This window comes from Nelumbo nucifera, chromosome 3 (assembly GCF_055504915.1).
Source record: "Nelumbo nucifera cultivar China Antique chromosome 3, China Antique-T2T, whole genome shotgun sequence".
Lineage (NCBI taxonomy): Eukaryota > Viridiplantae > Streptophyta > Magnoliopsida > Proteales > Nelumbonaceae > Nelumbo > Nelumbo nucifera.
The window spans coordinates 20,767,925-20,840,013 of record NC_142651.1 but is presented as its reverse complement, the minus strand read 5'-3'; the positions used below and the strand labels follow the sequence as shown (position 1 = coordinate 20,840,013).

The following is a 72,089-nucleotide window of genomic DNA, read 5'->3' as shown; positions in this document are numbered from 1 at the left end:
ATGTAAATCCAACAAAGCAAGTAGATCCCAATCACTACCCTTGAGAGCTTAGAGTTCCTTTATTGTTAACACTATCTATAGGATTTCAGGTGCCGAATAATACAAGCTTCATTGGAGGGGATCTAATAATCACAAGAAGTCACATATAAGAAAACTGTAGATCTCACTTGTTGCAGCTACAAAAGCAAGAAGAATCCTCTCATCCAATGCAAAGTGGTGAAGATCACTCCCCAACAACAAAGACGATAATTGACCTAACGGAACACCAAGTAATGCTACAATCAAGAATGTTTCATGTTTTCAAAGTTAATTCCAAGAAAAAATAGCAAAAGATTGTAAATACCAGGATAATTTCCTTTCCAATAAATGGCCCCAATAGCTGGAACCAGCATGGTAAAAACTGCATTTATTGGTTTCATGGCAGAGACATATGTATATTCACCAATTATTCGACTTATCTTTCCATCCATCTCCACCTGAGAGAAATAGACAGCATATCCAGAACAATCAAGAAGAGGACTAACTTGAATCACTGAATCTAGTGAAGTTTCTTTTGGGAACTTCTTGAGAACCCCAGTTGGTGAATAAGAGTACAGGAATCCATCCAATGAACCAATAGATATCCAACCTGTTACATCAGTAAAAGCATTTAAGCAACAGATATCCAGAGGGCCCAATTCACATATCTATCAACATAAAGCCATATGTAGAATAAACAACTTGACAGGTAAAATAGAAAATATATTTACCATTGGAATCAACAACTGGTGAGCATTCTGCAGTACTTAATGGACCAACACCATTTTGCCACAGGATATTTCCGGTAGAAGCATCTAGTGCAAACACAAGGGCCCTCACTGGGATAGTTACATATACACGGCCATTGTTACCAGGAGTGATTACGAGTTGCTTGTCAAATGCACTAAAATCTTGGATCCATTTGAAATGAGGATTGAAAAGAGATAAGGAATATATCTCTCCTTCAGAGTTTGAGATCTGAAAATGTCAAAAAATACAGTTCAATAAATCCAAAATAAAGAAATACTGAAATATAAAGTAGATGAAGTACCATACATAAAATTCCTTGTAATTAAGAGCACTAACAGCAACAAAATCTGAAGTTCTCAAAGAAGATCAGGGTTTAAGTTTACAACTACAACAGCAATTAAGTAAACTCATATCTCTCATTTGAAGTTTGAATATGAGAAAAGAATATTGCTTAGTTCGGATGTGATCCTCATTGCCTGACAGTTTAAAATAGTTAAGAGTCTAAAGAGGAATTATAGGGGCATAAGGGGACCTTACATAAATACTAGCTTCACACTGATCAATGACAGGACCTGATGTAAAATAACAATCTGTGACACTTCTCTTACAACCCTGACGGTAACCAAATCGATAGAGCACAGGTCCAGCACTCCAGAGAAGTTGTCCATGCAACAAGTAAGCAAAGAGGCCCCGATTTTTTATGTTGATGAATATAGATGAACTCAACATGCTTATGGAGAGACCAACAATTTCATCTGATCCTCCCATGGTTGATTCTGGACCAAAGAAAACTTCTGCAGCAGATTCAGAATTTCCAATGTTTTGGAGTTTGATTTTCAGTACTCTATTTTCCGCAATTAAATACATCTGGCAGTAGTAGGTATCACACGCATTATTAGCTAAAGAAAGTTCAAGGTAGTAAGAAAAGACTTTTGGAAGGCAATAACCAAGTAAATTTTCCTGGACCTGTAAATTTTATAAGGCAGAATAAACATAAACAATGAACAACCAAGAAACTATTTGAAGAATCACTAGAATGCTGTGCTCAAGGTTGTCAAGGATATGCGAGAAGTACATTTATGAGAGTTCACCAATTCATTCTCCAGCACTGGCAAGCCAAACTTTAACTAGTTATATGGCATGCTTGTTACAGATTAAGCCCATCAAGCATCAAAAATCAAAGATCGAGAAAATGGTGAAACAGGTGTCACATCTCATTTTGAGTGAGAGATTAAATTCGTTCTGTTGTATGTCATTTAGTCCTTGAGCAAGTGACTTCTTTTATAACAATAAGTTGGCACTGAAGTCTGAAGTATTTAAATCATGGATAATAGGTCCTCAAAAATTTGAGAATAATAAATAATTGGGATTTTCCTTATACTACAAGGAGCATGCCATTTCACAAGCTCATCATTAATTTGGTCTTCATGCATATACCTTCAAAGAAAATTTTATCCACCCAACAATCAAAAAGTTTAAGACCACTTGGACAATGCTATATTTTTTTCTTCTTTCTTTTTCCTGGAAAATTTGTATTTGCATAGCTTTATCATATCCTATAATACATTTTACATTTTTGTGGACATCAAACTTTACAAAAATCAACAGTGGTTAGTGGCTACAAATGATATGTCTATCAATATATTAACCAGTCAAGCTTCCCAAGGGCTCTGTGTTTTATACCTCATATACAATATACATACTGAAAATGGTTACCTATTTCTTTCAATCTTCAAGTATGTAAAACTTCAGGAGTAAAGTGTATAGTTATCTTTGGCTTTTACTCTCTACAGCAGATTAGTCACCTTAAAGAAGTCAGGTTATAGCAATTCAAGCAGGTTCAGAAGAACTCCAATCATCCACCAAGCTACCTAGGCATATTTTATTTAACCAAAACCTTTGTAGCCAATGAACTAAAGGATGTCATTACCTTGCCTTTATCATCACAAACTGGAGCTATCTCCATATTACATGTATAATTCAGAGGTATAACCCATGCAATAGAACCATTGCTTTCAAATGCAAAAAGATTCCTTTCAAAACACGTGTATATCCTCCCATCATCTCCAATAAGAGGTTTAGAAAGCCTGTAAGCAGTCTTTCTGACAAACTCTTGAGCTGAAACAGAAAAAAGGTTACAATATAAGATATGACAAGTTTTAGTCAAGTGAATCAAACAAGTGTATAAAGGCACCCATCACAAGAAGAGTAGGAATGAAGTGCACTTTTTTTTATCAGTAGGAATGAAGTGCACTTGCACAGGCAAAGACAAACAAAATCAATAAGAGTATTTCTTAGGGCTCTTGAGCTCAAACAAAATAAGAGTGTGCAGTTGAATGCATAGAACAAAGATGTAAAATAACTCAAATAACTCATGGCAAGAGAAATATTTACAAAACATGCACATGCACACAAATACAAGGGGGGGGGGGAGAAAGAGTACTCTTAATGGCTTATGGCTAATAGGAAACATATGCGCTAGAAAAGCCATTCAAAACACTTTAAATATTTACTTGATCTAAACAGTCCAAAGTTGCAGCTATATTAGGCGCTGTTTGGTATGACTTTTTTTAAAGTATTTTTGTACTTTTGAAAGTATGAACATACAATAAACACAAACGCACAAAACCAACTTTTGATAATTCGTGCTTTTTAGCCCTCTAGCATACTTTATACTTTCTTTTTCTTTGTTAAATAAATGGGCATACTTTATACTTTCTAAAACACATGCAACAACACATGTATGGTACTTATACACCCCACAAAATGATAACATATATAAATGCCACATGGCAGCATAGGTACATCAATACATTCAACGACATGCTTGTGCCACATGGCAGCATATATGTGTGCAACATGGCATTTGTGCATGTTCAATGACATATGTATGCCATGTGATGGCATTTTGGATGCCATGTGGCATCAATGGCATTTGAAGATAGTCAATGATGTGTATGTCACACAGCAACATATATGGATACCAAGTGTCATTTGAGCATAGTTAATGACAAGTGTATGCCATGTGGAAGTCTACATGGATGCCATGTGGAAGTCTACATGGATGTCATGTGGCATTTGAGCATAGTTAGTAACAAATGTATACCACATGACGGCATATATGGATGCCACATGGCATTGGAACGTAAGTCAATAATAATGTATGCTATGTGGCAATCTACATGGATGCCACATGACATTTGAGCATAGTTAGTGACAAATGTATACCACATGGCGGCATATATGGATGCCACATGGCATTGGATGGCACATAACAGCATATATGGATGCCATGTGGCATTTAAACATATTTGGTCACACATATAACACATGATGGCATATGTGACATGTGTGCATATGTGCATGCCACGTGACATGTGCATGTGTAAAATATCTTGCTGTATCCAAATGTCATTATTTACTTCTACTTTAAAAAGTACGTCCTTGAAAATTTTTCATCCAAACAATTTTCGAAGTAAAAGTATTACACGTGCTCTGTACTTTTGTATTGTCGAGAGTACAAAGCACTAAGTATTACCAAACAAGGCCTTAATTGCTTTTAACTACTTCATATTTGTGGACACCTTAAATAGGAGTGATCATTTCAGCCCGGCCAGGCCCAGCCTGGAAATTATGGGCTTGGGCCTGGGTTTTGTGTGTAGGACCGGCTTGGGCCTGGGCCTGATATTTCAAGCCCAGTCCAGCGGGCATATATTTAAATATAAATATTTTGTACATAATGTATACATGTGTATATATGTTACTTTATCTTATATTATATTATATTTTATATATATACACTATAATATGACAGTTATAATATATATTATATATAACATTTTATATTGTATAATGTATAAAATAAATTTACGTGCATATTGTATACCATGAATAGGTGCAAAGCCCGATCCGGCCCATGATCACCCCTACCTTCAATGTAATCGCTGATATTCTTTTTTACTACTTGGACCTTTTTCTCATATTTTCCCAGTTTCCATTACTTCTAATCATACCCTGTGTAATGCTAAGTAAATTTCCTCTTAAATGGACGAAGCTAGCCACTTTACCAGTTCAACGTTCGGCTTAATTTTTAAAGCATTCTTCTAGAGAGCACGGGAAAAAACAAATTACCATGTTCAAATGAATGATCTCTTGTCCAACTAAGCTGAACTGGATTTAGTCCCAACTCCCAAACCACGCAAGTATGCCTATAACTTATTTATAGAAGTTAATACCCCGTTAAATATAACCATAATGCAGGCAGCTTTATTCCTGAATCTGTTCCAACAGCATTTTGTGATTCAAGGTTGATTGGCCGGCACCCATTTTTAAGCATGTATCTGACAAAGAGCCTCCTTTCTTTAAACAAAAATGACTTTGCTTTCATTTTATTTATTAATTCCCCCGCTTCCAATTTTCTTTTGAGGGATCCTAAAAGGTAAAATGAGTCTAAATGCTTTCTTCTCCTTTCGTTCTTTTTTTTTTGTTTTTGTCTTTTCCTTTTCAATGTTATGATCAAGTATATGAACCCAAAAATTGGGTCCAAAATCCATTTCACACTAACTCAATCCTCTTTTGGAAAACAGAGATAAAAGTCTTTTAAGTACATAAAAAACTCCATGAATCTTTAAACAATAAGATTTCATGCATGCGTAAATTAAAAAAAAAAAAAAGTAAAAAATGCATTCAAATTAAATAAGAATGCGGTTACAAATTTAAATGATTGAGAAGGTTGGAGAGAAATACCGATGAATGGACGCATGTAGCCAGGAAATTTTTGGAAATCCGGCGACTGGGAGACAGCGGCGGATTCAAATTCGTGCAGGAGGAGAATAATAATGACGGAAAGGGATTGGATCGACATAGAGAAAAATCGACAGTAGAATTGTCAAGTTGAAAGCCATTATAAGATTGACAATCTAGAAACGGTTATTTAACCGCTCTGTTTCTGGCGGGAGAATTCGAATCCCAACTTATAGCTCAGACGGCTGAGAGAAGTTGGCCAGTAGCTTCGAACCTTCGGGCTGCAGCACTCCGGATAGGCGGACGGCCCTTCAAATGACCGACTAGAGCGCGTTTGGGATGGCTTCAGCAGTAGTCACGTTACAAATCAATTGAGGACCAATTTGGTTAGCGGGAACAAGGGTCTGGAATTGGAATAAGAATGTTCCGATCGTTTGATTGGGCCGAATCGGAATCCAATTCCCATTCCAAGTAGAATGCCATTTTTACGTTTAAAGGAATGGTCATTCCTCCCTCTCCATGGGAATTCATTCAAGCTAATTCCGATTCATGCTTGAACCAAATAGACCAAATAAGCAAGAGGAATGGACTATTTCGATTTTATTTCACAAAGATTTTGATTTCAACTGCAAAGCCAAACAGACCCTAAAATTACCAAAAAAGTTGATTTAATTGTTAAAATGCTAGTGGTTTTTAAATTTGGGGTTTTTACCGTTCAGTCCACCTCTAAGTGGAGCTACTAGTAGACTAGGGATGGATTAAATCTACCCGTGGATTGATGTCAAATTCATGAACAAGATGTGATTTATAGGGGGACTACTAATAGACTAAGAGAAAGCTGCAAATTAGATTTCTGACAAAGATTGCAGTCCAAAAATCCATTCAAATTTTAGTTGTTAGCGTGAGACCTACCTCGGAAAGCCATAAGCCACTGCATGGGAGCATTGGTCGATTTGGTTTTGTTTAGAAGGGAAAAACCTGGAACTTATCTTATAAGAGTTCTTTCTAGGTGTTTAGAACCAAAACTTACCCTGTCAATATTGATTCCAATGTCGATTTTGGCCTCGGCAATTTCTAGGCTCTATCCATGAAACTTATTATTTCCTTCTATTTAAAAACAACAAACGTGTGTGTATCTTTGAGTATGTTATGTTTTTTAACACTAAAAATTATAAATGTGACATAATTACATAATCGTTGACTGTATATATTGATAATGTTACTATTAATACGCACGCTTGATTGATTAAAAAACACAATAAACTTGATTCTTAAGTAAATTATCATAATATATTAACATATAGTTCAAATCATTATAATTTAAATTTTGCAAATATTACTTTTTGCATTATTTATTATATCTATATCTATCATATCATACTATTCAAAGTATGAATGGGGGTGATGAACTTTTCTTCGTAACTAAAATACCCCTACTTTGAGGGCTGAAGATGTAACTTGAACTACTACTTTCACCTCATTTAATTCATTCTCGTTAAGCATTATATATTTATGGTATTAACTCTCTTTCTCTCTTTGAATCATATATTTAAGGTGTTTTCTCATTAATAAATTATACTAATTAGATCTATATAAGACTTAATGAATCTTATATAGCTTTATAATCCACGTTTTTTTTAAACCAAACCCCCCAAAAAAAAACATTTCTTCAACGTAGGTGCTGGGTGAGAAATTCAACCATCTAAGTCAAATGAGTCAACCCATGATGTCATAGTTAAATAATATTTTTTAAATAAAAATAAATATAAAAAGTTGTAAAGAAATTGAACATATCTCTTACATTTTATGTTAATCATGTCACATGAAAATAACTATGCTAAACTAGAATTGTGTTTATTAATGATATAAATGAAATATGAAATTTAAAACTGAACAAAAAATTAAATTGTTTCCATGTGTTGGTGGTAGGTAAACAATCAAATTTTTGGGTCAAATTTGTCACCCTTTGATGTCATAAGTAATAATAAAAAACTTAAAAAGATAAACACACAAAAAAAAGAAAAGAAAGGTTACATGAATTTTGTAGAAAACATTTAGGTACATCTCTAATATTGTATATTCATTCTATTAAACAATTGTGTGATATGTAGGAATTATTTTTATACGTAAAAATATAAAAATAACTATGGAAAAAATGAACACACGTATATCTATACTATGCTACTATTAGAAGTACGAATTAGCTTATGGAACTTTTTTTCACTAAAGCACCCTACTTTTGAATTTAGTCTCTTTCTAATTGTAAAGGTAGAAAATGTAATTTGAAATACTACTATTTGGTTTATTCAACTCCCTCTCATAAATTATATTAAGGTATTGACTTGTATTATCTCTTGTTAATTTGAAATACCTAAATAAAGTTTGTAGAAAATTTTTTGGGCACATCTATGATATTATATAAGTGTGATAGATAATCATTACTTTTATCAATGAAATACAAAAAAAAATGTAGAGAAATTTGGACACATATTATTTTATCATCATCATTTAAAATTCCCACATGTAAAAACACATGCATATTTTCTAGTACATTTAAAGATTAAATTGAAGAAAAAGATTTAGTTAAGTGGCTTTGTGGTCAATGAGACCATGGTCTTTGTAACCATGAGTGATTGGGTTCAAACCTTTACATCTCCAAAGTATTTTGGGATTTATTTTAAAGTAGGGGCGCAAATGGATCGGATCATGATCCGATATCTGATCCTGTTTGGTCAAATTCAGATCACACATGTTCGAACATTCGGATCGGATAATATGATTCGACCAGAAATCATATTCGGATTTGGATCACTCCTATCCGGTACGAGAAGATCCGATCTGATCCGATATATTATATATTTATAAATATAAATATATATGTCATTTATTTATTTATAAATATATTTTTAATATTATATTTTTATAAACTTGTTATATTATTTATTTTTATAAAAATATGTATATATGATGAAAATAATTAAAAAATACTTGTATTTATTGTTTTTACTTTATTTAAATTAATATATTTTATTTTTATTTTATTAATTTTTAAAGAAAACAAGTCGGATCAGATAAGATATGAAGATCCGACTTACTGATAGGATTCGAATTCAAATCAAGTCCTACCAGATCCGATTGGGTCTTCGGATCGGATCCAACATGAACAGTGCTAGATCATATTCGAATATACCCTGGTTCAAATTTGATCCGATCTGTTTGCATCCTTATTTTAAAGCAAGTCCAATTCCATGAAAGCCAATTAAGGTTGCTTCTTCAAGTCAATTTAGGTAGGGTAAGTCCTCAAACCCTAAAACCTGCCTAAGTATAGTAAATTTAAGGCTATTTCAAGGTTGGTTCCTTTTGGTTCCATGTAGAATCTACATATTTGCTCACCCTAGTTAATGATCCTACTTAGCCAAAGGACATGTGTCTGATTAGATGCATTTTACTCTTAAATTTTAGGGGTTTAGGGTTTTATTAGGCTTTAAGGTTAAAATTTATAAGTTTAGGGTTTAGAGTTTATGATTTAAGGGTTTAAGTTTAGGAAATGGGAAAGAAGTTTAAGATGGGGCTTTAAGGGTTTAACGATTTAGAGTTTAAGTTTGTAGGTTTTAGGGTTTGGGTTTATAAGTTTAGGGTTTAGAGTTTATTATTTAAAGGCCTAAAGTTTAGCCCACATTTGGGAACACTTAAATAAGCACTTATTTTAAGTGATGGGACAAAGGCCATGTTTGATGATTAAGTACTTATTTCACAAGTACTTCTTAGAAGTACTTTCTTTAACAACCACTTAAGGGTGTTTGGCAACCCACTTTTAAAATCACTTATTATGTTTTTAAGCACTTATTGGGGTGAGAATGTTTGGTAAGCTACTTTTTCCATAAGTGCTTATATTGACACAAATGACAAATTTAGCCCTCACTTCACTCATTTTCAACATCATTATTTGCATACAAAATAATTCAAACAATGTAAAAAAAAAATATACAAGAATGAAGAAAAAATAGGGGAGTTTCAAGTTAAAAAAAAACCAAGAAGAATGATGCATTTCTTCATCAGAAACAACTCGTATTTGTCACTAATTTACCCACTTTTTTTCTGGGGTATCTTCTTTCCCTGTTTCTCGGTTCCAATTAAAGTTTTTCGAGCTTCAATTTCAGTTTCTCTTTCTGGGTACCAGTATTTCATCCCTTTTTTTTCATTTGCTTTCGACAGTAGAATAGTATTCCAATTGAACATTTTCTTCAGTCACCAAAAAAGAAAAGAAGGAAGGGAGTTGTTCTCTTCTCGATGCATAGAGTACAGAGATGGAACCCACCTCATGCTCACCGCATTCTCTTTTACGGAGTGTTGCTGCACACATGGAGTACAGAGACGTTCAAAGCTATAGGAAATGCAGTATGCAAATTCAGAAGTTTTGATGATAGGAACCGCCGCTGGGAGCAGTTACAGTTCCCTAGAATCCTGATTGAAACTGACAATGCGATGAAGATTCTGACGTTGCTAGACCTGTTCTACATAGAAGAAAAGTTCCAACTAAGAATTGCAGTAGCAGGGAGAGAAATAGGGGAGAGATCGGGAGAGGAACTTACAAAGAGGAGCCAAGATTTGGCGACTAGAAGAAAAGAAAGACGAAAGGTTTCCAATGGCAGAGTTGGTCGGCAGGGAGGTGAGGTAGATGAAAGGACAGAGCAAGGAAGGGAGGGGCTGAAGGAAGATGACGAAGCTGAAGCCATGAAGCGTCAGATTGGGGAGTGGGGACAAGTCAGGGAAGAAGATGATGAACAATGCTTTTTGGGCGGAGAGTATTTTAGGTATTATAAAAATTTATTAGGGACTGGTTCATCCTTTTTTTTTGAGAAGTACTTCTTCAAGAAGTACTTAAAAAAAAACCAACTTGAAGTCAATTTTTCAAAGAAGTACTTCCTCACCACTTTTTTACCAAACACCCATATGTACTTAAAAAACACTTAATGTGTGGTCCCATGCCTTAAAAGAAGTACTTGTTAAAAGAAGTACTTCTTTTAAGTGTTCTCAAACATGATCAAAGTTCTCATTCTTGTTTAGCAAGAAAAGCCCAAAATAATTGCTTATTTTGAAAACAAGCACTTAAAAAAATAAGCAGGGTGTGGGTGGCTTTTATTAAGTGCTTATTTAATAAGCATTTATTTATTTTTTTGGAAAAAACTATCCCCAAATATTAATATAATTTGCAAGGATTCTCCCCCTTTTTAAAGGACTTTGGAACCCTATCATCTTCTCCATTTGAATGTCCAAGAGTAGCGATGGTGACTTTCCTAGTACTCTCACATCTTTAGGTGTGCAAAACCCCATCATTTAGCCCTATTTTCTCCATATTATTTGCTTCATTTTTTTTTCATTTATACACATCATTTTCCTTTTCCCGTGTTATTTTGGATCTTAATGCCCTAAGGCTGCGTTTGCAAATGATACAAATAAGTGTGAATGCAAATATGTAGAGTGTAAAACGGTTCATATAAAATGCAAAATTGGGTTAGTTTTGCACCAACAAATTTATCTTCTTACCAAACAAACTTTTAGTTGTAATGGATGCAAACATGAATTCCAATAAAGCATATGCTTTTTTTATCAAAAGCCCACTTGAATGCAAATTTACTTCTTTTTTATTGACGTACTTTTACATCTTATTATCAATGTAAATATGCGGTGTTCTGTCATTTGTCAATGATAAATATAATGTTGCCAAAAACAGACAAAAATGAACTAGAGTGCAAATTTACCCTGAACTGGGATTTACATTCCATTTGCATCATTTCCAAACACAGCCTAAGTTGCAATGGACTTTCAAATCCAATACCTAATCTACAGTAGCCAACAACGTCCTCTTTAACACCTTCATTTTTCTATGTTTTTTCATCAAAATGTGTTGATATAATAATAAAAAATGTTTTAATATATGATTTTATTAAGTTAGGGTTATAATTATAATTACAACAAAAATAAGTATTGTAGAATAAGTGGCTAACCAAAAACTGCAACACAAATAAGTGTTTAAAATGAGTAGAAGTAATTTGGAAAAAAACTCCTAAAACACTAATAAATACTTAAAATAAGTAATTATTTTAGATATAAAAATCATGAGATGGTCAAACTCTTTTGCTTTTGTTTAACTATGGCAAGAGTCAATTAAAACTTTATACAAAAGCTATGTAGTTTGGTGAAAATTCGAAGAACCTAAATCAGCTATATATCAACCAATCATTTGAAGGGGTGTATGCCTGTAGTTTGAATTATGAAATGGTGAAATGAAATACAAATGAGATTAGGGGTGATCATAGCCCAAGAAGGGTTTGGCCTAAGTCTGAGCCTATAGCTTTTATTTATAAATACATTAAACATATAATATTTCATAATATATGTATACAATTAGACTTGTTCATGGGTTGGGTAGCCTGATGGTTTGGCCCATTATTTTTCGGGCTTAGACAAAACATAAGGCCTACGGGCTCGGGCTTGGGCTTTAAATACCAAGCCCGGTCATTTTTTTGGCTAGGTTCGGACTTTCTCAAATAAACTTGGCCCGATACTATTACATGTAACAAAAAAGCATTTATATTATATATAATAAATATCTATAATATATATTTGTTTCTTAAATTATTAATAAACATTAATTTACTATTAGGAAGTACAAATTAATTTATTAAATTATTCTTAAATTAATATAATATTAATTTATAAAAATACATTGAAAATAAGACATTTTGTATAAAGGTCGGGCTTTGGACCAGGCTCGGGCTTGAACCTGCACATTTTCTATTGATAAAGAAGTAAAACCCGGCCCAACCCATGAACACACACACACACATATATATATATATATATATATATATATATATATATATATATATATATAAATTCATTATACATTTTATAATATTATACAAAAGCTTGCTAGAATTTGTAAGCCTCATGCAATAGCTTGATAGGATGAACATTCAACTCATGAAACATGAGCTTATTCATGGAATGCCAAATCTTCCATAGAATAATCATCACGTATATGCACTGCACCTACACACACAATCACGAACCAATCACCATAGGGCTCGAGGAGTAATACCAAAATAAATTCTCATTAGTCTCAGTCGCATTGCAACCAAACGGACAAATAGGAAGTGACCATGCAATAATTTCCGCATAACTAATTGAATCATCCAGAAAGCAATAGCATTTTTAGAATCATTGACAGGCCTGTAAGTGCCGTAAATGTTGATTTAACTTTAAATACACACAATAGTGGACCAAGTTATGTGGACATTTTTTTTGTTTATGGCAACAAAAACAGTTATATTAAGCCAATTACATTAAATTATAAAGATCCTTTTTAGAAATCGAATGGATTCGGTCTTATACATACGCGAGGAAGGTAATCAAAAAAGAAAGAAGATGAGATCACTTAGGAGCCGTGCGAGATGAAAGTCTCATGCACGGTTTTGAATGAGAGAAAGAAGTGAGGAATCCTCTTTTCGACTCTGACTCTCCCACTCCAGTCGTTGCTTTTCTTTCTGTTACTTCGAAAGTAGCTGCTTCAGCTTCAGCCACTCGAATTTTTGATATTCCTTTTTATTTCTCATCAAACGAATGCAACATAAATACCACAAATATTGTTATAGAAAGTCTAAAATGCATAAGTGATAATAGAAGTGAGAGGCTTTGTGGCAACTCCCAAATCCAGTAAGTATTACTTAATTATTCTCAATATAGTTGACTTACATTTTTGCAAAAATAAGAAAATGATATAGGGAGTAAAAGATGATGTCAGTTTCAGTGTTCACACGAACGGTCTTCACACCGTTCTCGTAATCTTTTACAGAGAATATCTCTATACTTGTATATTTTTTTTCATAGGTAGATATTCTCAATGCAAGGCTGTTAGGACTGTACGAACAATGCAAACATAGTTTTTTGAGGATTAAATCCAATTTTGTAAAAGTCAAAAAGGTTGGACTTTAGAGAGAAATAGGGCAGGAGGTTTTAGGTCTATTATAGCTTTTTTTTGAAAGAAAAATACATTTTCTTTCTTGACACGGAAACTTGTCAAGACAAATAAAACCTATGTTAACGTGGTTTATTCTATTTCAAATTCATATGATTGAAGCATTTTGATTTTCATATAGTTTTACTATTTTTTTCCGTTTCCGTTTCTTTTAGACATTTAAGCTATGTTTGGTTTGAATGAAAAAGTAGGGAAAGGTTCTTTACATTTTTCTTCCTTTCCCTACTTTTTCCTTCAAACCAAATACAGCTTTAAGTGCATGGAATTCAGGCTAGGTGTTGAGATGAAAAAAAACCTGTTTTTTTTTTTTTCTAATAAACTAGTATTGAATCTCTTGATTGTAAAACAACATGCAAGTGTATAGGACCACCAATGCAATCAAATACACCAAATACAGCCCAATAGATAAAATATATTTTTGGTATTAATCACCGCCTAACACCCCAGGAGTCTTTTAAATAAACAATACAACATCACATCAATCTCTTTTCTTATAAAAATGATAATAACAGAATCATCACTGTGGAGATAATTCATCCTGTGCACCAGCTGAGTTACCCTCGGTAAAGGGTAAAATATATGATGCAAGAATTTTATCGTAAAACAAAAATCGTAAACCAGTAATAAACTGATGCATAACAATTGGCATCTTTAACATTTTGTTGAAGTCTTGAAGATCAGGTTACTATCACCTTGTGAGATGTAAACTATCCATTTGCTCTCACTCTTGGTCTAACTATAAGAAAAGTGCTCGCTATTGGCACGCTAAGATAAAACCAAACTAGAAGTCCAATCAATGAAAAGAAATCCGAGTTGTTAAAATTCTAGTATTTTTGCATTGAATTTCTCAATGAATTCAAGCTGGATATCTCCATTTCTATCCGAGTCTCTACTGTCATGGAAATCCTTTCATTGATACCGCTTTATTGGAAGTTGCAATTTCTATTTACGAGCCAGGTTTTGGCAAAAGTCAAGCCCAAGCCTGCTCTATGAATAGGTCTAGTTGCAATGATGGGCCCAAATTTTAGGCTTTGAATCTGAATAGATGATATAAATTGGGGGAAGAGAAAGAAAGAGAGAAGGTAAAATTGATACCTAGTACCAAAATCCTGTTGTCAAAATCCAAATGAACTCTAATTCATTTATCAAATTATAGGGGTACTTTATTTTTGCTACAAACCCTGTGGTACTAAACCCTTCAATCATGTATGCCCACGAGGAGATCGGCTTCCATCAGGGCAAACTTGTGCCCATACCGTTCTAATAGCATTTTAGAATCTTTCGTTGGGAATATTTTTCCATGAAATAAAGCATATAAGTACGAAGATATTCTCAATGTAAGGCAGTAAAGGCTGTTTGAACGGGCTTTGCCCTGACGGAAGACAAATTCGCCCATGAGATGGGTGTTTGGTGAGATGGAGCTGATCTAAGCTGACCGAACGCAACTTTGCTCGCCTTTTTGGAGTGTTGAACTCTCAAAGACCAAATCCAATCCAATCGATGTTGTCCGGAGGCTCTTCCAGGCCATAGCAAATTCATTGTCCAACCACCAAGGAGCCTTGGAAGAATTGAGATATTCTGATGCCAATAAAACATGTTTCAATCCTCTACCAATTTGATCTAACACCACACATCTTACCATGAGACTGGAACCCACCATAAAAGTAGGACAATCCATTATATATGAGATGAATTGTGCGGAGTGAGATTATGTTGGTAAAGGGTTGAAAGGTGTTTTGTTGTGTGGCAGGTGATCCGGACTCGCCTTGGAAGGCTTGGTTTGCGTGTTTTGAATATGCCAATCTTAAACCAATATGTTGAATACTGAACACTTGTTCAATTCAAGCAATGTTTGAACTATCAAAATTGTTCAACTTGAATGTCAATGTAGGCGTTCCCACTTCCCACATGTTTGCAATGTATTATATAAAGGTGTAAAGTGGACACCCGGCCTGTGGGCAGCCCGAGCAAAGTGTGGGTTGTGCCGTGCTGGCCCGTGGTCCGTCATGGGCTGTGCCGCCCTCTCTGGTGAAAATTCTAGGGTCGGCCCGGCATGACCCACAGCCCAGGCCCGTGCGGGCCCATGCCGTGCCGCGGGCCTGGGCCATGTTGGGCTGTAGGCCGTGTTAGGCTAGGCCATAGGGCAGGCCTTGGGCCTGGGCCGAACCTGGCTAGACTGAACGGATTACGAATTTACGATTACCCAAAAAATAAATAAATAAAACAATTCAAATATAAATTTTATTTCATTTAAATTTGAATGAATAATGATACAAATTACAAAGCATACAAATATTGAAATATACAATGGCTGGATATTTCATACTTCATACTTGGGTGAATGAAATGTGAAAATGGAATAAATTAATAAAATATAAAAAATACAATATAGTTACAAATTGAAATTACAAAATTACATTAATAGCAAATAAATTAAATAAAATTAAAACAAAATTTATAATAATTTGAAAGAATATAAAATTATATACAACTAGTCAAGTATTGTTCATAAATCATGACTTTCACCATCTGCTTTAGGTGAAATATCCGGTGTATGTAATAGTATCATGCCCTCATTTGTCTTGTAATTGTAAAGTTGTAATCTATATTCCGTATCATGACTGCATCTAGCCAACCCTGGTACAGTGGTACCTGCACTAAAACAACTAAACAAGACTCCGATGGAACTGTAGCCTGTAGTCTGTAAACACTGGAGGGGTTAGTAGATCACGGATCATGTGCCATTGCGACAATAAATGTTCTTCGACTTCTCCCAATATTTTTAAAATTTATTTTCCACTATTTCAACAATTCATTTAAATTGTGGGTTATTTCTTATTCCTTCTCATGTGAGAAAATGTCTGCTCAAATGGCCAGTACCACCCTTCCTACAATAGCTAAAGTCTTTTCTACATTTTTGGCAAACTATTCTTTTCCCCTTCCCTTCAAAATCTTCTATTTTAAATATTTTCTAAATTGGGCTACTAAACTTGGGGTTTTAGGAAGAGTCGGCCATTTTTTTTTAATTCAAAAAAAAATAAAATAAATTTAATTGGACTTACCCTGGATTGCCGGTTCAGAATCCCAACTTCATTTCAACGGTTAAAGCCTTTCAACATCCAAGGCTCCAAGCCTCCCAAATTGCTAACTTGGAGAATCAGACTATCAGAGTTCGCTCATATTGCAGAGAGAATGTATGAGAGAGACTGAGAGAAGGAAGAGATTAAGAGAATAAGAGAATTGTTGAATGTTGATTGTTGAATTGGTGTGATGAGAAGAATGGTGGAGGATATGGCTATTTTGGTCATTGTAAAGTTATTGAGAGGGGTATAAATACCCCCCCCCCCCCCAAAAGCTAAAACTAGTCGTTGGGGGGGACTTAGGGCTTGACGGGGGGACGGCTAGTTTTCAAACGGGCTGAGCACAGCCTACCTGTGGACTACAAACTCCTGGCCCAACACAACATGGACCATCATATCAGGCCTGGCACAGCCCGTAGACTGTCAGGCCAGGCCGGGCCACGCTGCGGCCCAATTTACACCTTTAAACCTATATATCGCATTCAAAGTGTTTGTATGATTTTTTATCTTTTTGCAAAAAGGTGTTTCCTCATATGGATTGGATCTCGTTCAGGACAGACAATTTCGAACTGAGTATTAATTGGGATAATCATGTCTGACCCCATTAGAAAGACATCTATAATTATATATACAATAACAATTTAAAACTCCATTTTTCATAATATAACTAAAATCAAGTATTTTTTAACCAAATTATCTCATATATTGTTTATTAAATTTGTTCTTTAGACATAAAATATAATAAAAATTACTATAAACCTTTATATATTATTAATAATCTTAATCTACTGAAAACAGCCAGAACTGGCTCTGCTCTGACTCCGTAATTAGGATAAAATCATAAAACCAAAACCAATATAATCGGTGACTCATTTACAGGGCTTAATAATTGAACTCGTATTCCCAAATAACTTTAATCTGGTCTCCTCCCTATTAATCCAATTAAAATACACCACCTGTCACTACCCATGCTGCAAGAAGTTTAACCTTCCAACAACTGATCAAACCTTATCCTCAGCTAAAATAAATTCCTACTTTTTAGTTACCCCAAAACATTTCTTTCCCCTTTCTCTCTTGCACGCTAACGACAAGTCTCCAGAAATGCAAATTTGAAATCAAGTTATATAGATTCACACCAAATACTAAACATTCGGTAGCTACAAACTTCATATAGTACTATCAAATCATTGTTGCTTTTATTTATTTGGTGATTTTGTGACCTTTCTTCTTTTCTAGCTTGACATAATAAAATAGTCATTTGCCAATTAAGGAAATATTGCTTGGTTAAATAGGAATTTATTATTGATTTTCCTAAAAGAATTTCGATCAACGTTTTAAAAAATGATCTGGAAATGAAACCGTTTTGGCCAGTGGTTTTTGGGTTAATGGTCCGATCATCCGGTTCGAAAGGATAATCTGTTCTGTCAACAGTTCGATCGCCCAGGTCAAACAGAGATGAACTGGGCTTGGGGTACCCGGAACGAACGGTTCAACCATCCAGGTCAATGACGGTTTGAAAACCTTACTTTCAATTAAACTGAAAGGCATATATTAGTACAATAAGCAACATGTTCATCTCTGTTTGAATTAAGAATATTGAACGTCGTCACTGTTATAGGTTTGAGGAGCCTCAAACTAGAACCTCATAGAGCTTATTTTGAACATTTCACTTAGTATCATCCAAAAAAAAGAGTCATTCTGATCGTTTATCATGTTATGTTATCAAATTTATCAATTTCTGGGTTGAGAAATGGAAGTGGGGAGTAAATTCCTCAACTGGGTCAAATAGACTTATATAGTGCAGATAATTCAATTAGGGATCTGTAATAATTTGTTGTAGAACATTACCAAAAACATGGGAAGAATATCAGATGTAATCAACTGGAGTTCGTATCTTCAATAGATAGTTTTTACCTTGAGAATCCAAAACTGAAGAAAGACGTAGAAGTTGATAACAGATCATGTTACATTTAACAGCTAGAAGTTTTAAGATGCAGGATGCTAGTTAGTTTGGTCTGAAATTTGTCATTTCTGGAAATTCCTACTTAGCGCGCGAGATAAAGGAAAGGAGAGGAGAGTACATATTTATGCATAAAAAATAGATATTTTGTTTTTAAAAAGTAGTATGTAACGGAAGTCAAGGTTTAGTGAGTTATTAGAAGCTAAATCTCTTGTAACATGGGTAGGGACAAGTGGTGTATTTTAATTGGGTTAATAGAGAGGAGAGTAGATTAAGTTAGTAGGAAATCCGAACACTTAATAATTAGTACCACATTTCTCTAAAGATTAGTTTAATAATCTTTTGAGACAATTATATGGTTTAATAATTTATAAATTAGTACCACTTTTCTCAGAAGATTGTAAAATTTAATCCACATGTGAGATTAGGTATGAAGGTATGAATATGTATTCCCTTTTTTCAGCAAACACCAATCACTACAGGCCATTCCCTCAAAACTTGCTTCAAATTCCCAAACTCTTACTTCTTCTACTCCATTTTTCATTTTGAAGGCCTCGATATGTATATATATATATATCAGTCGGTTCGGTTAATCGTTGGTTTTTTAAAAGGTTAATTGAAACCAAATTGAAACTTGTGGTTTTTTAAGAATAGTGAATCAACTAATTCGATTAACCGGATTTTCGGTTCAGTTTTAATCGGTTTTTTGGTTTAACTTGGTTTTTTGGGCTTTCTTGCTCACCCCTATGACCAACTAACCCAATGCAAATATCAATAAAAATATAAATATTTCATCCATACAAAACTAAGAAAAATACATAATTTGACATAAAATTGCAGAAAAAACAATGAAAATGATAAAAATTCACAACAAAAAAAGTAGAAATTGCATTAATTACATAAATTGATAAACATTCAAAGTGACAATATACTTCAACCGATTTTTCAAAATTGGACCAGACCGGATGCTCGGATCGGAAAACTTGATTTGGTCAACGGACCACTTACTCGAGAATCGAACCATCGAGTCCTACAACACTTTTTGGCCATTGTTTATTTTTTATTTTTTATCAAAATGGGCCAGACTAGATGATTGGACCATTCAGCCCAAGAACTGGTCCCAGAACGGTTCCCTGCCTGGTCTGATTTTAAAAGCCTTTATTTCAACCCATGAATCATAGAAATTTTGAAGGAAAGGTTGTTGCTATGTGGGACACTAGGCTAGAAGATTAAGAACCCTAATAGAAGAAACTAGTTTCAAAAGAAGACACAAAACCGACCTCATACGTTGAGAGATCTCCTTAATCACTTTCAATAGAAAAAGCTAAAATACCACCATAGGCCATCAGAACTCTGAATTTATAGATTTTTGGAAGAAAACTTGCGAACATTAGGCAGATTTTGCAACATCTATTATCCTAGAAAGCAAGGTTTTTAAAACCGGACTAGACAAGGAACTGTTATGGGGACTGGTTTTCCGGGTCGAATGGTCTCATTATCTGGTTCCAATAGATGGTCTGTTTTAACTTAAAAAATGGCCAAAAAATGTTGTCCAGATTGACGGTTCGATGGAACTAGTTCCCACTTTTCCGGTCTGACCATCCGATCTAGTCCAATTTTGAAAACTATGCTAGAAAGACCTGAGAAGTGGAAATGGATGGCCTCAGTCCACAATCATAGTGAGTGCCATGTGAATATTTTCAACATTGCCTACCAACCAATGCCTAAGAAATCATTCCCTATTTAGTAGATCCTCTTCCTCTACCACATATATTTTTGATGGCCTAACCATCTCTACTGATGCTGCTAAAAGTTTAGGAAAACCAAGCTTTGCCATCTCTTAATAGAAACAATCCATCCATTTAGGTGGTGTTTGGTAGTCTTTAAATATCGTGGACGGGACCATTTTGGTCCTATCCATGGTAAAATATGGTGTTTTACTATGTGTGGATGGTCCCCATCTACAAAATAGTGTGGATTCGGGCCACACCCCAATTTATCATCTATAGTATTTTCTTGTGGATGGTCCACACTATGGTGTGGACAATTTGTGTGAAAGTTTCAGTGAAACACACTTCTTCTACATTGGTCCAATTACTCTCATTTTATTTAATCTTTTAATAACTTTTAAATTTTAAATTTTTAATATTTTATCAATCAAATAAATTTTTAATGTTAATTATACCATAAGTTCAATGATTATCTTTTTCAACTATTTTTTCATTATTTAAATATTGTTTTTAATATTTGTATCAATAAAATCATATTTAAAATATTAATTTCTTATTTTTTAATATTTAAAATATTTTTTTTAATTATTTAAAAAATGCAATTGTTGCTTACATGATATTGATGCCTTTTTTCAATTTATTTACCATATAAAATGCAAAAAATAGACATTTATGATCGACTGTGTAGATCTCCCATAAAATATATATGAGATACATGGAATAAAAAAGTATGGCACCACACCCACAGAATGCCACCGTGAGTGTGGACTAGTTCGGTTTACACTATCCACAGTTTAGAACAATTGTGGACTATGACGTAATATGAATTGGTCCTTACCACAGGATGTGGTATAAGTTAGTTCACACCCACCAATTTCTCGTCCACATTACAAAATACCCCTTAAATCTAGTAAAAAGTGGAACGAACGGATATAAGTGAAGAGGAGATGCAAAAAGGTAGAGGCGGAATTCGGATATAGTCCCAACAGTGACCGTTGGACTTGATTTGAACCGGAGGCAAAATGGTGTTATTGTTCAATTTTGGGAACTGCAATGGATGTGGGTACCCATGACCTATCATAATCCAACCTACTCAAATAGGTGAATTGGCTGGGATCAAAATTGATGAAACCCTTGATCGGATAAAAGCCCAATAGCCCAAACCCACACAAGCCTAGAAATCTGTTAAACCCTTTCGAATTTGAATGGAACCCTTGCTCGGCCCCAAAATGTCCATAACCCAAATTGATACTCCGAAGTCCAAACTTTGTTGAGGTCGTGGAACCTTTACCCGATCCGATATCAGTTCGGATCTGCTGACCACACTTATCCAGCCGCACACCGAGAATATCGGTGACCACAGTGTTCTATATGTACGGTTGAGTGAATGTGGCCAGTGATCTGCATATCCGGACTCATCAGATATTGATATTCATATGTGATAAGACCTCGTTTAATGATTTCAAGAAGGCAAAATGACAAACATTCGATCAACCCGAGATATTTATGGGCCCCACTGAAGTAAATGTAAATGCTTTTAATAGGCCCCGATCCAATACTTGTGTTACATGTGTGTGGTTCTGACATGATGCTGTCTTGTTGTCCCTCGAAAATCCCAACGCCAACACCATCGAGGCGAAGTCATATCTGCCCCCACAGCACATTTCAACCGTGTATTGAGAGCATTTTCCGATGACAAGTGAGAGATGTTCTTAATACACGATGAGATATACATGTGGGGCGTTTTTGGGGCGCGTTTAATAGGGGCAGATGTGAACTCCATCGAGGCATCGACTTCGAGACGCCAGGTCGCAAGTAGAATCAAGCGGAAGATCCAATTCAGTGGGCCCGCTCCGTAAATGGATTCACTATTCATCTCGGTGATCGAACGATTGGCAAATGATAATCGATGAGGGCGGATTTGCACGTGGGCATGACTCGACATAAAGTGACAACTCAACGTGGTCAGTTCATTATAAAACGACTTCGGGTACCCTGTTATCCCGAACTAAAGTTACTTCGAGCCAAGATCATCCCAAACTTAGATCACTTTGACACCAGATCGTGACTAGGATACCGGTGTCAGGTCCGCTACAGATCGAGCTCGGACAGCTGGGCCACCTCGAAAAGAGTTCACCTCGGGACAAGCCTACCTCGGTACTAAGGCACTTCGACATTCACAACAGGTCGGATCTGAAGAACACAAGCTCAGGTGATATCAACCACAACATGATAATTCCAAGGATTTCACCATCGTACCCCGCGTCTTACAGGATCGTGCCTTGTAACGGCTATATTAGCTCACCCACTCCCCGATTCAGGCAGAAATAGGCAACCTTACCGGTTGATGGCGTTATCCCCAACTAACATGGAAATAGGTCCCATCACAACAGGGATCCCAAAATTACTCCACCAAATCCACGACGACTTCGATATATAAAGACCTCACCCCCCAGGGGCGAAAGAAATGCGTAATCTCTGATCTCTAGCTCTCTCACAATTTAATATCATCTTCAAGCTCGCAACAAAGTGCTAACTTAAGCATCGGAATGACCATATCGGATAAACACCCTCGAGTTCTCTGGTTATCTCTTTTCATCGAATCCATCATTAGTGATAACCAGATCATTTCCTACTTGCGCTACATCAATAATCAAATTTGGCCATCTATTATTTATGACATCTTAACATTATCTAAAGAAGTAAGGGAAGATTACGGAACCTGAAAATGGAGACAGGCAGAATCTCACTTGTTTTATAGGCAGGCCCCCATGTCATAAATCTTGGCAGAATCTCACCTGTCATAAATAAATATTCCCAATATATTTATTCTTTTTTTATAGAACAAAAATATTTATTTAATACCTATCATCAATCAAGAATAGAATATTTATTTATTCTTTAATATGGATATAATAGAAATTCCGGAATATCCTGATCTTATCTCGGACCCACAAATATAGGAAGATTGCCACGTGTCAATAAATCCTTCATTGATGATAAGTAAAAACCTCACTGTATAAATGGAAACATCATTTTAGAGACGTAGCGAAGAGACAACCTGTAAGCTGTAACTCTACGACGTTTCTACCTCTGCTCTACTTTGGCCTCCGTCTTTCCCTCTCCCCTCTGTCGCATCTGCTGCTTTCTTTGTTTCTCTCCTCGTTGATCCTGTAACTACTTCGCTAGTTCGCTACAATGACTGATACAACAGATGATATTGCAGAAGAAATCTCGTTTCAGGGCTTTGAAGACGACTGCAGGTTACTTGGAAGCTTACTCAATGATGTCCTTCAGCGAGAAGTTGGGACTGAATTCATGGAGAAAGTAGAAAAGAATCGAGTCCTCGCTCAGGTATCCAATAGGACGCTCCTCTTCTTATCTACCACTGTTCACGCTGAAAATTATCTATAAACAGCTGCGAAGTTGTGAAGTGCGAACTTGAGCTTTAGCTCTTCCTGTGGTGGTCTTTTAGCACTTCATCTTCAACTCATCGAGACTGAAGTTATTTAGTGTTGCTTCTTTTGATCTTGGTTTATTTACTATTTTTGGTTCTAGGTTTTTCTTGTTTTCACTCTTTTCATCATCTTATTTGAGGATTCATTGCATTGAATGCGTGTTTAGAGCGCTTGTAATATGAGGATGGCGGGGATCGAGGACACGGCTGAGTTGATCGAGAAGCAGATGGCATCGCAGATATCAAATATGACTCTTGAAGAAGCATTTTCACTGGCTCGGGCTTTCAGCCACTTTCTCAACTTGATGGGTATTGCTGAGACCCATCATAGGTGATTTAGCGTTCCTGTTCCTCTCTTATCCATTAAAAGTCATTTTGATTAGTTCTTTACTCCAATGGTTCCTAATGTCTTTCACCTGACATCTTCCAATAGTCAGATTGTTTACTTTCATGAAACAATTTCTTCATGCAGTGTGCGTAAGGCTCGTAATATAGCCCATTTGTCAAAATCTTGTGATGACATTTTTAATCAGTTGATACAGGGAGGGGTTCCTCCCGACGAGCTCTATAATACAGTTTGCAAGCAGGTTTGATGTTGATTTTGAGGGTATTTAATTTGGTCCAGGAGTTAAACTCCTACTGAATGTGCTTTCTGTGTGATGTTCATTGGTTGCTACCACAGGAGGTTGAGATTGTTCTTACTGCACATCCCACCCAAATAAACCGACGTACCTTACAATACAAACACATTAGAATTGCTGTGAGTGGTTTATTTGTAACTCTCTTGAGGCAACTCCACAAACATAATTTTTTAAAGCATTGTTTAATAAGTTTTATTTTTCCTGAGCTTCTTGCAGCATCTTCTCGAGTATAATGATCGCCCAGATCTCAGCCATGAAGACAGGGAGATGTTGATTGAAGATCTGGTACGTATCTTTTCCTGGAAAGCTTGGAAACTATTTCCTTTATCTTGTGGCGCAAATGTCCCCACCTCATTTGGAATTTTTTTGCTAGGTGAGAGAGATAACTGCAATATGGCAGACAGATGAGCTAAGGCGCCACAAACCTACACCTGTAGATGAAGCTAGGGCTGGTTAACTACTTGACTCATTATTATTATTATTGTTGTTGTTGTTGTTGTCATTATTATTATTGTTGTTATTGACTCAAAAAATAACATAGCTATTATTTACTAAGATATCTCTTTCAGTGTTTTTCTGTAATGGCTGTGTTTCTTTGTTTTCAGGTTTGCACATAGTGGAGCAGTCTCTTTGGAAAGCTGTACCTCATTATTTACGCCGTGTCAGCAATGCCCTGAAGAAGGTTTGTCTCTTCAATCCATGGTTCCAGATTCTTGTTAATTTTCAATACTTATGCCTGGGTCCTGGGGTGGCTATCATTAGAGCTTTTCAAGTTGTTAATTCTTTCTCTCTCTCTCTCTCTCTCTATTGGTTGCTATCCAACTGTACACTTCTCCAATCTGGGGTTTCTGCTGGAATATTTGAAAGGATATAATCTATCTTATAAGTTCTCATTCTTATGAAGTTTTGTTGTGCTTTACTCTCACAGCATACAGGAAGACCACTGCCATTAACTTGCACACCCATAAAGTTTGGCTCTTGGATGGGAGGTGACAGAGATGGAAATCCAAATGTAACAGCAAAGGTAAGACTTGTACCATTGATTGCTTTGAAAACTTAAACTTCTTATTTCTACTGAAAAGTAGCTTCTTCCACATGGTTAGATAGAAGTATTTGTAGAAACAAAATGGCCATTCCCTAATGCTGGTCCATGCAAGCCAGGATCTTGAGAAGGGTTGATTGGGTGTGGACCTAAACTCTGGAATTTTAACACAAAGTGGCTACCCTGAGAAACCCACATTCTGATGCTTTTTCAACCTCAGATTTTTCTTTACCATTGCATCAAGCAATGGTGCCTAAGCTTTGGAGTTTATCACAAAGTGGCAACCCTGAGAAACCCACATTCTTATACTTTTCAGCGTGAGATTTTACCATTGCACCAAGCAATGGTCTCTTGTGTGCACATGGATACAATTAATCAAGATTTGATCCCTGCTTTCTCAAATGATTCTATTAGTTTTTATTGATAAGGAAGTAGAGAATAAAAAATCCATGTTACATATTTGTCTTCTCTGAAATTTTGCCATTAAATTTGGAATGCTTTGATATATTTCATAACAAATGTGTATTTTTTTTTTCTAGCATACTGTTTTCTCTAAGTGATATAGCGAGAAATAAAATGAACAGATGGTGGTCTCATCATAAATTTTGTATGAATATTAGATATCAAAATGGATTTTTATTTGAGTTTTCTTTGATAAGAGAAGAATAACACACTCACCTTCTAGTGATCATAACTTGATAGTCAAAAGTCCATTGATGGTTTCTCTTTGGATCAAAGGGGACATTCTCTATACCTCTTTTAAATTCCAAACTTGGAGTGGCTATAATTTTGGGAGTTTATAGTTTTTTCAGAATATAATTAAGTTACCTTGTATGATAAACTGAAATTAGTTAGAGGTTTGGCCTTTTTGTGCGACTGTTATTAAATATTCTATTTTTTCCGATCATTTGAACTTTCTGGATTTAGTTTCTATTGAAACATTTGGATTTCTTGGATTAGCATGTAGTTCTTCATTTTTTAGGTCCCCTTAAAAAAGCCTTGGGATCATCAGTGTAGTTTATAACTTTGCTACCTACCACTCTGGTAAGTTCCACAAATAAATTCATTTACCTCTTGTTCAGTCATTCCAAATACATTACCATGTTCTGAAACAATTAAATATTTTACCACCACAGGGTTTTCATGATCTTGACCTTGACCTTGACCTTGACCAAACTTGAATTAGCCATGTTTAGAACGTTCTGTGAGTTCAGTAATAACTAATTTACCACTAGAAGGCACTTGTCCGAAGATGTGAATGCATAACATATTTGGATTCAAATGGTACTTAATCACTGATTCATGAGTCTGCTATCACAGCCCAAACAAGTAGAGGAGGAAGTTATTCTTTTGGAGTAAGACACTTAATAGTTCACAATTAGTAGGTTGAACACTTTGGTATGCTCATAGAAATCAAACTTTTATCCATGCAACTTTCATAATCGTCCTTGAAACTAGTTTGAGGGTAGGCACTTTTCATCTGTTTTTGTGTTGATATTTAGCCTTACATTTTCTTTCTAATCATTCCCACCAAGCTAAAGTGATGCTGTCTTGTAAGCAAGGAAGAATCCATAGAAAAAGAATTCAGTTTTCAACCAATTCATTTCATAATTTTTGGGTGTTTTGGATTTTAGTACTTTTTCGAGTCTATAAAATTTATTTTTCTGGTTTTTTGGCATCTTAGGAACAGGGATTTTAAGTCTTCTAAAAATTTAATATTCTTGGTCAAAATTGAAATTACTATTTATGGCAACTTTCTGACTTTATTCCTGCAATACTATTTATAATGAAATCTTTATTTCCTATTTTTGATAACTTTTGGTTTTTTTATAATAAGTTAGTTTTTATTAGGATTAGAAAGTATTAAAGTTATTTCAGGAGTTAGAATCCTTATTTGAAGTCCATATGGGTTACCTATTAGTTGCCTTAGTTTTGAAGTAGTTGGAATTTGTTTTGGGTTAGCTTCCTAGTTGAAGTTGGAGCGTGTAAGGGATATCCGAGCACTCATGATTATTCTATAAATATAACTGTTCAGTTGAAATGTTTGGGTTGATTTTTTTTTTTTTAATTTAAAGTTAATTGAAATGTTAGAGTTGATTTATTGGAACAAAAGGTTTATTTTTGAAGTTACTGCAGGTAATAGTGTGGTCTTCTTTCACTCCTTTTCCACAATGTTCATCCCATTGGACTTTCTCCTTCCCATCCTACTTAATCTTAATAGCAGTGACCTTTATTTTATGATGATCTGAATTCTGAAACATGCTTGTACTAAAAACCTGTTCTGCCTATTTATTCAATTAATGCATGAAGTTGAATGATACTTATTTTTTGATTGTAAAAGGAAATAGTTCATTAAATAAAATAGAAAAAAGATTACAAATTTACAACCTAATAAGGTGTTAAGGCAACACCTTCAGGAAAAGAAACAAGACTACTGAAAGATACAATCGGAAACATAATTTTGCAATTCCATCACTTCCCAAAACCTATCCCCCAAATCTGATTTATTAACTTGTGCAGAGTCTGGATGGACCAACATCCACTCTAAAACAAATTTTCCTATGTCCGCCTGGTCACCAGTCTTTCTATGCCCCTGATCTTGTTTTCAAGCAATCTTTTGTTCCTCTCCTTTCAAATGCCCCGGCAGACTGCAAAAGGGATGCGGCTCCAAATCGATCTAGCACTTATACTACCTCTAATCATTGGCTAAGAAGAGAAGATTTCTGCATGAGTCCTTGGCTGAAAACCTCTAACTCTGAACAGGGAAGAGAAGAAACGCCAAGTGAAATTGGCAACCTTACAGGAGATAAAGAAATGGCACACTGTCTCTTGCTCACGGCATATGTAGCAAATACTGCCCACGCCAGAACCTTATTCTTAAAATTTAGTTTTGGAGAGAGAATAGGTTTCATCTCTCACTGACTGTTCACTGTAATTATACTCCTTGTACTTTTACCACTTTTTCATTTTATAAATGAGATTTGCAGCTATCAATCAAAAAAGAAAAGAAAAAGATCCACTTTAGAATGATGCCCATTGCAACGAGGCACACAAATGCTTCTATTCTCAGTGGAACAGGATTACCCCATACACCACCAACCTGTGATGGGTCCAAGTGGCTTCGATCAAGATTGCATAGAAGGGTTTCACAGAGAACCTCCCATTATTTGCACTCTTTCCACCATAATTCATCCCTTAAAGAGCTTGAGATCTTCAAATTTTCAAGTTTATCTTCCAGCAGCATAACACACTCTTCTGCCTCCCAATCCAAAAGCAGCATAATACACTCTTGTTAAGTTTTTGAATTCTTGGTTAAAAGACATCATTCCTTTCCAAACACTCACCCCATATGAAGTGGAGACCTCCCTCAGTTCCCACACAAACCTCACAACCCCATATTTCCCCACCACCACTCTCCTACAAAGTGACTCCTTTTCCTTATTGAACCTGAATCTCCAAAGTCATTTCTCAAGCAATGTCTTATTAAAGATTCTTACCTTCTTATCCCCAACCCATCTCCACTCTTTGGACTACAAACCTTGTCCCACTTAACAAGATGGCATTTCTTAACTCCCCTGAAACCTTTCTGTAAGAAATCTCTTTGAATCTTCTCCACCCTCTTTGCCACCTTTGCTGGTACTTCTAATAAATACAGGTAAGTTGGTAAGCTTGAAAGAGTGCTTCTGATGGGTGTAATCCTTTCCCCCAAAGATAGATATTTGGCCTTCCAACTATCTGGCCTCCTCTCCACTATTCCAGTAATAGTTGGCCACCACAAAGATGCTGAATATGACTTAGAACTAACCGGAAAGCCGAAATAGGTAAATGGGAGTTCCCCAATTTTACAATCAAACAGTGCAGAACGTTTAGATAGCACTTAATTTCTAATACATCCAGTTCCTATCACAACACTCCTGGACAAATTCACTCCCAAACCTGTCAACATTTCAAAGCTCGCCAAAATAGCCCTCAAATTTAGAACCTACTCCATTGATGCTTCCAAGAAGATTAATGTGTCATCACTCATCAGCATATTGCAAGTGAGATATACATGAGCCATTTGGCCCTATTTTAAAGCCACCAACCAAACCTAGGCACACACACCTTTACTCATTAAAAAATTTAAAACATCCATAACTAGCACAAAGAGTAAAGGGGAGATGGGGTCCCCTTGATGAATGCCCCTTAGATGCTTGGAAAAATTCTGGCAGGACACCATTAATAAGGATTGAGATGGATGCCAAAGATACACATGTCAACATCCAGCTTCTCCACCTTTCTCCAAAACCCATCAATCTTTGTACCTCCTCCAAGAAACTTTGCTCCACATGATCATATGCTTTTTCAACATCAATCTTACACACCAATCCCATTTTCCCACTTCATGTCCTTGAATCTGTACATTCACTTGTCACCAACACCCCATCCAAAATATGCCTCCCTTGCACAAACGCCATCTGGGTTTCACCCACTACCTCATGAATCACTTGTCTTAATCTCTTTGGCAACACCTTTGCTAGCAGCTTGTAGGGACTACAGATCAGGTTCGTTGGTCTGAAATATTTTGTCTACCACCCGCTTCTTTTTCGGAACTAGAGAGACAAAAGCAGCATTACCCATTTTTCCAACAAAATTTCATCATAAAACTCCTTGAATATCAGCAAGAAATATTCCTCCAAAACAGTCAAGTTTGCTTTGATGAAAGTAAAATTAAAAGCATCCTGTTCCATTACTTTATCACTGATTATTTCCTTTAAAGCTTCCTTGATTTCTGCCACCTCAAACTCTCTTTCAATCCAATTTACCAAAAGCTCACTAACTTTTTTAGGTGCAGTCTCTCCAAAGAAAACCAGTGCCAAGGTCTTGTGGTATAAGGCTTCTTATAGAAATTCACACCTTCTCCTGTATCCCCAAGTACCCACCACTTCATCTCCTACTTGAATCCTTGAAATTAAGTTTCTCCTGCTAGCATTAGCATAAGCATGGAAAGTAGCCATGTTTTTTATCTCCAGCTTTAAGCCAAATTGCCCTTGATTTCTGCCCCCAACTAACCTCTTCTCTATAAACTATTCTCTCCAATTCACTTTCTAACCCTTCCCTTTCTTTCTTAGCTGTCCTAGACAGATTCCCTCCTCTTCCAATCTGTATGGATTGTGTTCATGCATCCGGTTAATTGGGGTTTTGTGTTTGCACTGGTACATATGTCTAAGTGGTGTAGCTATAGTTGTATTGAGGTCCTTAGGCTGGATTCTTTTATTATTATCCTTGGCCTAGTTTTGTAGGACTGAAATCTAGATATCCTACAATTTATGTCATAAAGTCATAATTTGGTTATGCTTTTAGATTCCTTTACTTTTTCTTGGAGTTTGAAGTTTGGATGCAAGAAAACTATAAGACTAAGAAAAGAAACAAATGAAATCAGTTCTACTACACTCACCTCTACCTTTCTTGGAAGCGAGTGTCAAAATGTAAAATTGGTTGTTTTGGTTTACTTTTCCTATATGATTCCTCAGTCATTAACTGTCATGTCATAAACTTATTTTGCTGCTTTTATTGTTGTTACAGGTAACAAGAGATGTCTCTTTGTTATCTCAGTGGATGGCAATTGATCTCTACATTCGGGAGGTTGACAGCCTTAGGTTTGAGCTTTCCATGAAGGGATGTAGTGAGAGATTGTCAAGACTTGCTCATGAGATCCTACATAAAGGTTTGGCACATCCTTAATATGATTGAATGGAATTAGAACTATTTTTATTATATCCTAATTTTATGGTTTATTTGTTGAAACCTACCAAGCAAGTTAATGAAACAAAAGTAGGTGAGAAGTTGGTGGTTTAACAGCCTAGTAAGTGAGTGAGCCTTTTTTCTGATAAAGGTTACAAATCCATGGCATTAGGTGCCATAAATCATGAATTTTGTAATATGGAATATTTAAATACTAATACCCCATAAGCATAATTAATATAGGCCCATGTGACATGACAAACGAACATGGGCATATATAATATCCTTTATAAATTTTGAATCCATGATTTGATGACAAGAATATACAGATCATAAACCATACTAAAATATTAAGAATCATTGACTAGTAATCGTAGTACATACGTTGCATGAACAATTTATGGTTTTGAACAAGTATATGAGAACAATAAATACTCAAGCTAACATCTGGAGAAGGCTAAATACATGAGACGTTTCAATGCAGTAATTAACTATGCATCACATATGAAATGCCTATAAAAAATCATTGCATATGAATCTCCTTGGTGACTTGGGTTTGCTTAGTTGTCTAAGTGGTAAGTGCTTACATGGTTATGCCAAAGTTTAGTACCCAAAAACCTAGCTTTTTACTTTGCCTGATTTTCTAGGGACTGTCATCTAGGATCATCAGGTAAGAAGGTGCAGAAGCAATAATATGGTGCTTTTACATTTTGTAAATGCTTTCTTGGTAAACCCATGTGAGAATTCAAAACAGTGAGGGAAGGGAAGGGAGAAGAGAGAATGGAGAAGAGAGAAAAGGAGAAAAGAGGTTTGGAGTAAAAAACATAAGCTGGCGGCGCCAACCTTTTTGTTATTTATATTAGGGCGACCCACTCTAATAATAAAAAGATAAAATTACATATGTGCCCCTGTGACACTAAACTCAAGAAAAGACTAACATATTCAACACTCCCCCTCAAGTTGGGACATAGATATCAATCATGCCCAACTTGTCACATAAATCATTGTGACGTGAGTGATGTAAGCCTTTTGTAAATATGTCTGCAAGTTGCTCCTTAGAACTAACATATATGTGCACACTTCCCCATTAACAATCTTCTCTCTTTGTCAACCTCAATATGTTTAGTTCTATCATGAAGAACTGAATTGGCTGCAATGTTGATGGTAGCCTTGTTATCACAATACAAGGACATGGGGCTATCAATTTGAAAACCTAGTTCGCTCAACAAATTCTTTGTCCGCATAGCTTCATCCACCCCATGGGACATTGCCCTATACTCAGCTTCAGCAGTAGACCTAGCCACCACACTTTGTTTATTTCTTCTCCATGTGACTAGGTTTCCTCCCACAAAAGAACAATACCACTAGTGGATTTTCTGCCAACAATTGATCCAGACCAATCAGCATCTGTATATACTTTAACCTTCAAATGCCCATTCTTTTGGAATAGCAAACCAGCTCCTAGAAATTTCTTTAGATATCTGAGGATCCTCTCGGCTGCCTCTAAGTGTGTGGTCTTAGGAGCATGCATGAACTGACTAAGAATACCTACGGCATAAGCAATGTCTGGCCGGGTCATGGACAAATACAGGAGCCTTCCCACAAGTCTCTGGAATTGCTTTACATCCTTGATAATCTCACCGCAACAGTCACTCGGTCTATGATTTGGATCAATGGGAGAGTTAGCTGGCTTAACCCCTAGTTTTCCTGAATCCTGTAATAGATCTAGGATGTATTTCCTTTGAGAAATGAAGATCCCCTTTTGTGAGTGGGCCACTTCAATTCCAAGGAAATACCGTAGGGACCTAGATCCTTCACCTCAAATTGAGTGGCTAAGAGGTTCTTTAGCCTCTGAATTTCAACTTTCCAATCACTTGTGATCACTATGTCATCAACATACACAATCAATAATGTATTGGTTAGTCTGACATTGTTTGTAGCCAATTTGCTGCATAGTCAAATGGAACTTGCTGAACCAAGCCCTAGGTGATTGTTTTAGACCATACAAGGACTTCTTTAACTTGCACACTCTTTGCTCCTTGCCTTGGAAACTAAAGCCAGGGGGTTGTACCATGTATACCTCTTCCTCAAGGTCTCCATTTAGGAAGGCATTTTTGATGTCTAGTTGATGAATATCCCAATCAAGATTTGTAGCAAGAGAGAAAATAACTCTGATGAAGTTCATCTTAGCTATTGGAGCAAAAGTCTCTGCATAATCTACCCCATATTACCTGGGTAAACCCTTTTGCCATTATCCTGGCCTTGTACCTTTCTATAGTGCCATCAACCTTGTGCTTCACTGTGAACACCCACTTACATCCTACCGGTTCCTTACCCTCAAGAAGATCCACCAACTCCCACGTACCATTTTTATGTAAGGCATTTATCTCTTCTTTCATTGCATTTGTCCATTCAGGTACTAAGAGAGCTTCTACAACATTTTTAGGGATAGGGACACTATCAATGGAAGAAAGGAAAGCACAAAAAAGAGGGTGAGATTTCTCATTGGAAACAAAATGGGAAATATGATGCTTGGTGGTATAAGACCTAACTCTCTTCCTTTTTGCAATAGGAATGTCTAGGTCATTAGTAGATGGAGTATCAATAGCAAGAGGATCAAAAACATCAATAGGAATAAGAGTACCTGGTTGGGTAGGATTTGTCCTCGATGAATCTGATGGTGTTGGTGGTACAACTTCAAGTTGCTCCACAACTCTTGAACTCGGCTGGCCCTTGTGACGAAGAACCTGAACTCATTTCTCCTCCACCTTACTCTCCCCCTGAGGAGAAGCAGGGAAAAAAGGGTCACTCTCAAAGAAGGACACATCCATAGACACAAAATATTTTCTGGAAACGGGGTCAAAACACCGATAGCCTTTTTGAGAAGAAGGATAACCTAAGAATACACAGGGAATGGTACGGGGATCAAGTTTACTATGAGTAGGAGACAGGTTTTGAACAAAATAACGACAACCAAAGACACATATAGGAATGGAGAAGAGTGGAGCCTTGGGAAATAGGAGCTAATGAGGGGCCTTGTACCCTAGCAAGCGAGATGGTATACGCCATATGGTTGATAAGATAGGCAGCACATAACACAACATCCAACCAAAAACGTTTAGGAACATTCATGTGTATGAGTAATCCACAAGCAACTTCAAGGAGATGGTGGTTTTTTTTCTTTCGGCAACACCATTCTGTTGGGAGGTTCTAGCACAAGAGCTACGATGGATGGATCCACGCGAAGCAAAAAACTCCATGAGATCACTATGAAAGTACTCTTTGGCATTATCTGATTGGAAAATTTGGATCTCCGTTTGAAATTGAGTGAATATAAGGCGTTGGAAATCTTTGATAATTTTGGGTACTTCATCTCTGGACCTCATAGGATACACCCATGTATATCAGGAGTAGTCAACAATAAGTGCAGTGAAATACTTATAGCCAGTACCGGGTGTTAAAGTAACAAGGCTCCAAACATCAGAATAAACAATATGGAAAGGAAAATTAGATTTATTATTCCTTGAAGTAAAATGATTTCTACAATGTTTATTCAACTGACAAGTTTGACATGTGAGTTCAAGCACTGACACTGACTTGAACAAATCTGGAAACAAAACTTTCAACGATTCAAAAGATAAATGACCCAAACGACTATTCCATAAATAGACTTGACTCTTACTAAACAAACTCTTGGACTCAATAGCCGCAAGACTAGCTTTATTCTCTAGCATGTAAAGACCATCCACCATACGACCTCTACCAATCATCTTCCCCGAGGCCAAATCCTGTATCACACAAGAAGGGAAAAAGGTTACTGAGCAGTTTAACGAATTTGCTATACTACTAACAGAGAACAAATTTATAGGTAGTTTTGGAACATGTAGAACACCATAAAGGGTGAGTCTAAGAGGAAGGGAGATGGTTCCTTGACCAGTTATTGTGGAGAAAGAACCATCAACAAGTCTCACCTTGTCCCGACCAAATAACAAATGATAAGATTGAAAACCATTGAACTTACTTGTCATATGGTTCGAGTCTCCAAAATCTATTATCCAAGGAGAGTTTGAGGGATGAGAGGACACATGGAAAGCTGTGGAAGAATTACCATTACTTGATGTAGACGCAAAGGAAGTCGAGGGGGGAGAAGTAGAATCCATCTGGCGGATTGCCCTCTTATATAGTTCCAAATGGTCACGGAAAGAATTAAGGATATCTTCCCTAGGATCAGTCACGGAAGGGCTCATGGAAGTGGTAGATGATTGAGGCTCCTGAGAGGCCAAGTTTGCTGTATTAAAATTCTTTTGACCTTGCTGTCCCAACTTATTATTCTGGTCTGGTTTTTTACTCACCTCCTGGGCCCACTTTGGCTTCCCATGAAGTTCCCAACATGTATCCCGAATGTGTCTAGACTTCTGACAACGAGTGCACCGTAGTTTATCCTTGTCATCACCTTTCTTTTGTGTAGAGAACACTGATGTGGGCCCCATAGCAGTGGTCCCCACTGTGTTCGTAGGACAGCATGTGTAGTTATTTGTTTCAGTTATAATAGTGTCAGTTTGTTAATTCAATTGTTATTTATTTCAGTTTTTATTTACTTTATTTATCATGTAAGTACTAAGGGCAGATCTGTCCTTTCCATTATGTACTGAGCATAACCTATAAATAATAAGAGAGTGGCGGCGGCAGATCTGTTAGAATCTGTCCCTCCTTTCAACCCCTTGTGTTCTCCTGTTTCTCTTCTATTCCTTCTCCTTTCTCTCACTTTTCTTCTGTTTTGTAAACCTAAAACCTATTAGGATTCAAGACTGATTACAGTCTTGATCTTCTACTTGGTATCAGAGCCTATCTAGGGCTTCTCATGTGTGTCTAGTCCAGCCGACCACATGAGGACTAGCTAGGGCTGGAAGCTTATGAAGAAGTATTCGGTGGCTGAATCTTGGAGATTACCAGGAGAGGTTCGCAGCAGTTGAAGACTTGCCGCGGCTTGCAGAGAGTTGGTAATCAGGAAGAAGCAGCGAAGGTTAGGGTTCAGGTAACCCTGGAAGGCAGTAAACCGAAATCCATAAGTAAGTTTTTTTTTATTGAGTTTCAGAGACTGCAATCAGTCGAGATAGGTTGGACCTATCTAGAAGGAGAGGCCGAACTGTTTTTAAGTTTGTTTCTAGGGTTTGACTGTTGGGCCGAACCCCCCCCTCTCAGAGGTGATCAGTTTAGGGTTTCATATTGACCCTACGACAAGTCCCACTTGTGCGGACTGCTTGGAGAGTGCAGCTGAGCACTTATTTCAGACCTACAGTTGGAACCCTAATTTTGCTCTCGCAGTAGTGGGCCCCACAGTAGTGATTTCAGAAAATAGCATCTCAGATTGACAGGCTGCCTGGTACTGTGCGTGCCGATTGATTTCAGATCAGATTTGAGTTGATTTCTTGCATATACTGTGATAGGCGATTGATTTCAGATCAGATTTGGGTTGGTTTTAGATCAGATTTCAGATCAGATTTGTGTTGGTTTCAGATCAGATTTCAGACCTGCTTGTTTTTACTCTGTTTTCTGGTACAGTGGCTCTAACAGTTTGTAGCCACTGATTCTTGATCAAAGATGGAGTTTAAGGGTCAGGGAGAAAGTAGTTTTGGAAACAACAGTTACGGTAGTGTATCTGAAACCGGGTTTTAGATTACAACTATGAGATTTGATGGGTCAAATTACTTGGAGTGGGCTCAATCAGCCATGATGGCTATTGGAGGAAGGGGAAAACTGGGTTACCTCTTGGGAGATGTGAAAGAACCTTCCGAGGAGGACCCAACATACACCAAGTGGGTTCAAGAGAACTATTTGGTTATGGCATGGCTATGTAATTCTATGCAGCCACATATCAACAGAAATTACTTGTGGGCAAAGACAGCCAAAGAGATATGGGATGTTGTGAAAGAAACCTATTCCCAACCCCTTAATGTTGCCAGAGCCTATGAACTGAAGTGTGAGGTGAACAACCTTAAACAAGGAGAGAAGCCAGTTTCTGTCTACTTCTCTACCTTGAAGTCCTTGTGGCATGAGATTGACCATCTAGAGACCCTTGAGTGGGAGAGTGAGTCCCAAAGATGCACAGACTCACAAAAAGCAAGTCGAGACGAATAGGGTATTTGAGTTTCTGGCTGGTTTGAATTCAGAATATGACATTGTGCGACAACAGATATTGACAAGAGATAGTGTGACCCTTTCTCAAGCATACTCCCTGGTGCATAGTGAAGAGACCAGGAGGAAAGTCATGATGCAGCTTCAGCCCCCTTTCCCAGCCTTGACAGCTATTAAACCTAAGCCAGGGGGTGATCCAGAAAGGGACCGGAAGAAGGAAGATAAATGGGATTTGGTATGTTAACATTGCAAGAAACCCAAGCACACAAAAGATACTTGTTGGAAGCTACATCCTCACTTGGTCCCAACAAAACTAAGAAATAAAAAGGGTAATGCTCATGTGGCCGTGAACACTGATTCAACATCCTCATTAGGCACATCCCTAGAGACTTTAGCTGCTGTTCGGGCTGCCCTTATACAGTTGGAAAAGGAAGTTGGGAGTTCAGCTCAGCCATCTCAGTCACCATCAGCTCCTGCCACATCTGCATTTGCACATTCAGGTACTCGAGCCTCAGCTTACCATGCTTCAGCTCCAGGTAATACTGACCATTGCTGGGTAATAGATTCAGGTGCATCTGACCATATGACTAGTTTGCCATCATTGTTCACTTCTTATCACTTGTCCTCTGGCCGAGATAGAGTATCCATTGCTGATGGTTCTCTTGTTCCCATTTCGGGCAAGGGGGACATCAAGCTATTGGATACTATCTCTTTATCCTCTGTCTTGCATGTTCCTAAGCTTGATACTAACCTGCTTTCAGTTAGTAGTATTACCAAACACATGAACTGTTCAGTAACCTTTTTCCCTGACCGATGTTTTTTTCAGGATTTGGAGACGAGGAAGGTGATTGGGACTGGCCGTGAGACGAACGTGATCTATCTGCTTGGAGAGAGTTCTCGTCGGGAGGAGTCAGTGGATAAGAAGTCTTTTGTTTCCCAGTCTGTGAGTCCGGTTATGCCAAGCATAACCGATTAGGTCATTTGTCTTTTAAGTCTTTGAAGAGTCTGCTTCCTGCTTTATTTGAGTCTGTTGAGTTATTAAAGTTGAGGTGTGAGAGTTGTGAGTTTGCCAAACATTGTAGAACCTCTTATTCTTTAAGTAATAAAAGGAGTAATTCCTCTTTTGATATTGTGCATACTGATGTTTGGGGGCCATATCATATCTCTTCTATGGGTGGGTACAGATATTTTCTACTGTTTGTTGATGACCATACCCGCTTTTCTTGGGTCTATCTTATGCGTTCTTGGGATGAGGTTCCTGCTCTGACCCAAAACTTCCATCAGATGATTCTCACTCAGTTTGGGGCCAAAATCAAAGTCCTTAGATATGATAATGCAAAGGAATACTTTGCTCAGCCATCGACCTCCTACCTTCTTAGCCATGGAGTTATTCACCAGAGCACTTGCCCTTATACACCACAGCAGAACGGCGTTGCCGAAAGGAAGAATAGGCATATCTTGGAGGTGGCTAGAAGCATTATGTTTACCTCCAATGTACCTATTCGCTTCTGGGGTGATGCTATCCTCACGGCAGTTTATCTCATTAATCAAGTTCCTTCTCGGGTTCTTGATATGAAAACCCCTTTTTCCCTTCTATACCCAGACGAGGAGTTGTTCATTGTTCCCCTTAAAACCTTTGGTTGTACCTGTTTCGTTCAGCTTCTCGGGCCTCATCATTCCAAGTTTGAACCTAAGGCCTCCAAATGCATTTTCCTCGGTTATGCATAAACTCAAAAGGGTTATTGCTGCTATGATCCGGTTTCAGGGAAAAGGTTTGTCTCCATGGATGTCACCTTCTTTGAGGAGATGCCCTATTATCCTAGGGTTTCTCCTCAGGGGGAGAGCAGTGAGAGTGGGGCTGTTTTGAGTTTCTTTCCTCAGAGGGAGAGCAGTGAGAGTGGAAGTGGGGCTGTTTTGAGTGGGGCTGTTCCTTAACCTATTCCACTGGGTAATGAAGGCTGTAGTGGTGAGGGTGGTCAGAGGGAGCAGGAGTTGAGAGTCTATCACAGGCGATGCAGGCAGGTTGATCCTAGTCATCGATAGTCCCGGCCAGCTCCAGTTCTTTCTGCGGCTCCAGATCCAGAGCCTACTAAGACACCTCCCATTGTTGCCACCTCCCCTCTTGTGGATGACCTTGATCTCCCTATTGCCATTCGCAAAGGGAAACGACATTGCACCACTTCTACAGCTCACAACATCTCACAGTTCTTATCCTATGATCGTCTATCTCCATCTTACCGGTCCTTTCTCACTTCCATTGCCGATGTCCCTATTCCAAGAACAGTGCAAGAAGCCTTATCAGTTCCAGAATGGAAAGATGCAATGCAAATCAAAATGGATGCCCTGTTGAAGAATAATACTTGGGCACTGGTTGACCCACCAAAAGGAAAGAAACCGGTGGGATGCAGATAGGTGTTCATTGTGAAGCATAATGCTGATGGCTCTATTGAAAGGTACAAAGCCCGACTGGTTGCAAAGGGGTTCACTCAGACTTATGGTATAAACTACTTGGAGACCTTTGCCCTAGTAGCCAAGATGACCACCATCCGAGTTCTGTTATCCCTTGCAGCAAATCATTCTTGGCTCTTGTTTCAGATAGATGTTAAAAATGCCTTTCTGAATGGAGACTTACAGGAAGAGGTCTACATGCAGTTGCCTCCTGGATTCTATGATACAGAGACAGGTAAGAAGGTTTGCCGACTGAACAAGGCATTGGATGGTTTGAAGCAGTCACCTAGAGCCTGGTTTGATAGGTTCAGATTAGCTTGGAAAGCTTGGTTATGTACATGCCCAATCAGATCATACACTATTCATCAAGAGGGTGGAGTCCTCTCTGACACTACTTGCAGTATATGTTGATGATATTGTGGTGACAGGAAATGACAACCATGAGATTGAGTCCCTCAAACAGCTCCTTCATCAAGAGTTTGAGGTGAATGATCTTGGTGCACTACGATACTTTTTGGGTATTGAGGTTAGTAGATCCAAGTAGGGGATTTTTATCTCTCAGAGAAAATATGTTCTAGATCTGTTGGCGGAAACTAGAAAGTTGGGTGTTAAGCTGGCTGATACACCCATTGAACAAAATCACAAGATTAGTGCAGAGGGCGGGGAGCCTCTTGAAGACAAAGTTATGTTCCAACGGTTGGTTGGAAAGCTCCTATATCTCTGCCTCACTCGGCCAGATATCAGCTATGCAGTTAGTGTTGTTAGCCAGTACATGCACTCCCCTAGAACTTCTCATCTTCTTGCGGCAGAGAGAATATTAGCATACTTGAAGGGATGCCTGGGTAGAGGTATACTGTTCAAGAACAATAATCACATGAGGGTGGAAGTCTATACAGATGCCGATTGGGCTGGGAGTGTTGATGACAGAAGGTCTACCTCTGGATATTGTGCCATTGTGGGAGGTAATCTTGTCTCTTGGAGGAGTAAGAAGCAGAGTGTTGTTTCCCGCTCCAGTGTTGAAGCAGAATACAGGTCAATGGCTAACGGAGTGGCTGAAATCTTATGGCTGAGGTCACTACTTGAAGAGTTGGGTATTGACTATGAAAAGCCCTTAATGCTGTATTGTGATAATCAGGCAGCTATTAATATAGCCCACAACCTAGTGCAGCATGACAAAACTAAACATATCGAAGTTGATCGACATTTTGTGCGAGAGAGGGTCACATCACAAGAAGTGTCTTTCGTACATCACATCTAATATGCAGCTCGCGGATATCCTCACCAAGGCTGTACCAAGGAAGAAGTTAGAGACAGACCTATCCAAGTTGGGAATGATAGATATCTACTCCCAACTTGAGGGGGAGTGTAGAGAACACTGATGTGGGCCCCCAACAGTGGTCCCCATTGTGTTCGTAGGACAGTGTGTGTAGTTATTTGTTTCAGTTGTAGTAGTGTCAGTTTGAGTCAGTTTGTTAATTCAGTTGTTATTTATTTCAATTTTTATTTACTTTATTTATCATGTAAGTACTAAGGGCAGATCTGTCCTTTCCATTATGTACTGAACATAACTTATAATTAATAAGAGAGTGGCGGCAGCAGATCTGTTAGAATCTGTCCCTCCTTTCAATCCCTTGTGTTCTCCTGTTTCTCTTCTATTCCTTCTCCTTTCTCTCACTTTTCTTCTGTTTTGTAAACCTAAAACCTATTAGGATTCAAGACTGATTACAGTCTTGATCTTCTACTGGAAGTCACTCTTCTTAAAGGAAGTACTACTTCTTGTAACAACACTCCCTTTTGCTACTAATGCAATTTGCTCCCCCTCAAAATTATTCATCACATTCCGTCTGCTCTCTTCTAACTGTACTAGGCCATACACTTCTTGCACTGATGGGAGATCTTTACTCCCCAATATCTGAACCCTGGTAGACTCATATGTAGAATTCAGCCCTAAGAGGAAAGCAAAAACCCGTTGCTAGGAAACCAGAGACTTGTAGGCTTTAGCATTTGCATCACATTTCCAGTCTATGTTCTGATAATGATCTAGTTCTTTCCAAATAGAGGTCGAATCTGAATAGTAGATGGAGACTCCTCTCCCCTTGCTTACAAGTTGAGGATACAGCCTGCAACTGATATATTTTGGCATAATGCCGTTCTGAATATGTAGATTTAGCCTGCTCCCATATCTGATAAGCTGTTTATGCCCACATGAAGGTCTTTCTCACTTGTGGCAGCATGGACAATAACAGCCATGACATCACCATGCTATTTTCTTGGTCCCACCTATCATGTTCTACACCTCCAGACTGTGGTTCTTTAATTCTACCATTGATATACCCCACTTTCCCCCTTGTAGTTATATAAAGCTTGATTCCCCTTGACCATTCTAGGTAATTGAGGCCATCAAAGGGAATCACAACCATGGGGAAACTCATGTCAAAACCTCCACTGGTTCCACGTTGACTTGAGGTCACCCCAGACATACTGGAATCTTCAAAAGACATGGAACTTGTTCTCAGTTCAGTCACAATTCAATCAAGGTATTAGTTCTCAGTTCAATCATAGACTCACAATTCAGTCAAGATATTGTTGAAATAATTTAGTTATTTGTGTTAGGGTCTGTTTGGCTAGTTAAAGCGCTTTTTTTTTTAATTTTCTGTTATTTCTGTTATTGTACTCACAGCAGGGGCACAAGGGTCTTTTCCCTTCATTTTTTTGCCGCCCTATATAATATAATAGAAGCTGGCGCCGCCAGCACTGTTCTATTTTTCCAATCCTTTTCTTCTTCCTTTCTTCCTTCTCCTTTTCTCTCTTCTTCCCTTCTCTTCTCTACTTCCTCATATTTCAATCTGATTTATTGCCAATATGGTATCAGAGCAAGACTGTTGAATCTGGGCGACCAAGTTTTTTCTCTTCAAGTTGCTGAATCTGGGTGGAACAGAGGACTGAATCTGGGCTGATCAAATCAGATCTGCAACTGGTACAACCTTAAAGTTTTCTTTCTTCTTTTATTTCTTTCCTTGGTCATGTACCATGTGGAGAGCAAATGAATTCAAACCACTGAATGTCGGCAGACTTTTGTGAGGGTTATATTTTTTATTTGTTGGATCGTGTGATCCTGTACCTATGAAAAGGTGACTGTAGGTCATAGATGATCTGTTTTCTCTGCTCGTTAGTCTGATTTCATGTGTGTTAGGATCTCTCTTATTGATTAATGCTGTGGTGGAACTTACATGTTATTGATTAATGTTGTGGTGAAAATCAGTCTCGTCATAGTTCTTCTTTGGAAATTGGTGCTGTTTTTTGTGCTCAGATTAAGTCCAAAACTGAATTGTTGTGTGTGGAGCTTTTGTCGATATAAGGAGGGATCCTAAGTTGAGAGTTTAGATAAAAAAATCTTGTGCTTACCATGTCGTCTGCGAATTTTGCTACTTCAGAGATTTCAGGGAGCCACAATGGAGTGAGTGGGGGAATGGATATGAATTTCCCCATGGCTATTATTCCCTTTGATGGTCTGAACTACCTTGAGTGGTCTAGGGGAATAAAACTCTACATCACTGCTAGGGGGAAAATAGGATACATCAATGGGAGAGTGAAGGAACCGAAGAACGGAAGTGCTGAATATGATAGGTGGAACCAAGAGAAATAGTATGGTGATGTCATGGCTCTTGGTTTCCATGCTGCCATAGGTAAGGGAGACTTTTATGTGGGCTGAAACTGCTTGTGAGATATGGGAACAAGCAAAGTCCACCTATTCAGTGCAGAGACACTATGCCAAGATATATCAACTGCAAGTTGAATCCTCTACTTGCAAGCAGGGGGAGAGGAATCTCTTGATGTACTATTCTGATTTGACATTGATATGGAAGTAACTTGATCACTACCAGAATGTGAATTGGAAGTGTGATGAAGATGCAAAGGCGTATAAGTCACTTGTGTCTAAGCAACGGGTCTTTGCCTTCCTCCTAGGGATGAATCCTTCATATGAGTCCATCAGGGTGTAGATCTTGGGTAGTAAAGACTTGCCATCAGTTCAGGAGGTGTATGCCTTAGTGTAGTTAGAAGAGAGTAGAAGAAGTGTGATGAATTGTGTAGAGGGGGAGTCATTTGCCCTAGCTGTCTGGGGAAATTCAGATACAAATGTCGGAGGTGCTTTTAAGAAAGGTGACTCTCAGAAGAGAACAAATGATAAGAGTAAACTTTGGTGCACTCACTACTAGAAGACAAGACACACGAGAGATACATGCTGGGATCTCCATGGAAAATCTAAATGGGCACAAGAGTTGGGTAAGAAGTCAACACATGATCAGGGCAAGAAACCAAGTCAGCAGAATAAAAAAAAGTATAACTCAGCTAATATGGCGTTGCCAGAGACTAGTCCATTGGTAACTCAAGAGAGGCATCCCAGTTCTGACCCTAAGGAAGAAATTATCAACTCCTTTCGTGACCATTTGGAATTGTATGGTAGGACTCTCCGCCAGATGGATTCTGGTCCTACTCCCTCTACCTCTTTCGCGTCTACATCAGGTAACGCTGCCACTGCCTTCCATGTGTCATCTCATACCACTGATTCTCCTTGGGTTATTGACTCTAGAGCCTCAAACCACATGACCGGTAAGTCAAATTTATTTCAGACATATAACCTTCTCTCTGGGAGAGATAAGGTGAGACTAGCTGATGGTTCTTTCTCTACCATAGCTGGCCAAGGTACCATACCTCTCCCACTCGGCCTTACCCTTTCTAATGTACTGCATGTTCCGAAATTACCTATAAATTTGTTGTCCATTAGTAGTATAGCTCACTCCTTGAACTGTTCAGTCACTTTTTTTTCGTCTTCATGTGTGTTTCAGGATTTGGCCTCGGGGAAGATGATTGGTAGAGGAAGCATGGTGGATGGTCTCTACGTGTTGGAGAATAAAGCTGGTCTTGTGGCTACAGAGTCCATGAGTTTGTTCAGTGAGAGTCGAGCCTATTTATGGCATAGTTGTCTTGGTCATCTTTCTTTTGAGTCATTAAAATTTATGTTCCCAAAGTTGTTTGAGTCCTTGTCAGTGAGTCAGTTACAGTGTCAGACATGTCAATTGAGTAAACATTGTAGAAGTTCTTTACCTTTGAGAAATAAAAGATCTGAATTTCCATTTCATATTGTTTATTCTGATGTTTGGGGCCCTGTTACTCTATCCACTGAGGTTGGATATAAGTACTTCATTACCTTGATTGATGATTACTCTAGATACACTTGGGTTTACCCTATGCGATCTAGAGATGAAGTGCCAAAAATTGTGAAAGACTTTCAACGCATGGTGTTCACTCAGTTCCAAACTGAAATCCATATCTTCCAGTTGGACAATGCGAAGGAATACTTTCATAGTGATCTCACGGAGTTTTTTGCTTCGAGTGGGTCACTTCAGCGAAGCTCTTGTGCTAGGACACCCCAACAAAATGGTGTTGCTGAACGAAAGAACCGTCACCTTCTCGAAGTAGCTCGTGGCTTATTTATTCATATGAATGTGCCAAAACGTTTTTGGATGGGTGCAGTTTTGTGTGCTACATACATCATCAACCGTATGCCATCTCGGTTACTAGAGTACAAGGCCTCACATCAGCTTCTGTTTCCTGTCGTTGCTTTGCCCATTACTTGTCCCCTACTCGAGGTAAGCTTGATCCTCGGGCTATTCCTTGTGTTTTCCTTGGTTACCCTTTATCTCAAAAGGGGTATCGCTGCTATGATCCTACCTCTCGCAAGTACTATGTCTCCATTGATGTATCATTCTTTGAGAATCAACATTTCTTCTCGGTTTCTCCTCAGGGGGAGAGTAAGGTTGAGGAGAAACAGGTGGCTCAAACTCAACTACCTCCTTTACTCGATCCTCCATTCCGGGTCTTTCATCGTCGCCATAAAAGCCATCTGAGTTTAAGAGCCGTGGAACCTGACACTATGCAACCAACATCATCGGATTCACCAGAGGCAGATCCGTCTCATCAGCCAGGTACACTTGCTCCTATTGATATGCCTGTTCCTCTCAATGTTGATTCCCCTATCATCATTGCTCTTGATGTTCCTATTTGCTAAGAGAAAGGGTGTTAGATCTTGTACCACTAATCATCCTATCTCTAATTTTGTGTCCTATGATCACATTTCACCTTCATTCCGTGCATTCCTCTCTTCTGTGGACAGTGTCCCCGTTCCTAAGAATGTGGCAGAAGCTTTATCTAAACCTGAATGGACAGATGCAATGCAAGAAGAAATTGATGCATTACACAAAAATGGCACTTGGGAGTTGGTGGATCTTCCTGAAGGGAAGGAACCAGCGGGTGTTCACAATGAAACACAAGGCTGATGGAACTGTTGAAAGGTACAAGGATAGACTGGTAGCAAGAGGTTTTACACAGGTATATGGAGTGGACTATGCAGAGACTTTTGCTCCAGTAGCCAAGATGAACTCTATCAAGATTCTTCTTTCATTGGTAGCAAATCTTGACTGGGAACTTCACCAATTGGACATAAAAAATGCTTTCTTGAATGGTGACTTGGAAGAGGAAGTGTACATGACCCAACCTCCAGGTTTTTGTGCCAAAGGTAGTGAACAAAAGGTGTGTAGGTTAAAAAAATCTTTATATGGGTTGAAAAATCACCTCGGGCTTGGTTTAGTAAGTTCCATTTAGTAGTTCAATAGATGGGGTTCAAACAATGCCAGTCAGATCACACTCTATTTGTGAAAAGAGGTGAAGGGAAAATTGCAGCTCTAATTGTGTATATGGATGACATAGTGATCACAGGAGATTGGGAGGCTGAAATATGAAGACTAAAAAAATTCTTAGCCACTCAATTTGAGGTGAAAGATCTAGGCCCCTTACGTTATTTCCTTGGAATTGAAGTTGCCCACTCTCACAAGTGCATATTTATTTCCCAACGGAAATATGTACTAGATCTACTAGAAGATACAGGCAAGTTGGGGGTAAAACCAATTGACTCACCAATTGAATCTAATCATCAGCTGGGAGACAGTCAGGGAGAGTTTTTGAAAGATGTGAAGAAGTTCCAGAGACTCGTAGGGAGACTCTTGTATTTGTCTATGACCAGGCCTGATATTGCTTATGTAGTGGGTGTCCTTAGTCAGTTCATGCACAATCCTAGGACAATTCACTTTGAAGCTGCAGAGAGGATCCTTAGATACCTCAAGAAGTTTCCCAGAGCTGGTTTGTTGTTCTAGAAACATGGTTGCTTAAAGGTGGAAGTATATACTGATGCTGATTGGGCAGGAGCAGTTGATGACCGAAAGTCTACCAGTGGGTATTGTGCCTTTGTAGGAGGAAACCTGGTCACATGGAGAAGTAAAAAAACAAAGTGTGGTGGCTAGATCTATTGCTGAAGCAGAATATAGAGCGATGTCTCATGGGGTTGCTGAAATCATGTGGATAAGAAATCTGTTAGGTGAACCGGGTTTTGTAGTGAGCAATCCTATGTCACTCTACTATGACAATAAAGCTGCTATCAATATTGTTGCTAATCCAGTCCTGCGAGAGAAACTTGTAAATGGAGAAGTGTGTACTCCATATGTCAGCTCAGAAGAACAACTTGCAGATATCTTCACCAAAGGTCTTCATCATGTGCGGCACAATGATTTGTGTGACAAGTTGGGCATGATTGACATCTATGCTCCAACTTGAGGGGGAGTGTTGAAATAATTTAGTTATTTGTGTTAGGGTCTGTTTGGCTAGTTAAAGCGTTTTTTTTTTTAATTTTCTGTTATTTCTCTTATTGTACTCACAGCAGGGGCACAAGGGTCTTTTCCCTTCTTATTTCTGCCGCCCTATATAATATAATAGAAGCTGGCGCCGCCAGCACTGTTCTATTGCTCCAAACCTTTTCTTCTTCCTTTCTTCCTTCTCCTTTTCTCTCTTCTTCCCTTCTCTTCTCTACTTCCTCATATTTCAATCGGATTTATTGCCAAGAGATATTAAATCTCAGTCCAGTCATAGTTCTAGGCACAAATTAGTTCTTGTTCTCACACAGCATAATCAAATCTGATCACACATCACTTGTTCTCAGATTACCACACTACTAAACCAGTTCAGATGTAAAAAAATATCAATATCAGGTCTGACCAGTCCCTTCAAGCAATAATTAACCGATCTTTTTGCCACCCGACCATTGTAGTTTTAATAGTAATCAAGAAAAAACTGCTGTCACAGAAGTTACCTGAACAGCCCACCTTTCAGGGCACAAAGAGGGATCACTCGATCCACATAGGCTGAGAGGAAACACTTTCACAGTAGCCACAGGTCATTAGACCTGCATACTCCACTGACCCGGGTACAGAAGGATCAATCGATCCACAGAAAAGAGAAAAAAAATCGGGAACACCCTTCAGTCCTTCACAGCATTTGGCTTCCCTTCCCTTGGTGTTTTCTGGGCCCACGACCAAGAAGGAAGAGGAAGAACTACACAGTAAGTCTCCTCACACCAACCAGATGTACCTTTTCTTTGAATTTGATCCACAATAGACAAAAAAAGAAACTGGAGGAAGAAAAGTACTAATCACACTGCTCCTAAACACAGATCTGTCGCTCTGATACCATGTTTTCTTGGTAAACCCACGTGAGAATGTCAGAACAGTGAGGGAAGAGAAGGGAGAAGAGAGAAGGTAGAAGAGAGAAAAGGAGAAAAGAGGTTTGGAGTCAAAAACATAAGATGATGTCGCCAGCCTTTTTGTTATTTATATTAGGGCGACCCACTCTAATAATAAAAAAGATAAAATTACACATGTGCCCCTGCGGCACTAAACTCAAGAAAAGACTAACATATTCAACAGTAAAGATGCTGGCATTTTGTTCTCTCAGTTCAGAAAAAAAGGTGAATGATCTCTTGAAGTTTTCTCCCGTTCCATGTTCTGGAGGTTTTGATTAATATTAACGAGGAGGAAGAAGAGATAAGTGAGAGGTTTGAGACAAAAATCTTAGTTAAAGTTGACCGACTGCTATATTAAATATTCAGGGAGAATTATAATACCCCTTGTATTGAGAAAATATGTTTATTTAACAATATCTCTACATGGTCATATCTCATATACGAGTCATTTCTGGTTTAAACTAACCTACAAATCATATAAAAATGTTCTTGTTTGCATACTTACATTTATAATATGATAACATTTTATGTAGTGAGTCCATTTTGACATCCCTTGTAGCATCCAAGGAAGAACTAACAAATTTTTGTTTGTAAGGCTCAGTTTGGGAAGAGTGCAAATACAACTATGTACAGTGCAAAACCTTGTATGTTGTATTTCTAAAACCTTGTATTTACATACTACATATTTGTATTTATACTTTTCCCAAACTGAGTCTAAAAGAAAAATTTGTATTCTGTACTTTTTGTCCTTCCATATTATAGAAGAGTTTGGTGCATAACTAGTATTGTGTCTTTAAATAGTGCTTTTAAACTAAAATATTGTCTCTGCTTGTAAAAGAGAGGTGAACTATTGGTTCAGTATATCTACTTCCCCTACATAAAAAAGGGAGTATTAAGTAGTGCTTTTCAAAGAGGGGTAAACTTTTGCTGCATTCAATATGAATTTTTTTTTTTATATCATTTAAAAGAAAAATAGATGATACTGAATGCAGCTAAAATTTAGATTTTGAGTCTGAATCCTGAAGTGCTTACCTTTGGCATTACTTTCTATGCTGGCGTTTTTTTGATTGTCTTTAGTTCATAGGAACCGTTTTTTAAATTTTGGGATTACTCATTGGATTATGTACCTTTGTTGCCATATACCTCCCACTACAACATGATATATATCAAGATTTTGAACAATTCCTATGCAGAAACTGCATCTGAGGACTGGAATGAGAGTTGGAACCAAACACTAAACAGAAACCAGTTGAAGCATCACAATCAGCAAGTTCCTGCTTTGCCCACACAACTTCCGGTTGGTGCAGATCTGCCATCCTGCACGGGTACCCCTTTTTGTTCTTTTTTGTTTTAATTTGAAGATGTGTTTTTTAGTAATTTTAAGTTAAATACTGCAATTTTTGTTTGCATAGGTACAAAGAGTGATTCCTTCCTTCTTTACTTTTTTCCCTTTTTTATTAATATATTCTGTCTCACTAAGAATTCCACTTATTCAACTAATGCCAGTCACTCCCTTTCTCCTGCAAACAATGTTCATCCACCCTATATCACCACTTGGTTGTCTGTGGTTGTGATGCTTTTTATATGCATATTTCTTTTTTTATTATTACTTTCTGTTTTTGTTTTATCCCTTTGGTGGGTTAACCTGATTTCTCTTCATGATTTGAAAGCTATCACTCATTAGTTATATATTGAGCAGTTAAGCATCTTTTTCTTCTGTGATTTTGACTGCTTATCAGAAAACTCTATTTGTTCAGAGGTTGTTGTTCTATTCATATGTTATCCATATCTATGCTGTACTGTATGACCATGGGTATTCTGGTCATTTTCTCTATAATTTTAAGTCAAGTTGTCATATGCATTATTAAATTATGGACGCTTAAATCATTCTTATTACTTTTGATCCATGTCCTTTTTGTTCCACCCCTAACCTTCTAGCCCCTTCAGATTGTAACAGATTGCTTCTTCTTATGGGTGCTGTAGGTGGTCTTCTATGTATGTGACGAAAACATCTTAGTCTACTTTTTCTCATTTTATTACTTATTGGATGGCTGGAGCTACTCCTAGCCTCCTAGTAGGTTTCTCTCAGTGACTTCATTTCTGACGAAAACATCTTAGTCTACTTTTTCTCATTTTATTACTTATTGGATGGCTGGAGCTACTCCTAGCCTCTTAGGTTCCTCTCAGTGACTTCATTTCTGACCCTATCCTTGGTAGTTTTTCCACTCACACATCTCAGCATACACATTTCTACCACTCAGTTTTTTTGGACATGTTTCTTGACTGCCTAGCACTCGGCTCCATACAATATAGCTGGGCTTACAACTGTTTTATAGAATTTCCCTTTTAACCCAAGTAGTATCCACCTTTCACATAAGAATCCAGTGCACCCCTCCATTTTACCCATCCTGCTCTAATTTTATAGGTTACATCCTCCTCAATCTATCCCTTGTTATAAAATATTGAATCAGGGTACTGGAAAAGGTCACATTGAGTTATCTCTTAGTCTCCAATCCAAAATGTATCCCGATTTGCATTCCTATAGTTATTAAATTTATGTAGTATATATTCTATTTTAGTCCTACTAATTTTAAAATCTCTTGTTTTTGAGATATTTGTTCAAAAACTTAATTTTGCATTTGATTCTTCATTAGTTTTATGAATTAAAAAAAATATCATCAGCAAATGACAAGCACCATTGGCCTCCTCTTGAGTATGTTTAGTAAATTCATCCATGATCAATGCAAATAAATAAGGGCTAAGTGCTGAACCTTGGTGAGGACCCATGGTAACTGTAAAATCTGATGTCTCTCCCACTGGTGCTCTAACATTGTTTGTTGCACCCTTCGATATGCCCCTACACTGAGTGTTTTGGGCTCCCACCTGTTTCAGGGGGTAGACAGGCCTTAAATGGACCTCCCTGAACCAATTAAAAAAAAACTAAAAATAAAAAGAAAATTAAAAGGCGGCCAAAGATACAGGGCGATACGCCCCATCCAGTGTGTTGACCTGTTTTGATATTTTGGTCCTTACCTTCATACATATCCTTAATTCAGTCTACATACCTATTTGGAACCCCTTTCTTTTCTAAGACTCACCATATTATATCTCTAGGGACTCTATCATATGCTTTCTCTAGATCAATGAACACCATATGAAGATCTATCTTCTTCTCTCTAGACTTTTCTATCAATTGTCTCAAAAGAAAGATAGCTTCCACTGTTTATTCCTAGATATAAACCCAAATTGGTTATCTGATATACTTGCTCATGAGTTTAATCCCATATTCCCATGATAGTAATTGCATTTTTGTATATCACCTTTGTTCTTAAATATATGCAGCACAATACTCTTTCTCCATTCATCAGACACCTTTTTGTTTCATTATCTTGTTAAATAATTTAATTAGCCAATAATAATCCTACCTCTCCCATACCTTTCCACACTTCTTTTGCAATTTTAATTCAAGCATATATAAAGGCAGATGCCTCATACTTTTGTTCCTCTCTCAAACTGAACTCTCTTCTTTTCTACCATCTCCCTTTCTTCTCTTCTATCCTTCTCTTCAATTGCTGAACTTATTTGTTGATTAGCCAAGTTCATTTGATACTTGTAATATTCAAAGGGCGTGTTTGTCTAAGCTGTCCTGTTAATTTCAAATAGATATGTTTGTATTTATTTTTATTTGCTCCCAAAATGGCGAGATTGATTTAACTAGTTATTCTGTATCTTCGTAAAAAGGAATGATTTGCCACTTGGTTTCTTGTTTTGGGTGGTATACTGGTATGAATTGCTTCAGTCTGACCCAGGGAAAACTGACGACTTTTAATTTGGCTAGGAGGGTTCAAACTCTGGATGCTAGCCAGTATTTCCTCATTTTTCAGCAGTTATACGTGTGCAATTCTTCCAATCGCTTCCTGATTTTCCTTAGCTCTGGACTGGTTATTTGTTTGCTAGACTGGGGGTTTAATGTATCCATCATAGGACATCTTTGATTATTTTTATTTTTGATGGGTTTTATTTCATGTAGAATGCAATGATGGGGACTCCCAATATCCTAGACTGGAACTCCCAGGCACTAATTTCATGCCAACAAATCATCAGGTAAGCTTATCTGCATGATGGTTTTAACTTGAACTGTCTATGCCACACACACACACACACACATTATTTTGATCAGTAACTGATAACTATGTGATGTCTGACATTTATATTTGCACAATTTAAAACTATAATAATATTGATATTTGCATAGTTTAATTTATATGGTTTTAAAATTCTAGGATGATCAGGCTTCAAGTTCAGATGTTTCATCTACTCAAAATATGCAAAAAGCATTTGAAAATGAAAATGTAGCTTCAGGAAGCACCTTGACTTCTTCTAGTACTCTTCAGTCAGCTGTGACTCCAAGGGCTGCTTCTTTTAGCTCTATTCAACTCCATTCTCAGACAAAACGATTTGCAGAATCTCAGATAGGGAGGTCCAGCTTCCAGAAACTTCTAGAGCCAAGCCTACCTCAACGTCCTGGAATAGCTCCTTATAGAATTGTGCTTGGGAATGTAAAAGATAAGGTAACAATATCTTTGATCAGCCTCAATAATGACATTGTAGCTACTAGCTAGATTTCAGTTAAATAGATAGCAGCAAGTTTCAAATTTTCGACACAATATGCTCCATGTCGTTCGTATCATATTGTATCTTTTCATTTGAGGTGCTTATTTTAATAGATCTTAAGAAAATTGTTTTTTAATAGTTAGATAACATAAAAATGGCCAACTTCCGAAATTTTGAAAATAAACTAAAAAAAGTAAAAAGCGGAAGGTTAAAAGTACCAATGCACCCCTTTCACCATATCGGGGTGTATCGATATTTTGAACCTTGGATAGCAGAGCAGGTAACCAGATTCCATACATACTGATTTGAGATAATAACCTTATTATCTTTGACCAGATAAAATAAAGGGTAAAAGACTTAAACCTCCCTTTTCTCATAAATACTGAAACCTTCCCTCACTTTTGAAATTGGACTCCTGTGGGATGACGTCATCAGACAAAGACCTCCCCTCCTTTAACAATCCGTCCAAATCCATTACCATGTGATATCACATGTTGCTAATTTTTTTGAACACCCAAATTTGCCCTTTTGTGTTCCTTTGACAATGACTCAGAAAATAACTGATAAATTTCAATATGATTTGTTTACTTTCCATAAGAAATTTCAATATGGTTTATGTTTCGTTTGCCACTATATTGAAGTAAAGTTCATAATTGTTGGATATTTGGTTTTTGTTTTGTATCTGTTTTTGTTTTTCTTCTCTCGGTCTCCTGCTCTTAGTTTTCTTCACAGAATCAGATTAGGTTTTTTGAATATTTTCTTGTTTTTATGTGACCTTCTGATTCAAACTTAACAAAAAGGTTCTATTTTCTTATTCTCCTTTATGTTCACTTAAAAGTTTGGTCTGATTTTCTATAAGCGGGCTTTGCTTAGAACTGGCTTTTGAATCTAGTCATCTAGGCTGTATTTTCTCATGTTTAAACTAAATATAATTTTGATACTTATTCTAGAAGGGAGATATTTTTCCTTTACTATTTATCTTTCTATTTTGATAGTTGATACGTTATTTCTTTCTGATTACTTTCCAGAAAAGCAGTGAATTATGTGTTGGTCCATTGATTGCATTCTCTTACAATGAGCTAAAGATAATAACAGAGAATTTCAGGCTGGATCATGTGTTGGGTGAAGGAGGATTTGGAAGTGTTTATTAAGTAACTGATAAACACAAATAATGGGGATGACACTTTTCAGGGCCATAGAGAATGGTTGATAACTTCTTTGTCTTGATTTCTGTTTTTGGGTTGTTCTATTTTCTCTACTTCTCTTTAATGATTCCTTCTCTCTTTCAGTTTTCTGAGAACATGGTGGGTCTATATATGGGCAGAGGTTATACTTCTGGGACAGCTTTCTCATACAAGCAAGCAAGAAAACAATGAATCTATTTCGTCTCTAGTGACCATTTTTTCTCAGAGGAGTCAACGATAATCACTGCTGTTGGGTTCCACTATTTTGAAAATTTATAAGCTTAGTAAGGGCAAAAAAGACTTTTTGTTGATCCCATTAGACATAACTATAACAGGGGAGGCCTTAGTCCAATTTGAAAAGTGAGGGGAGGTTTCAGTATTTACCAGAAACCTCAAGGGAGGTTTAAGTCTTTTACCGCAAAATAAATACCTATAATATAGATGGTTCAAGTTCTATTTATTTTCAGTTAAATCTCATCTACTGATTTATCTACTTTATCTATGCATCGACATCACCATCATCATAGCTGGGTTACCAATATATTACATTGCTATAATTAGAAAAGCAAAATGTGCTATTTTAACTTTGAAATAAATTATTTCTGTATATGATATGTTTATAAACATGTAATGTACCTTCTGAGTTTAGCTTATGAGAACAAGAAGACGGCTAGAGCTTCTCCTTGAGGATCTTCCCTGTGACCATGATCATTGGGATTACTATCAGACGACAGATCAACTTTTGGAACCACTGCTTCTCTGCTACGAGTCCCTGGTATTTAGATGGACTATTGGCCTTCTTTACCTTTTTTTAACTGCTTTTTTTCTTCTAAATTTACAATCTATATAATTCTATACTGATGTATGTAATCAATCTTTTGCAGCAATCATGTGGATCTGGAGTCCTTGCTGATGGGCGTCTTTCAGACTTGATCCGAAGGGTTGCTACCTTTGGGATGGTATTAATGAAGCTTGATTTGCGTCAGGTGTGTTTTATTTTGGTTTCTAAGTTGCATGAGTTACTTTTTTAATTAGCTACACTAAGTTTTCCATTTTCGTTTATCAGGAATCTGGAAGACACACTGAAACTTTGGATGCTATTGCTAAATACTTGGACATGGGTGTCTATAGTGAGTGGGACGAAGAAAGAAAACTGGAATTTTTGACTAGGGAACTCAAGGGAAAGAGACCTCTAGTTCCTCCAACCATACATGTGAGTTGAATTTGATTGTCCAACTCTATGCTTTATATTTGCTTTATGGGATTGGAAGAAAAGACAATGTTTCTTTGCAATTATCTTATTCATTCCTGAGAAATAACAAAACTATGTGCTTAGGCTTCTCTATCAGGAACTTGTTTGTACTATTTAGCTCTACAAAGTAGATTGCCTGACACTTCATTAGTTTCATTTACGTACTCTGAATTGCAGCCAGTCTCCTCTATGAATGCATAAAGCCAGAGGATGAGAGTACGAGACATCCATTACATGATACTAACATTTTTTTTTGCTACTGAAAGACAGGATTAATAATAAACCGAAATCAGATTGAAAATACAATCCGGGGCTGACTCAGTACTAACATTTTACTACAGAAAACTTTGAGGTTATGATAATATTTTGTGAACTTAGGGCTGTATCATACCCAAACATTTTTAACTCACCTGTTTATTGTTTCCCAATGCATTTAAACCTTTATCTATTACATTTTGTGGTTCAGTTGAAAGGCATGAGTTCTCAGTGTATACAAGATATGAGAAAAAGAAATATGGATGCCATTGCAATTGAACTGAACATCACCAAATTGGTCATAGAGGGTGACTCTAAACTGGTAGTGGGTTGGCTGAAAAATGATACTGCTAATTTTTGGAACTACAGCAATGAGAGGAGAAAATTCAATTGGTTTTAACTAAGAATATTGAGGTGAAGATGGGTTTGGTTAAAAGAAGTGGCAACTCCTTTGCTGATGGGTTAGCTAAACAAGGGGCGACTAGGGACTCTTTATTCTGGGCTATCTTGTAATTTTTTCTCGTCTTTTTGTTTTGGATAGGTGAGATAAGAGAGTTTATCTCCCTTTTCTTGTACTATTGTATCTTTTCTCTCTAATTTTAATGAAATCTGTGAGTTATTGATAAAAAAATATAATGTCAACCTGACCATGTTTACAGGTTACAACTTAGAGATGGCACTCCTAAGAGCAGAAGGGTTGCCATGATTTTGCTCTTGGGACTTACCATAGCCAAATAACAAGAATGTATTGTTTTGATTATTTGAGTGCAGGGAAATTTAGACCAAATACACTTATCACTCTAAAGCTATCCTCAACAGTTATTGTAAAAAAATATTGTGCATATATATAACTATATCTAGAGTCCCTTGTTTCCTTCGATTATCCAGCTCTGTACTTCTGGTTTTTCTCGATGTTTTAAGTGTCATTGTCCAGGAATTTCTTTATGAAGAAAGTACTTTTGGAGTTTTCACCTTTCAGTATGCTGATTAAGTTGGAACTTTATTGAAAGATAGGATAGACTGATAGTGCGATCTCCTGCCTGGAACTACACTTTATTACATAAAGAACAGTTTCCATAATATGGAGTTGGAAACTTGGACCTCATTAGTCAATTTACTCCTACTTTTTGATTTTTTTTCAGGTTGCTCCAGATGTGAAAGAAGTATTGGACACCTTCCGTGTTGCAGCTGAATTAGGAAGTGATTCTCTTGGAGCATATGTGATTTCCATGGCCTCTAATGTATGTGTTGACCATTGATGTTAAATTTTTGGTTTTGTGGCTGTAAGAAAACTAACGGATACATGTAACAGCAAGGTTTTTCTTTTTCTTTTCTTTTTTTGTAGTTAAGCTAATTCCTAGGTAGGGATGTCAGTGGTAAACCTGCACTGACCCAAATATAGGGTCAGGTAAGTCTTAACTAGGTTTCATATTGAGGTAAACCCATGCTGGGCCCAACCTGTATATAGGCTTGTTTGAGTATAGATGTACTATATATGGGACAGGTTGCATAGGATTCGATAGTCTCTCTCTCTCTCTCTCTCTCTCTCTCTCTCCATTTAGTCGGATCAGGTTGGGTCTGAGTTAATGTGACTTTGGTCAGGTTTGGCTTGAGCCAAACCCATGTCGAACCCGACCGTTGAGGTAAACCAATTGTCGGGGTATATTAGTGGTTGTTTTTTACCTTTAATCTCTTTCCTACAGAAACTTACATTGACTCATATTTAAATTTGACAGGCAAGTGATGTCCTTGCTGTGGAGCTCTTACAGAAAGATGCCCGGCTTGCCCTTAGTGGGGAGCTTGGAAGACCATGCCCTGAGGGAACGTAAGATTCTGCCCCCATTACCCAAGCATTTTTTTTTTTACTTTGATGAATGAGCTTTGTAGTTATTGAGCCCCATATTCTCTTTCCAGAAAGCATTGGAATACAAGAATTAGCCACCTATCTACTGATCTTGGCCTACATCCAAGATGCAGGGAATCCTTTGATCTATGAGTTGCATTACTTTGATACATCTGATAATATCTTTAGATGCTTTTGAGGAAATACAAAAGGGAAAACCAATGAATTTTTCCCTCAAATCAATTGTACAGTATGTTAGATTGCTGAAATCTAACATGTACTCACTTTCACATGTTATCCCTGGTTTGTGTTGCATATACAGTCATGCATAGAGTATTAATACATTCTGGTTAATTAAATCATTCTTGAAAGTTGGAACAGGTTGCGGGTGGTCCCCTTATTTGAAACAGTAAAAGACTTGAGAGCAGCTGGTTCAGTGATCAGGAAGTTGTTATCAATTGATTGGTACCGGGAGCACATAATAAAAAACCATAATGGGCACCAAGAGGTTTGTACTGCATTGAGCATGGCATGGTGATTCTTTTATCGAGTTTCCATGGGGTTTGTGGAACTTACAATGTAGTTGTGGACAGGTGATGGTTGGGTACTCAGATTCTGGTAAAGATGCTGGGCGCTTTACTGCAGCGTGGGAACTCTACAAAGCCCAAGAAGATGTTATAGCTGCCTGTAAAGAATATGGAATTAAAATTACATTGTTCCATGGGCGTGGTGGCAGTATTGGTCGTGGTGGTGGACCCACTTATCTTGCCATACAATCCCAACCTCCTGGTTCTGTGATGGTAAGTCTGCCTATTCAGTTAAGAAACTTCAATTGTGCTTGTTTCTTTCTTTTACACCAATATAAAAGAATACTTGATATCCACATAAAGCACTATATCTATATAAAATGCTTTAAATACTTAATGTCATATTGGCATGATAATTTAGTACTGTCTTGCATCATATTCTAACCTGTGATGGTTGGCATTCTACTACTTAGCTCGACCTGAACCTAGTTAGATTCATACCAAAGCCATCCCGATAGGAATGAGGTGGATTATCTAGGGTCTTGAGAGGGGTGGACTGGACACAGTCCTAACCTTTGTTTTTTTTAGTTTTTTTAAGTGGTTACTCTCAGATTTGAACCCACGTTCTCATGCTTGTCAGCTTGAGATTAGGGGCGATCATGGGTTCATGGGCCTGAACCAGGCTAGGCATTTCAAGTTTGAAGTATTAAATATATTATAAAACATTAAATATATACAAATATCTCTTTTAATAAAAGTGCTGTTATTGATAAAAAAAACATTAAATATATACAATATATAACAACAAATATATGTATGAAATTTATGTTATACTTTATGTAGTGTAATATATTATATATAATTATCTTGTGTATCATATTATAATATTTATATATAATATTAAATATAAAATAAAATGGCACATCATCATCCAAGCCTTATCCTAGCTATATGCAGTCAGCTACATGAATCATGTTTTGCCAGTCTGTTCTGTTTAATGCCATATCCATTGTTATACTATTGGCATTTAATCATTTCTAACCACTTCTACCCATGTCCTTGGTATATCCCTTGCCCTTTTAGCCCCTTAAACTTGTAATAAATCACTTCTTACAGGTTCTGTTGATAGTCTCCTATGCACATGACCAAACCATATTAGTCTACATCCTCTCATTTATCACCTATTGGAGCTTCTCCCATGTTCCTATGAATGATTATGGGCTGGGCCTAAAGTATTGGGCTCAGGCCTGGCACAAAATTTTTGGATTGGACTGGGCTGAAAATGATCACTCCTGCTTGAGATTTTACGATTACACCAAGCAATTACCCCTAACCTGCTCCGTTGATATCCCCATCATTAAGCATTAATACCTCAAGCCTCATAATCTCTCTCCCATTCTCTCTTATATTTTCTCCATCTCTAAAATCTGGTTTTTGTAAGACACTAAACTGTTTCCACCTGTATCTAGTGTCTGGCTGGAAAATATGAAAACACATGGCTATTGGCTAACAATCTATTGTTCAGGGAGAAGTGCTACAATGAAGAATCCTCGTCATAAAAGCCATGAGGTGCACTCCTATGAATAATATGTGCCCCATGCATAGAGAACTCAGATCCATAAAATATGGGTTTACATTAAAAATATTGGGATATTCTTTACAAAGATTATTCTTGATGACATATAGCAAGGTTCATCATCATCATCATCATCATCATTTAGCAATACTAGATGACATATCATCATCATCATCATCCAAGACTTATCCCAACTATATAGGGCTGGCACAATATTAGACAACATGCAAGGTTCAAATTCTTGGATTATTCTCAAGTGCTACCTGTGTGGGTTGCACCCAGTCATTCAGATATGAAGATCTTTAGCAAGATTATTCTTCAATTGAAAATGTATAGCCGGCAATTTTAGATTACATACGAGTCAAATTCTTGATTTATTCTCAAGTCCTAATAAAAATTACTCGCACCATCTGATAGAGTCTGAATTTTAACTTGATAATGTACTTAAATCATCTGATCATGTTGTTTTCTAATATGGGAGATCTTTGAAGTGGGACCTGTCTGATGGTGGGTCCCAATTCTCTATACGTAGGCACCCAATGGCAGAGGGAAGGCACCCATAACTGTTATGATGAAGGAATCTCATTGTAGGATCGCTCGTTGTAGTTTGATCTTATGTGGTAATAATTTGGGTGTTTCTTTTGAATTGGCAGGGAACACTCCGCTCAACAGAACAAGGTGAGATGGTGCAAGCCAAGTTTGGACTGCCCCAAACAGCTGTTAGGCAGCTGGAAATATATACTACAGCTGTACTGCTTGCCACTCTTCGTCCTCCAACCTCACCTCGAGAAGATAAATGGCGCAATCTTATGGAAGAGATCTCCAAAATAAGTAGCAATAATTACCGAAGCACCGTGTATGACAACCCAGAATTCCTCTCCTACTTTAATGAGGCTACACCACAGGCTGAGCTAGGTTTTCTTAATATTGGAAGTCGACCAACAAGGAGAAGAAGCTCAACAGGAATTGGGCATCTTCGTGCCATACCATGGGTGTTTGCATGGACCCAAACACGCTTTGTGCTTCCTGCTTGGCTTGGGGTTGGTGCTGGCCTCAAGGGTGCATGCGAGAAGGGACACACAGAGGACTTAAAAGCAATGTACAAAGAATGGCCTCTCTTTCAATCCACCATTGACCTTATAGAGATGGTATTGGCAAAGGCTGACATCCCTATAGCCAAGCACTATGATGAAGTTCTTGTATCAGAGAGCAGGAAGGAACTTGGTATAGAGCTAAGGAGGGAACTCTTGACAACAGAGAAGTATGTGTTGCTTGTTAGTGGCCATGAGAAGCTGTATGAGAACAACAGGAGCTTGAGACGACTAATAGAGAGTAGGCTCCCATATCTCAACCCAATTAACATGTTACAGGTGGAAATATTGAGGAGGTTGCGATGTGATGAAGATAACAATAAACTTAGAGATGCACTTCTTATCACCATCAATGGAATAGCTGCTGGCATGAGAAACACAGGTTAAGCGAATATAGGAGCTTCAGTTGTAAAGTAACTCATTACGGTATCAAAGGTAAGCTGTCTGGTGTTTTGTTTTCCCTTTCTTATTTGGTTAAGTACCATGGGATTTGTATTTGGCATAAGATACTCCTAAAGTTGGAATTTGGAAATGCTGAAAGGTTACAGATGCTCACATGCAAACGTGCTGCCATGAAATAGCATGTTACTGAATAACCCACTCTTCTAATTTCATATATTAAAATCATAAACAATTTAAAGGATTGGAACCTTATTCGCCCATTTAATAACTATTTTTTTAATCTATTAAAAATAATTTTGTTTTTTTTTAAATCACATCTTATAAAATTTCACTTGGCTACCACCATATCATCTTAAATGGTTAATTAATTAATTAAATCAGTGTATTGAATACCACTGAGATTTATAAAAAATAAAAACAATTAAACTAGTATATTAAATTAGTATTTTGTCTTAATAAGATTTATTTTGGTTTCTAAATGTACACATGAATTTTTCATTACTTACACAATTTTCCAACACTTTATAAACATAACATGGTAATATCATAATCATATATTGTATTGGGTGTAGATATGTATTGCGGTATGCTTTGGATATGCATGGATACAGTGGAAAGATATTGTTAGGCTTGGATATATTGAGAAAACTCTTACAAATTTTACAAATTAAATTTAAGATTGAAATAAAGAATAATCTTAATGCATTTGAAACATAGAAAGTGTAAAATTAAAAGTTACCTTAAATTACAAATTTGAAGATAACCCAGGCTCAAGCCCGACTGGTACCCATGGCCTAAAGAATAATATTGTGGCATAAAAAATGAAAATTTAAATTATATGATGTATAATATTGAAAAAAATATTGCATGTGCCCAAACTGATTAATCAAGAAGGTGCTAAAAAAATCTCTTGCAACTAAGGATGAGTGTGCAAACACTCCAAGGAGATGTAGAATTCTCCAACAAGAGATCAATCAGAACTTTCGCATCACTTTCAATAATAGCCCAAGTGATCTCAAGAGAAGTAGTAAACTGAAAGCTTTCTAGAAGAGTTGTGGCTTCAATATTCTGAACCCGGTGGGCTTCAATAGGATAGCAATGAGCAAAGAAAAAAGCTCAGCGGTCATCATGTATGACAATGCTGACTTCAGAATTGATATTTTTCAGCCGCTTCAGTTGGTAACAAGTAGTGGAGATGGACCTTGTGGATGATCATTTATGGACTCAAGTGCACGAGGCTCCTAGTCCTACCAATGTGGGGTCGGGAGGGGGGAGGAGGCTGTTTCTAAGATTTGAAATGACCCCAACGGTTGAAATGCAAGTTTGAATCCAACCTGAATTTGATTTGAGTAACCGTTAAAATTAAGAGTGGAAATTATTGTTCTTGTATTATGGTTGTGTCGTGTAGGTGAGGGCATTCAAATATATGGGTCGAATACAATATGATTAATTAATCGTATCAAATTTTCAAACATGAAGATAACTTATTTATTACACAGATATCATAACACTACCTATGTAACCCACAAAATCAACACGATTAACTTGTATAAATTAAACAAGAAGTAACTTAAATAGTAAATACACATTCAATCATCCATAAACTAAACAAATTCATAAAAACCATTCAATGTTATATTTATCTGCTATCTACCATAATAGCATTTCATCTAAAGATACAATACATGTGATCTAAAAACGTTGGGTCAAATAGGTCATTTTCAAGTTAAGTGGTTAATTTGAAATCAACATGCTTATTAATTGTATTAAAAACGGGGTCGATACAATTTTGTCAAATTGTATGATTAAGGTAAACCCGAAACCACTTGTGTTCAAATTGTATTCACATATCGTGTCCAATATTGTCAATCCTATTTAAAATTCATTCAAATCCAAATATTAACGGTTCAAATTTGGACACTATATATAATTCTAATCCTATACTTTTTCTTTTTTTTTCCCATGTTGTCAATGACCCGAATCCTATATGAATAAAAAAAAGATCCAAATCCTGTACATTTGCAGCATTGTTTAAGCAGAGAGAGAGAGAGAGAGATCTATTTTTTATTTTTATTTTCTCTCTATTTTTATTTTTATTTTTATTTTCCTCTTGAACTCTTTATTCATTTTGGGATTTTTTTCCTTTTTGCTGTAAATTTATTCAATTTCTTCTTAGTTTAAGATGAATAGTAATTCTTTCCTTTAGTTATATAATCTCCCGAATGTAACAACTCAATGTGCAACTTCAACTTTTAATTTTGCCACTACTATTCAATTTCTTCCATTCTTAATATTTTTGCAACTATTTAATGTCTCTATTTATTGTTACACATAAACTATTAATGCCTATTCTATTCATCAGTTGTTCAATGGATTTTGCAAATTCATCATAGGGGGCTTTTAAATCAGGGGTATTTTAGTCTTAATAATTTTTTTTTCTTCGTGCTCAACATTTTTGCAATTTTTTTTTTTTGTAAATGTATCCAATTTTGCAAATATATAAAACTTAATTAATTTTTATGCAAAAAGACAACCATGAACAAACACACAATAAACGCACATTTTAATAATTCACAACTTAATGCATGATTAATTTTGGACCCAATTGAAACTTGTGGGGGCAAATCCTATGAAGACGTGCCCCGCCCCTTGAGGGCATGTATCTATACCATCATACATAGATGGTGCGCTTCCTTTTACTTCAACTGAGGCCTGAAGGTGAAAGTTGAAACGGGCAATGGAACATATTGAAATTTTTGATAGAGCTCTAGACGGGTTAAATTAAGGAAAGGAGACACGACCTGGTTCTTCTTCTACCAAAGTACCAAGTACCAGCTTTACTAACAAGCATATCTAAACTTGGAAGCAACTTAGATGGACGAAATTGCCCTTGTCAACTCTGTGAAGCTAGAGCGATTTCGTCACAACTCAACTTATTTGAAGGATTCATCTTCAAAAAAAAAAAAACTTGCTTGAAGGATTCAACACAATTTCATGATAATAAAATGGTCAACTTTTACTTCATCTAACGGCTCTGACAATGTTGGAAAATCTGCATGACCAAACGAGCAAAAAGATGTTTTCTTGTTACAGAAAGCGAATCTTATGCTTCTTGAATTCTTTCCAGGCCATTTTTCTGGCAGAAAGCAAATTGAAACAAACTCTTTAAACTTTTGGAGGTGAAGGAAAACCTTGTATGGTGACATTTGTGTTGCATTAGTTGCCTAAGTGAACTATAGCCTATAGGTATGGCATTATGGCAAGAGGAAACGATGGTTTCGACCTTCAACCGAACTCTGTAACTTTTAAAATTAAGGGGCATATAAACATAAACATAGAAACATGTTTGCCATTTTCTTTTTTTACATAATTCAGGGGTAGATACAGAAAAGAGTGCAAATCTACTAACGGCTGCTGCATCTCCAAAGGCCTTATGTACAGAAGACTACAGGAGAAGCAAAATCCACATGAAACCATCAAGGATATCCAATAGAAATCCTTAACTCTCCAAGCCCCGATCTGATTCTGATTGCTTGGGGATGGTCATCCCACCATTCATTCTAGCACGTGCCTCTGCAAACATTCTTTGTTGCTCTGCCAAAGCTTCTTCCTCGGTCATCTCGGCTCCACTGCCCCATTTACCACCTTTGGGCGAGTCCTGTCCAGAGAAAAAAACACGGGTAATGGTGTATGTTATTCACAAAACTAACTGCAACTGAGTAAAGAAGAAAAGGAATAGTTATTATTAAGACACTTACCAAAGTCTCAAGCTTATGCTGCTCGTATGCAGCGTAAACTTCCTCAATGTAGTCGTGAAACCCAAGTACCTGATACAAGTTTTATAAACAGATCACAAGTCAAACTAATGACAATCTGTCTATAAACCTGGTAAACTGTAATCTGCCAAAATTGATTTTTTTTTTTTTCTTTTAATACAGGACTGGGCAGTAGTGCTGTAATGACAAATATAATCATTAGTAAGGAAATTATGGACGAACTAGTGTCATAGACTCCTAACATCTGATGGCAGATGAGCAAAGTAAGAAGTTCAGAGTTCTCTGCATGGGGAAAGCTCAAGATGCAAATGGCTGTTGGCCAATTCAGGACTGCCTTCAAGTTGCTTCATTTTAGCCCCATCTTTTCTTAATTCTAAAACAGTATAGTCACATTTATACCAGCTTTATCCCTTTTCTGTACTCATTCTATTTCTTTCCTTAAAAGCCTTGTCTCTACAACCCTTTAAAATCTTACTTATAGCTCTTTGCATAAGCAGCTCTTTTTGAGTACATTGAAGGTAATCAACAAAGATGCATACATCAATTACTATTTATCAAATACTGCAACTTAACATTGAAGGGCTAAAATGCAAGGTGCCAATCAGCTGGTTGGTAAGGTCTCCTGCTGGTCATAGCGGAGACTTGGGATCGAATCCTGCCTGCACCTGGGTTGGAGGGGGGAGTTATGGGTTGGGGGATAGGCTACCCCTGTTGTGTAGCCCTTCACAAGATATCAAAATAAATAAATAAATAAATAAATAAAGGGCTAAAATATGAATTTTAGGTGGATACATCAGAAGAAACATGAAAGAGTAACATGAGCGCGAAAAGGAAAACTTAAATTTACACATGAAAATGAAGTGGGTAAGAACCTCTAAAGCCTTCAGAACATGCTCAGGTGCAATTGTTCTTTTCTCTTCTTGGCTACATACTTCATTTGATTCGGAGGAAATGAGGTTGATAAATTCTGCAGAAAGCATATAAGGTCAATAATTTTACAAGGATTCACAATGCATAACAAAGTACAGAGAAAAGATAGAAACAAACATATTGTGATACTGAACAGCATAGGGGTAAAAGAAAAAGCATATTGTGACACTGCATAGAAGAAATTGCAGGGTATCTTTTTTTGGCAGTGCACGGTATCTTGTGTTTTATATGACTCTTCAGCAGTTGTAGGTTTCTTTTGATGTGGATAGCTGACAAGGGAGATCGAAGCTACCCTTATGATGGGGGATCCTCTAGATTATGTGTCTTAGTGATCTTATCACATAAACCCATATATCCATTACCACATTGTGTATTGCACTTTTCCCTACAAATAGTATTCATAATTTTTATTTTTTCCATTAAACAAGGGTAAATAAATTATCCCTTCTGCCATATTGCATAATGAAACTAAAGTGACCTCAGAATAAGAAGATGAATTATGAGTTCCAATATGTAAAGACTAAAGACTGTGTATATGCACCATCCCAAATCAGATTTTTCTAAATAGTAGATAATAGGCATATACTAATTATGTTTCAGCTCTCTGATTCTGTCACAGACACAAATGTTACTGACTATTAAGTTTCAAGTTTGTTTATTTCAGAACTGCAGAGTTCAGCTCCATGCAGTTGGAGCTTATATGAATATTTTTATAGCTCTATGAGACTGCCCTACCCTTTTACCTAGTAGCAGAGCCAACACATCTGTCTGGTTTTGATCTGAGAATACCCAAAAGCCAAAACAGAACTTGAGTTATACATTGATTCCAGGTCCACATCAGCATCAGGGACTCAGAAACCAATGAACCTAGTAATTGAAACCCTATTTGGTAGATGTTGCTTGATTCAATAAACATAAAACTAAGAATTTGAACCCTATAATAGCTGTAGGTGAAAAAATTAAAGGGAAATAACAATCTTCTAATACAAATAAATATTTAGCTGCAATAAATTCCAAAATTTATAGTAGACCAATAAAAAAAACTTTCTTAAAGTGTTGTGTAGACTATCCTAAGTGGACGAAGTGTCCATGTTGGACGTGTCGGATTCCAACACTCCATGGATTCTTGATGGACATTTCAATATAATATTTCCTTTATCTACTTTCTCATTTAACATAAATAAATAACCAATATACCCAATGAATGTCATTTTTCTAGAAACCATTATTAAGTAACAAATATAAAGTTCTAGACCACTTATATAGGTATATAACGTTAAAATAAAAAAAAAAAGGATTATTTTAATAGTTTATACTGTTCTATAGATATGCCTGCAAGTCCTTGTTTTTTCTTGAGTCAGATTCCTGGATACACATGAAATTCTGATTTCCATGTTTGTGTCCATGAGACTCTTAAGTGGGTACTTACATAGGAGCCCGAGTCCTACCAATGTTATCAATTGAAGTCATCATCATCTGAGCTTTGTTCCAACCATATGGGATCAGCTACATGAATCCTGTCCCACCATTCCGTTCTATTCAATGCCATATAGATTATTGAACTATGGCCATTAATCATTTCTCATTACTTCAACCCATGTCTTTCTTGGTCTGCCCCTAGCTTATCTAGCCCTTTCAACTTGTAACAGATCACTTCTTACTGGTTTAACTAATTTTTTATTGGAATCATGAAAATATTTAACTACCTGCTGTGAAAGTAGTAGGCCCTATAGGACGTCAAACAACACTACTCTCTTGTGCCTAGAAATGGATGGTGTTTTTTATGTTTTTGCCAAGCCTAGGCCATATTTCTTAATTCAGAAATTGATTTAGATTTGTAAGCTCATAGAACAGCCCTTGGAGAAGTGCGAGCTGCAGCCTCCCCCAACAGATTATAAGGAAAATAAAAATAAAATGCAGAACTTATAACTGAGCCCAGAACAAATCTTCCCTATTAGCCCCTTGCTTGGCTAACACATAAGCCAAAGCATTTGCTGATCTCCCTACCCACTGTAATAGAAACTGACATATTCCTTATTAGCCAATTGAACTTCTTAATTTCATTCTTGTAGCACCACACAGCACTCTTGGGTTTTTTCAACCAGCCTACCACCACCTTAGAATCCCCTTCAATAATTAGTTGTTTTATTCCCAATTGATTTGCAAAGTGCACCCCTTGTACAGCAGCTAGTAGTTCTGCCATAATACAATCTCCAAATCCCAGAGGACCCGAGTAAAGAAGAACAACCTCTCCAAACTGATTTCTCAGATCCGCCCCCCCCCCAGTTGCAGAGGGTCCTGGATTGCCCAGGCTACTCCCATCAAAGTTCAGTTTCAAAGATCCTTCAGACGGAGGAAGCCACCTTGTAACTGCCCTATTCTTAATGGAGGAGCACCTTGCTACTGCTGACCAGTTTCTCCATAAATCATTAAAGGAGAATTGCTGAAAAACTAAATAGAATTTTTCTTTATAACCTTTTCTATGAATGCAAAAACTAAATAGAATATTTCAATCCCCTTACATATAACTTTCATCTCAAAGTTACAAGGTTATATCCACCAAATGAAACAAAATGGAGAATTTGCTTCTTGTACCATTGCAGTCCTAGGAAACACTCGTTATATTTAAAGTGAAACTATGGCCATCTCATGGTTTCATATGGAAATTGCAAGCAAAATATATATGGTGTTAAATAAGCAGGTCTTCTTTCATGTACATCAAATCAAGCCAAATGTTCTGTTTCTCCAATTGTTAAATTTAAGATGCATTGGACCTCATTACCCCAAGATCCAGTTCAACAAAACCTGATCTTAGATATCTGATAAATGTTGTCAGCTAAACGTGAATTCCACTAAACATCATCATGATATATAATTATAATGGCATGATTACTTTTTTTCTTTAATTTGCATCAATATAAAGATAAAGGAATGTAATGTCAAAGTAGAATACTGTTAGTATGAACTGATGAATATCAGAATATTCTAGAAGAAACTAGTCAAAATAAAGGGGTTCAGAAGGACAAATAATCATGAAGATTTATATTTACTCCAATCCATAAAACATCTCCCCGCTGGGCAGCAGTTAGTTACATGTGTTAAGAAAGAATCACATGGCATGGATATATCAGTCCATCCATAATTCTGCAGATGTTTACTCACCTACACAACACTCAACAAGAAGATCTTGAGCATCTCTTGCAACACGAACATCTGGTGGCAGCATCTCCTTGATGATCTTAAACATAGTTGCTGGAAGGAATAACAAGTTCGCATAAATACATCACTAACAAAAATCTTGACTTCGTTCCATATTGTCTAAGATAATTTTTTTATTATTAATGTCTAAAATAGTTGCATTTGATTTCAACAATATCGGAAGTGATGTTGAATCAAATAAGAGGTTCCCATTCACTAGTATGTTGCTTCTGCAAGACTGAATACACAAAGAATGTTTATGCTTTATCATGTTCCATTAACAATCAATAAGAAACAGAATATCCCTACTAGACTTGTAATAGTTGAAGTACCTCATGGCACAGACATCAGATCCGAGGCAAGGCAAAGACAATGACACCCCAAAATATAACTTCTTTTCAGTCAGAAAATCGGAACATTAAGAATTTTGGTTCACAGAAAATAATGAGGCTCATGCATATATACAGATTTCCTTAGAAATAGCCCAATAAGTGATATTTATTAATCATCTCTGCATTGATGTACACAAATAGCTAGAAATAAGGTTGTGATTTGATAAAACCTAATAATTCTGTCTAATCAAAATAGAGGATAAAGAACACAAAAGAAACAGCATATTGATGTCGAGATCAATCTCATCCAAAGACCCCACAAACTTTGGAGATGTACCAACCTGGTTAAATAAGTCTCGAGGCAGTTTCCCAGTGAACTGGACAGGTCAAAATTACAATAGGAGAAATAGATTCTTGGAATGCAATTGAAGAATATTTGTCTGTTTTTTGGAGGAGAGATTTATCACTGTTTACATGAAAAATACTAAGCATACAAATTTGTTCTCTTGTAAGCCATACAAATCTTACACCATATATCAAGAATATTATGTAGAACCTAGCTATACAGATAGTGCATAGACCCACTTAAAATGACACAATATTTCATAGATATGGTCTGCAGTGCATTCTAAAGCACAGAGAAAACTTGTATGCTTAGCATTGCTAACATACAAGGCAAAGTTATGACAAACTCTAAGATAAAATCATTTATGTGTATTTTTATGCTATATATTTACTATAACATTTAGTAAAATTCTTACACAGACTGTTATTGATTAAAAATATAAAATTCTTACAAAGATTAGAATACACAGTTAAACATGGTATTCCATTCCAAAATACTAGCTCAGTGGTAGATTGAAAACCCAAACAAATGTTTAACTAGGTAAGTTATGCTTACTTTCTCCTAGCCTAGATCCCCCAAAATAACAGCAAGACATAAAATTTAAGTTAAGAGCACAAACACTTGCCTAGTTATCTGACATGGAACTTTTGCAACTCTAAGATAGAATAACACTGATAAAGGAGTCATGTCATCCATAGAAAACACTTCTACAAATTTGGAAACTAAAAGAAACCGTGCACAGAAACCATATAACCATATAGTTTATGTAGCAAAAAGAAAGAAAGGGAAATGAAATCAGAGATAAAAAGATAGTTTGTTTCTAGTTTCCAGTCTACTGTCACGTTAAAAAAAAGCGCATCTACACAACAAATTCCCGTTGATAGTGTCACCCAGCAACCAAGATTAGAATGCTATTAAAACAAACTTTTTTTCTTTTCAAATTTTCTCCTTTGTGAGGAAGTCATCCCTGACTCTAAGTATCAAATAACCTCAGAAGTAAGGCTAGAACTGGAGATTGCTATGAACTAGTCTTAAGACATTCGTGAAATTTTCTTCGGAAATGTAAATCAGGATTAACAGATGAAAATATGAATTATAAGGCTCACAAATGCAATGATAAATATAACTTATAAAGAGGAGGACAACCTAAAAATTAATTCTTCAGATTTTCAAGTTAATCTACAGAAAGATATAAAGAAATTACCTTTTGGTAGCGAAACATCCTCTTTCGATTTTCCAACGATGTCCATTGGTTCCATCCCGCGATAACCTTCAACCAGAGAAAAAGTAACCATGAATCCAGAAACAAACCCAAAATCACAGATCAAGGGCTTATAATAGGATGCAAAGTAGATTAAAATCCATCTTACCTAGTTGCTGAAAAATATCAATAATGAATAGTGTCGCCGACGACCCACGACAAAAAAAAAGGGAAATCAAAACCGATCAATCGAAGAAGAACCAATTCGAAACAAATAAGAAGAAACCAGTTGCAAAAAAACCAGAAAAACGAGGAAGAATCATAGCTCACTGATACATATTAGAAGGGCGGGAGATTTGGGGAACGAGGGAGGAGAAGAAGATTGCAGGCGATTAGGGCACAGACAGGAGAGATCGATTTCTTTTATTAAATTACAGGAATACCCTCGAATCTCTGTTAAATTATATTTTGTAAGAAATTGCGTTTGTAAATTGTAAGAGCCAATTAGCCAATGGCAAAAGAAAGCGTTAAGATCGAAGCATTTAATGATATTTAAATCACTTTAATTTTATTCTTTATCAATGGTTAGATGTTTCGAGGAAACTAGGAATTGTCATATTACAGGACCACCTAATCTTTGTTTGTGTAAACTCTTTCGTCAACACGGCGACATCCAACGGCTGGGGTTATGTCCGTTAATAAAATATCAGTTTAAAGGGATGAACAGGACCACCTATTCTTTATTTGTGTACACTCTTTCGTCAACACGGCAACATCCAACGGCTGGGTTCATGTCATCATCATCATCCAACGGCTGGGATCATGCCCGTTAATAAAATATCAGTTTAAAGGGATGAACATGGGCCGAGCCCTCGTAGGCCTTTAAGATGTTCATTGGGTCCATTATAGCCCAAGGAAATACCCCGTGAATTTTCTTCGCCCACTCCAGCAGTTTCATGTACAATTCCACAAAAAGTCATGGGCCCTCGAACCCGATATGGGTCCTCTTGCCCCATATCCAATCTTATAACCTGTAACCACTTAACCAGGATGGGCAACCTCGGATCCAGCCCAAGATCTTTTGAAGATTTGAGCTCCCAGAATGGTCTGATCTATTGGGCCTGTAAATTTGGCCCATATCTAACTGAGCATGACATGGTTGCT

At 37.0% G+C, this 72,089-nt stretch overlaps 3 protein-coding genes across 7 annotated transcripts in view; 1 reads left to right on the top strand and 2 right to left on the bottom strand.

The window, feature by feature from the left end:
• Window positions 1–6,078, bottom strand: part of GEX3 (gamete-expressed 3) — an 8,337-nt gene extending 2,259 nt beyond the window's left edge. The window contains exons 1-6 of one of the 4 annotated variants that reach the window (XM_010264154.3): window positions 5,515–6,076; window positions 2,699–2,886; window positions 1,306–1,635; window positions 750–996; window positions 344–628; window positions 168–254 (exon numbers count right to left, since the gene is read on the bottom strand). In XM_010264154.3, the coding sequence (XP_010262456.1) occupies window positions 168–254; window positions 344–628; window positions 750–996; window positions 1,306–1,635; window positions 2,699–2,886; window positions 5,515–5,632 (1,255 nt within the window). In that variant the 5' untranslated portion in view covers window positions 5,633–6,076. Of the gene's footprint in view, window positions 1–167; window positions 255–343; window positions 629–749; window positions 997–1,305; window positions 1,636–2,698; window positions 2,887–5,514 lie in introns of those variants that run through there. The other 3 variants (XM_010264169.2, XM_088901417.1, XM_088901418.1) reach the window with 3 other exon arrangements.
• A 17,283-nt stretch (window positions 6,079–23,361) lies between these two features.
• On the top strand, window positions 23,362–61,303 carry PPC4 (phosphoenolpyruvate carboxylase 4). 2 transcript variants are annotated; one of them, XM_010264143.3, is made up of 20 exons: window positions 23,362–23,676; window positions 23,947–24,110; window positions 24,252–24,366; window positions 24,462–24,539; window positions 24,637–24,705; window positions 24,794–24,872; window positions 25,026–25,102; window positions 25,349–25,444; window positions 31,028–31,169; window positions 49,592–49,723; window positions 52,429–52,502; window positions 52,682–52,969; window positions 54,846–54,971; window positions 55,081–55,182; window positions 55,263–55,409; window positions 56,846–56,944; window positions 57,440–57,528; window positions 57,928–58,054; window positions 58,140–58,346; window positions 60,303–61,303. In XM_010264143.3, exons 1-20 carry the CDS (start codon window positions 23,521–23,523, stop codon window positions 61,125–61,127), a joined length of 3,192 nt encoding a protein of 1,063 aa, XP_010262445.1. In that variant the 5' UTR covers window positions 23,362–23,520; the 3' UTR covers window positions 61,128–61,303. The 2 variants fall into 2 exon arrangements, with proteins under 2 accessions (XP_010262445.1, XP_088757048.1); XM_088900922.1 differs by lacking the exon at window positions 52,682–52,969 and having other exon boundaries at window positions 23,370–23,676.
• A 3,115-nt stretch (window positions 61,304–64,418) lies between these two features.
• Window positions 64,419–71,413, bottom strand: LOC104600944 (protein Dr1 homolog). The gene is made up of 6 exons (XM_088899580.1): window positions 71,095–71,413; window positions 70,929–70,994; window positions 69,011–69,100; window positions 65,791–65,885; window positions 64,901–64,969; window positions 64,419–64,800 (listed from the first exon to the last, which is right to left on the bottom strand). The coding sequence occupies exons 2-6, from the start codon at window positions 70,981–70,983 to the stop codon at window positions 64,642–64,644; spliced, it is 468 nt and encodes a 155-aa protein (XP_088755706.1). The 5' UTR covers window positions 70,984–70,994; window positions 71,095–71,413; the 3' UTR covers window positions 64,419–64,641.
• Window positions 71,414–72,089: the final 676 nt, after the last annotated feature.

Coding starts and splice junctions, on each gene's coding strand:
- PPC4 (XM_010264143.3), top strand. CDS start 23,521: ATGACTGATACAACAGATGATATTGCAGAAGAAATCTCGTTTCAGGGC. Junction 23,677..23,946: donor AGAATCGAGTCCTCGCTCAG/GTATCCAATAGG, acceptor ATGCGTGTTTAG/AGCGCTTGTAATATGAGGAT. Junction 56,945..57,439: donor TGATTTCCATGGCCTCTAAT/GTATGTGTTGAC, acceptor TAAATTTGACAG/GCAAGTGATGTCCTTGCTGT.
- LOC104600944 (XM_088899580.1), bottom strand. CDS start 70,983: ATGGAACCAATGGACATCGTTGGAAAATCGAAAGAGGATGTTTCGCTA. Junction 64,970..65,790: donor ATGTTCTGAAGGCTTTAGAG/GTTCTTACCCAC, acceptor AACTTGTATCAG/GTACTTGGGTTTCACGACTA. Junction 64,801..64,900: donor AGCATAAGCTTGAGACTTTG/GTAAGTGTCTTA, acceptor TTCTCTGGACAG/GACTCGCCCAAAGGTGGTAA.